This window comes from Amaranthus tricolor, chromosome 14, assembly GCF_026212465.1.
Source record: "Amaranthus tricolor cultivar Red isolate AtriRed21 chromosome 14, ASM2621246v1, whole genome shotgun sequence".
Lineage (NCBI taxonomy): Eukaryota > Viridiplantae > Streptophyta > Magnoliopsida > Caryophyllales > Amaranthaceae > Amaranthus > Amaranthus tricolor.
In genome coordinates this window covers 21646682-21718770 of record NC_080060.1, presented here as the reverse complement: position 1 = coordinate 21718770, position 72089 = coordinate 21646682, and the positions used below count along the sequence as shown (strand labels likewise).

The following is a 72089-nucleotide window of genomic DNA, read 5'->3' as shown; positions in this document are numbered from 1 at the left end:
TTATAATATAATCCCAATTCCTCAAAGGGAAAGACCTAAAAGCTATCAAAATCAAACTCCACGCTTATTGGAGTGCAAAAACATGGGATAAAGGAGAAGAATTGCTTCAAATACAAGCAAAAGATGAAGAATCATGCTTCTACAAGCAACAATCAACTCAAGAAAGGTAAAGGTAAGTCCTCACAAGATTCAAATTCTGAATTGTTAAATGCAACATACTGTAATGTAATGATATCGTGTAAGATTATTCTTTATGGTGGATTGATAGTGATGCATAGACACGTTGCAATAGAGGATATTGGTTCAAGACCTTCAAGGTAGGATATGGGGAGGTGTTGTACATGGGGAACAATTATAATAGCTATAGTTATATTATTGTAAAAAAAAAATAGTAATTCAACAACTAAAATGTAAAAGTTCAAAATTCCACATGTGTTTTTGTTTTTTTCAAAATCACACAAATGTTTTAGCCATTTTTTTCAATGTTGCAATTGTTTTCGCAAACGCGTTTGTGACCACTATTTTTTGATGTATGCCATGATATACATAAGACACAACAATCCAATGAAATTGGAAAGATCATACTAGCAACCTTGAATGGGAACAAGGGTGGTTGAGCATATGTGCAAGATGTCTAACCGCACAGCATAAGGCCATTAAATTTAGGAGCCTAAAATATTAGTTTACATTTGCTTTTGCTTTAATTTAACTACTTGTTTTAGACCTCAAAATTTCGAAAAAAATGTAAAACAAACATGGCCTTAAATTTTATAGTGTATTTTTGCTCCCTCCCTGAATATGAAGCTATAAGAGTAATAAGATGCCATTAAAGGAACCAATGATTTTTGTTAATCTTATAATGGATATTATCCATTTTAAAAAGGATATACAAATGCAAGTTAGATGACTAATGGAGAGGACAACTTTTCTAATAGTTATTAGGTATTTCTTATGAAAAGTTGGGCCACTTTTTGGTCATTTATGTGTATGTCTTTTGAAAACTCATGAGAGAGTGTCCAATTTGACAAGTAATATGATGCCACATCTCAGATTCAATGTGATAAACTCTTTCAACTGATGTTTGTAAGCAACAAAGTAGACCCAATAGTTGAGCCATGATGGCCAAGTCTTAAAGAGTATAAAAAGGTGCAAGATGTTAGTGTCTTATCATGGGGAGACAATGATTACGTACATGAGAACCGGCCTTTGTAAGTTTGAAGTATGGTCACTCCAAGAAAGTCGATCCAACATAATAGAATTCCGAAAAATTAATGAATGGATGCAGACTTGGGTCTACAAGAATCAAGAGAAAAATGCGTGTATGTATTTGAGCATGCTTCATCTACATAAGTTTAGATATATTCAACTTGATTCAATCCTATAGGACATCAACCAATATATTACATGGGATGTTGAAATACTAGTTCGATTCAATCCTCATTACATTGACATTGATGCGTGAATAGAAATATAGAGCAATGGATTAGAATTCCATAATCTTTCAAATAATGTGGTCATAGTAACAATGTTTAAGACATGAGTTCGACCTATTTGAAGTATTTCAGTAAACTTTGACGACACAGACTCAATTTGCAAAGTTGGACGTTGCCTTCTAAACTAGCGAGCCGTCGATATTGAGGCTGCTGAGTCATGGCTCATTACACTACTTGTGGATCTAGGTGTAAGAGAATGTGGTTCGAATAGTGGAACATAAGTGAGTCTTCTCCTTTAATCTTTTCATCCAAAGAATGTTTGGTTTATGTCAAGAGTGGTTCAAGTTGCACTCCTAAGTTCAATGCTTGCAATCCGAGCAATTTTATCAAAGAACTGCGGAAGCCTCTCTATGCGTGAGTTGTGTACATCACCAAAGATCGCTTTCAAGTACATTATCTCAACCGAAGAGCTCCAAGTGAAGTTAGTTACCGTATTAAGTTGTTGATTTGGTATATTCCATTGTAAGGTATGTGGACCAAAATAATTAAACCTAATTAATATTTACTACTACTTCCTAAAAATAATTCAAACTTCATAGTCAGAAACACATTCAACCTCACATGAAGCAAACAAACAGAACACATGATGTCCAAAAGCCAAGTGGAAACTAGAAAACTAGTTTAGTATGAGCGTGGTAAGGTGTTAAACAAAGTGTTGTGCAAAGAATTTAGAAAATTTTGAGGACAAAGAACGAATGACATGACAAAGAAACGGCAATATACATAATTGAAGACTCCTTCCCCCTTTTGACCAAACAACATTAGGTTGCCTCAATGCCATTAAAATGGAGCCATTGGAGATGGACATAGAATTTGGAACAAAGGAGACAAAAGCCTAGTAGTTGACTAAGCTTGGCAAACACATTTATTACATAACATAAAACTTCCAACCCATTGTGTATGTTTAGATCACTCACTGACTCAACTAGTGAGCAAAGTTGTTCTTAAATATGGATGGTGGAGAAGAGATCATTTAAGCCCATCTCATACCCTAAGTTGAAAGTTAAAAAAAAAAAAAAAAAAAAAAAAAAAAAAAAAAGCAACTGGAATTAAAAGAGAAAGCAGAAAACGGTAGAAAAAACAGATAAGGACAGACAGACAATAATAATGTAAAAAGAATAGAAAGAATAAAAGAGAGTAGATACAGATCGAAGACGGTTCTCAAGCTGCAATCTGTAAGATCGAATGCGGCGTTCTTCGTAACCAGAAAGGACTCTAACATAAAACATAGCTTTCTTCCCCAACTCTAACAGCCTCTTCATTTGTACTCCTCCTCCTCCTCCTCCTCCTCCTTCTTCTGTTAATTGGAGGGTAGAAACTTAGATTGATGGATTTTGGGATGTTTCTCTCTCAACTTGACTATGAAATTTCAATCTTCTTAATCCCTAATGACTAACCAAGAGTATTCTTCCTTTCCTCTTTAGATCACTCACAAATCACAATGGTGAAATTCTAAGTTGTGTGAAAAATTTTTGGGGCAAAAAGGTAGGTTAGTGATTAGAAAACATTACTATTGGCACCGGTGACAACGAGAATAAAAAATTAATGTATATTAGTTGAAAAGTCTTTTGGTAGTTATACTTGTCCAATTTCAATCATCTCATTTTTTTTTTATAAAATTCATTTCAATTCATATTATTGAGAGAGATGTATTAGGTGGTAATGAAAATTTGCAAACCAAATTTTTTGTGATCAAAAGTACCATTGATGAAATTTTACACTATAAATCATTCTCATTACCACCTTTTAGTACCATTAACCAAACGGCCCGTAGTAATACCTGTATGAGTACAAGTACAACAAAGGATTAGCAATTACTCTTATTTACTTTCTCTGTTCTGAAATACTCGTCATATAACGATTTTTGATACTATCCATTGTTCAAACTTATTTTATATATTACGGTTAATGCGTAAGTATAAATATAAACAAGTTGGATTTTATTTGAATCATATTTCGCATACATTCATAATATTATGTTTTTATAACTTTTAGATGTGTATAATACAATATATAAATGATCAAAATAACACATTGAATTGTGTAAAAAGTCAAATGTAGCAACTATCGTGGAACGGAGGAATTATGAATTACATTCTCAACGTTTGAGGTTTTTTTTTTCAAATTACAGCTTCCATAGTTACATGTTTTACACTGTTCAAATCATGTGGCTGGTTCCGTATAATTTGACTTGTTGAAGCCCCTTTTAATCTTTAACTTTCCTTCGTTCCTTTGACTTGACATGGTTAGGTTAACATTAAACCCCTTCCAACTACCTTCAAACAGTTAAGTTTTTGACACTTAAGTATAATTTTTTATTTGAATTATTTTGAGAAAATAATTTGTCTTTGAATTATTGGCAAGTTTTTTTTGAGAAAATAATTAAATTTATTGGTAAGTTTTTTGAGAAAATTATTAAATTTAGGAAAAATTACATTGAATAATACGATCTTTTCATGACTTTCCTACATAATTTCACCTATTGATTAACCATGAACAATCCAACCTTGGAGGGTATTTTTCTATAGTAAACCCGGTAACTTGATGGCTTTTTGAAAGTTGATAGGAGGTCGAATACTCTCTAGAGGGGGGTGAATAGAGAGTATGTCCTTTTAAAATTTTTGTCTGGAAGGTTAGCTCAAGAGCTTGAGTGACCTTTCAAAACTGTTTTCTGGAACAGTTTTAGGTCGATTAATAAAAGTATAACGTATGTGCGGAATTAAACTTAAACAATAACACACGATATTTTAAGGAGGTTTGATTCTTAACAACCTACTCCCCGGCTATAGGTTCACTTTTAACCCGTAGGATTCAACGCCTTTTATTAATAGACTTTAAGACAACCTAGAAGATCTTTCTATCTTCTCTCACCACATTCTTCCCCTTGAATAACGTCTTACAAGTCCTTTTAATAAAAGTACAAATCCCAATCTCACAATAGAGATTACAAGTTGAATACTTTAAAAAGTATTCTAAAGTTAGGCGTATTAATCTATGAAAATTCTAACTCTTTTTAACAGTTAATCCTATTACAAATTGTAAGAGCTAGATGAACTAAGAATTACAACTCTTTTGAACGTTTAGAGAATACTAGATCTTAAGTCAATAAGAGAGAAAATTGTAAGAAGAGGTGCAATCTTAATTCTTGAACGAAGCCTTGTATTTATATATGTCACGCCTCAACATATCCTTGTAGAGCAAGAAAGCTTCATCCGTCAATTTCGTTAATCTGGTCAATCTGTGCCAGTTTTCAAGATCTTGAACTTTAACTCAAACTGACGTTGCACTAACAGCTCATATAATTTTGTCATTGCGTGCTGTAATTTGTTATTATCAACAATTGTTGTATTGCCACGTTAGAACTCATACAAAATATTGAAAACTCAACATAATATAACGTGTAAAATTATATTCAAAATTAATTCCTATTTTTAGCATTAATTTAAATTGTCTTTTCCTATTTTTAGTGTCAATTTAAATCATCATCTTATTTATATGAAAGTCTTTAATTAGTATAGCTTAACAACTTATTTAGTTTCAAATATTCATATACAAACCGTGTAACCTCATTTAAATTACAAACAACTTATTTATTCAAAATTTAAACACAAACGTTTAAAATAAAACAACTATTTGAATATCTTGAACATACCTTTATTTAATTCAAATTCAAACTTAATTTCAATATATTTTGACCCATTAAAATATTTCAAAGATAATTTTAATATATTTTGACCTATTAAAATATTTTAAATGATAATGACAAAAATAACCTTATCTTAAAAATAATTATCTTAAAACCATCGAAACTTATTTCAAAACTTATAAATTCAACTTTAAGATAAACTTAAGCCATTAAAACATATTTCAAGCTTAGCCAGTTTATCAAATAATCTACCAACATTTTAAAATATTTCGAACTTAAAATAAATATAAATTATTCACTTTATATTTAATATGATAATGGACCGACTTAAACAACTAAATATAATTACTTAATTTATTTGTTTAATTAATATGTGTTTTTAATTATTATCAGTTAAGAGAATTGAGTCTTCACTTTCTATACCAAGTTTTATCTTTTAAAAAAAGGACATTAAAAAAATCTCAAAAAACTGTTATAAAAATGTTGAAAAAAAATTTTGATTTTTTAATTTATTCAAAATTTTTATTTAAATTTTTTAAATTTTTCTCTAATTTTACATTAATATTCAATTTGTTTTTTGATGAATTACCTAAATATAGCAGGTTATCGGGTTACCTAAGTTTACTCTAGGAAAATAGCCCCTAAAGTTGAGATTATTATGATTAATTAATAGGTGGGATTATTGTAGGAAAATCATGAAAAAGTTAAATTATTCTAGGTAATTTTTCCTTAAATTTATAAAACTAAAGCATAATTTTTATTTGAATTGGTGAATTACAGCCTTAATGTTTGAGGCTTTGAAGAATTACAATATTACTGCTTTTTTTTTTTTGTGTGTGTATTCAGCCTCTAAAGTTGCATTTTGTACAGTGTTAAAGCCAAGTGACCAGTTTCGTACAACTTAACCTTTTGAACCCCTTTTTACCTTTGACTTTCCTTCTTCCCTTTGAATTGATATTACATTGTCCAAACCAAAGCTATAATTAATTTCCCCTTATTTACCCCCTCTTGTTTAGTCACCATTAGCCTTCGAAAAATCAATTCATGATTTTGCTATTCGCCATTGCTGAGCATCAATAAAGGTAAGATTCTCCTTTTTTCATGTTTTAACAGTTAAATGTAGTTATTTCTTCTTCGATTCTTGTATAATTCTCGTCATTTAGGGTTTTTGGTTGGTAAATTTTGAATGTTGAATTTTCTGAAGTTTAATTCCTTCATTAAGATTGTTAGGATTTTCGTGATTTGCTTTTGGTTGTTGAATTTCGCACTTACAAATGACAATCTCAAATAATTCAGTAAATTAAGGGTTTTACATGGGGATTGATTTTTTAAAGAATGAAATTTACTTAGTTATATTAATGGGTCTGAAATTCCTATGTGCTATGGTATCTTAGAGATAGGTGTGACCCCAAGCATCAATATCAATGGGAAGTCGACCACTCTCTAAGAAGGCAAACCACATAGGTCCTCCAAATATACATGGACATACTTAGAAACTATTGGGACATCCTTCAGATCCTGCTTCTCCTCCTTATTCTCTCCCAAAACATACCACAGATACCGAAGCTCTTCCTGACAACTCTCATCAAAACTTTTACAAATTGAGAACAAACTCTGACTAGGTCTAAGCTTTGTACCCTTAAAAATTAACAATCCTCATTAGTCGACCTAAAACTTATCCTCCTCTTTCGACAATTGATCCCCGCACTGTATGCATTCAACCAATTCATACCCAATTTGACGTCAAATTCACCCAATTCAAACTCAACCATGTTCGCAAACAAAATCTTGGGAGAAATTTCAATAGGGCAAATTTTATAAAGTTTGTTACAAAAAAATTGCGAATCGTTAGAAATTCCAATTTTTAAATTTATTTTTTCAAAACTATAAAAGAAAATGGTTAGTTATTTTTTTTCTTTTAAGGGTTATTACATTTATAGTATCTAGCCTTTGACCTATAATTATAGACGGAGATTTCAGAGGAGTCATAGAAAATGCGTTTTACTAGTTTTCATAACCCTTTATCCTTTTACACTACTCAAGGTAATTTCGATGTCCATTTTACTCCAATCTGTTAATTAAAATAATTCATAATATATATTTTATATTTAACAATATAAAATTTGATTAAATTATTAGATAATATTGTTCTTTTGTTATACGATTTTTGAGGGTTTTCACCGTTTACTTGAAGAATTTTTTTTATTTGACTATGATTATTTTCGGTTGAGATTTAATATAATAATAACGTTTCCAGTATTATAAGTTGAACATAAATTGCATTGTTATAAAGTTTTCATAACAACTATTTATGGGTTGTTATAATATTGTCAATTATCTTTCAATTAAAATTTATGAGAAAAATGTAGCCCGTAAGAGTGTTGAACAGTGTGTCTTATTGAATTACTTTAGCTACCAGCAGGTCATATTAATTTATACTTATGTCATAATTTTTTCGTCTTCCTTTTATTTGTTGTGATCTAAGTAAAAGGGGTGTGCACAATAGGGACTTTTGTGATTTTTCTTTGTTATTAAGGTGACGACCTTTGTTGAAGTAGGCAGTTAACAGAGATTAGTCTTGGCCTACTAGCGTTCACAGTTCTCCTCTAAATTATTTTAGTCTTATTATTTTGACCAACAAATTTTTAAAAGATGATAAATTATTTTAGAATTATTATTGTGACCGATAAATTTTTTTTAAAGATGATCAAATTATTTCATTACATTTTGAATGGTTAGATCAATTTATATTAAAAATTATTTTACTATTATTATTTTAGGAAATGGAGTCGTATTACTCAGTTTTTACTAATTTTTGTGTACTTTATTCTCTTGTTTCTCCCATCCTATTTTGCAGGTTGTTCTAGGGGGGATCTTGAGTGAGGATGCTTAGAATAAACGCTTAGAATATTTTTAACTCTATAATACTTTTTTTGTGTCACTATTAAGAATTTTCAATTAAGTTTCAATTTGAATTTTTTTTCCTTCTATTTCAAGATGGATCAATTTAATTTGGTTATATTTTTTATCATCCTTAGTGGTTGTTAACACTCTCTTAGTTAAATCTTGTTTTAAATAAACAAAAATCATTAAGTTGTATGGATTTAATTTAGAGGGTGTTATAACAGGTCCTTAGAGTCAAGGTAGCCAACCTTGAATTTATTACCATTGTGTGTTTGGAAATAAACAAAGGTCTAAGTTTAGTAAAGGTGTTCACATCATAGATAAAGTGCTTAATTATATCCACTTAAACTGTTAGGGGCCATCTAAAGTTGAGGGTGTTGGAGGTTTCTTCTATTTTGTCACCTTCGTTGATGATAAGTCCCGATATACTTGGTTTATATTACATAAGTCAAAAGATGAGCCTTTAAGGCTTTTAGGAAATGGAGAGCTTTGGTAGAAAATTAACTAGGGAGAAAGATCAAGAAGCTACAAACAAACAGGGCTAAAGTTTTGCAAAGATAAGTTTAATGAGTCTTGTGCAAATGAGGGTATACGTTTACATCTTACAGTCAGGAAGACACCACATCAGAACAATTTTGTGGAATGAGTTAATTAGACACTACTAGTGAGAGTTTGATGCATGCTCTCTAATGTAGGGCTTGGAAGGAGAGTGAAGCTGTCATGATAGCTTGATATATTATCAATAGAGGTCCTCGTTGGAGAATTGACTTCAAAATTCCGTTTGAGATTCGGAGTGGAAAACTACAAAACTTTTCTAATATAAAGTTTATTTGTTGTTTGGTTTTCTAGCATGTAGTTGAGGGTAATCAGGATCCTATTAAGAAGGGGTGTTTAGTAGGGTACGACGATGGTGTGAAGGAAATTTAGAATTTCTTCTCCTTCAGAAGGTTGGGTTATTATTAGTCAGGATGTTACATTCCACGAAGGCACCATGTGTTCTTCAACAGTATGGAGAATTCAAATTTAGAGAAGGATGGGGAGAACTTACTACAAACTAATAGCGTTCTTGAGGTCCATCCGTCTATTATTGTTGATATGCACCAAGTGTAGTTTATTGATGATGATGCTGAAAATCTAGTGCCAACTACTCTTGAACCTGTTATTACTCCTACTACTTCAAACACTTGGGAGGATTTGGAACAATTAAATCAGGAGACATCTACTAAGTCTGACACCATTCTTGAGAAGCTTAAACGAGTTATTAAGAAGCCTGCTAGGTTGATCGAGGAGAAGGAATTAAGAAATTATTGTGTTGAAGAGTTAACATGTTATATAGTGAGTGTAGCTGATGAAGTGGAGTCATTTGAACCTATAACATATAAAGAAGCAATCAATTGTAGTGCTGCGCAATGGTTTTCTACGATGGGTGAAGAGATGTTACTATTTACAAGAACAGAGTGTGGGAACTCGTGAAGGTACCGGAAAAGAGGAAGGTGTTAGTGGATTTTTAAGAAAAAGGAAGGGCCATCGGAAACTGAAAAAGTTCGTTTTAAGGCAAGGATAGTTGCAAAAGGATTTAGTCAGGTAGAAGGGAGAACTTTTCTCCAGTGGTTCAACATAATTTTATACAAGTGTTGCTATCAGCTGTAGCACATTTTGCTCAAAGACTTGAGTAGCTCAACGTTAGGCAACTTTCCTTTATAGTGACTTGGAGGAGGAGATTCCTATGAAGCAATATGAGAGATTCAAGGTTCCGGGTAAGGAACATTACGCCTGCAAATTACTCTAGTCCTTGTATGGACTAAAACAATCCCCTTGATAGTGGTGCAAGAGGTTTTACTCTTTTATTGTTTTGCATGGGTTTGATATGAATTATGATTGTTGTATATACCTTAGTAATCTGGAAAATGGTTCCATGACTATTGTATGTTGATTTCATGTTAGTTGCCACAAAGAATAAAACAGATATTGAAGGACTAAAGGACATGCTCAGTCCTGAATTTGACAAAAAGGATTTGTGTGCAGCTCGGAAAATATTAGGTATAGAGATTTATCATGATTGGGCTAGAGGTAAGCTTTTCTTGACATAGATAAGTAACATCGAAAATATTTCGTCTCGCTTTAGGATGGAAAAATCTTAGCCAATAAGTACACCAACGATTGTGAGCTACAAACTTTCTATGTCTATATCACCTCAAAGTGAGGATGAGATTTCATATATTTCTAGGGTTCCCTATGTCAACGCTATTGGCTATTTGATGTATGCTATGGTGTGTACGAGATTGAATATTGATTGTTTGATGCATTATATGGCTCAACCTGGCAAGGAACACTAGCAAGTAGTGAGGATATTTCTCTACTTGAGAGGAATAATTGATATTGCGCTTTTGTATGGGCATGATAAGGAGTGCGTCATTAGCAGATATTCTGATTTAGATTCTGCAGCAATGAAGATATCAGGAGGTCTTGATACAAATATGGTATCAAAGACTGGGAACAGCACCAAGGGCCTGAAGGAACAAGACAGTGCTTTGGACTTTTCATCTACGCCAAATGCACATGGAACACAAGGGACCCCCATGGATACGCCTCAACAATCAGTTATGGGCCTAAAAACAACTAGCAAGGCCAAGGAAGCCAAGAACATCACAAGGAACAGCAACCAAGCCCCAACAGGACAGACAGACTACAAGAACAGAGCCACAGAGCTACCTAGCGAACAACTGACCTTGGTGAACCGCCTGAGTTCAGACCGGGATCACTTAGACCGGAAGGAGGGCTGGAATGGCATCTCTCTACATGGGCCAAGCCACCAAGGGCCAAGGGTCTTACTAATAGTGCACCAGGAAGACAGTAGAGCAAGCTAAAGGAAGCCTGGTCATCGATTTGTAAAAATCAGAAATTTGGCTAAGTGTTGAAGCCTTTCTGTTTGTTTCTGTTTGAGTCTTAGCCACGTGTATTTTGTTAGTTAATTGTAACGGCTAGTTTAGGATGCAAAGCCTATAAATACATGGGCTCTCTCTGTAATAAGACACGCTTGTACATTGATTTGAGTTTAATACACTTGAGGTATTATTTTCAGAAAAAGGATTTTTCTGAATTTTGAAGTTTGTTTACAAACTTCTTCAAGGGGTTGCGGAGCAGCCTTTTGGCCGGAGGGAAGTCTTATCACGGAGTGGTTTGAGTTCTCAAAGGCACCCAGCAATCAAGGTTTCATCATCCTTGCATTGTTTCTATCCTAGTTCGCCCATAGTTCACGTTTCACGGTGTTTGTTTCCCCCTCATCAGAAAAACAAGAAACTCTTTCTTGGTTGTTTGTGTGAGTCAGTGTGTGTGTTCATTGGATTTCTGAGTGTTTGAGTGTTCCTTTAATCAAGATAATTGTCTTATCTTCATCCTTGCACTACACCCAACAATTCCCACCCTTGAACACACATCAACTTGGTATCAGAGCCCAGCCACGAATTGGGCAAAGATAGCACATATTGAGTTTCTGAGGAAAGAGGTTTCATTATTTCTGGGCATTTCAAAGGCAGCAGCATTGGGCGATTTTGAGGCATCGTGGAATTTTTCAATCAATCATTGAATTCACGACATTCAGGGAGTGATCTTCCTATTTCATTTTCATTGTCATTCATTTGTTTTTCATTAATTCGTATTGTCATACACAGAACATTTAATAAATTTCTGAATTTGGGATTCTTGCATTTTCGATTTTCGCATACATTTCATAATCATCATTTTCGTGCATTGCTGGTTAAATTAGCTGTCTCTGGTCGAGTGGATATGACCATGGAGGAAAGATTTGGGATATTGGAAGAGAATATGAGATTCGTCATGCAAACCCTAAATCAATTAAGGATCGACAATCAACAGGACAGAACACCAAACCCTAATTTGCGACCCTACGAGGATAGAACGGTTAAGATTGATATTCCTGAATTCGATGGGCATTCCTATGACCCTGGGAAATATCTTGAATGGGAAGATCGAATGGACAATTACTTTGAATTCAAGAACACACCCCCAGACCAACAGTACAAACTAGCAAAGGTTAAGTTGATTAAATCGGCTGCCATATGGCTTGAGGGAGTGCAGAAACGTAGAGTCAGGGAAGAGAGGGGTAGGATTAACTCTTGGACCAAGCTCAAGAAACACATGAAAAGGAAATATGTCCCTACCTCATACAAACAACAGCAATACATCCAACTAAATGCCATGAAACAGGGAACAAAATCTATGGATGAGTATAGAAATGAGTGGGAAAGGTTGTATGTGCTTTGTGACCCCCATGAAATTGAAGAGATGAGAGTGGGAAGGTTCATAGCTGGGCTAAGGGAGGAAATCAAGGATAGGCTTATGACTACACCTGACCTCACAGTGCACATAGCCAGTTTGCAGGCTGTGGAGATTGAGAGACAAATCAATAGGGCAGCCCACTCCCAAATCAGAGGCACAAGGACCTACACCCCTAGGAATACGAGCACCATCCCTGCACCTAAGAGGGACACTTCCAGCAGTGGGATAAAGGTTAACACCACTAGAGGGGACCCCACTACCAACCCTAAGGATGTGGTCTGTTTCAAATGTAATGGGAGGGGCCATTACAAAAGAGACTGCCCTAATGCAAGAGCCTTCACCATGAGGGAATAGAACGAAATCAGACAGGACACAAGACCAAAGAAAATCTTAGTAGCCAAGAATGGGCAGGAAGAGGAGATGTACCCCCCAAATTTGAGTGATGATGATGGCACCTATATAAGGGATGATGAGGAAAACTTACAGAGGTTTGAGGGAGACACTGAAGAGGATGAAGATGAGGAGCTGGAGAGAGTGTTGCCTGAGGAGGAGCACCTGAGTCTGGTCATTAGAAGGAGCTTTCACACCACACCCTTAGCCAAGAGATCAGACCAGAGGGAAAATATATTCCAAACCAAGTGCAAAATACAGGGGAAAGTGTGTGATCTTATTATTGACAGTGGGAGTGAGTCCAACTGTGTGAGCAGGCAATTAGTGACCGAGCTGAATCTGGATACCAAGCCTCACCCTCACCCTTATAAGATGAAGTGGCTTGACAACAAAGCAAGTGGGTCAGTGAGCAAGCAGTGCTTAGTGAGCTTAACCTTAGGGACTTATGTTGATGAAGTGATGTGTGATGTCTTAGACATGGATGCTTGCCATTTATTGCTTGGGAGACCTTGGCAATATGACAAAAAGACTACCCACAATGGCTACACCAACACTTACACCCTCAAACATAATGGGAAAAAGAAGGAGTTGATTCCCCTGCCCCCACACAGGGCTGTTCCCCCTAAACCAGCTAAGGCACCTATACATCTGATAACTAGAAAGGAATGTGAGAAGGAGATTGAAAGCAGAGAGGAGCTATACCTGTTGATCATGAAAGAAATACAAAATCAGCCCTCTATACCCCCTGAACTACAGAGTCTGCTTAAGCAATTTGAGGATGTCTTCCCAAGTGACCTACCACCTGGTCTATCCCCTGTGAGAGGTATAGAGCACCAGATTGACCTAGTTCCAGGAGCTAGCCTACCTAACAAGCCTGCTTACAGGTCTAACCCTAAAGAAACTGAGGAGTTGCAAAGACAGGTTAATGAGCTAATGCAAAGAGGTTATGTTAGGGAAAGTCTAAACCCATGTGCTGTACCCACCTTGTTAGTGCCAAAGAAAGATGGTACATGGAGAATGTGCATTGACAGTCGTAGCATGAACAATATAACCATTAAGTATAGGTTTCCTATACCAAGGATTGATGACATTCTAGATGAGTTGGGAGGTTCAGAGTGGTTTAGCAAGATAGACCTAAGGAGTGGCTACCATCAGATACGAATGAAGCAGGGGGATGAATGGAAAACTGCATTCAAAACCAAGTATGGGCTTTATGAATGGCTTGTGATGCCCTTTGGCTTGACTGGAGCCCCTAGCACCTTCATGAGGCTGAGGAATGAGGTGCTTAGACCCTTCTTAGAAAAGTTCATAGTAGTCTATTTGGATGACATTCTTGTTTACAGTAGGGGAGTCACAGAACACATAGAACACCTCCACAAATTATTTGAAGTCTTGAGAAAACAGAGGCTTTATGCTAAGCTTGAGAAGTGTAGTTTCCTCCTACCTGAAGTGAGTTTCTTAGGGTACATTGTAGGGAAGGAGGGAGTGAGATTTGACCCTGCCAAGGTACAGGCTATACAGGAGTGGCCTACACCCACTACCTTGACACAAGTAAGATCTTTTCATGGCTTAGCCTCCTTCTACAGAAGGTTTATAAAGAATTTTAGCTCTGTTTTAGCACCTGTAACAGAGTGTACCAAACAGGGGAGGTTTGAATGGACTCCTGCTGCTCAGAGGGCCTTTGAAACCCTCAAAGAGATGATGTGCAAAGCCCCCATCCTGAAGCTGCCTGACTTTACCAAACCATTTGAGTTGGAGTGTGATGCCAGTGGGGTAGGGATTGGAGCTGTGCTTGTTCAAGAAGGGAGACCTATTGCTTTCTTTAGTGAAAAGTTAAACCACAGTAGGCTGAACTATTCCACTTATGATAAGGAGTTCTATGCAATTGTTAGGGCTTTTGAGCATTGGTCCCATTACTTGAGGATACAACCATTTGTCTTGCACACAGACCATGAATCTTTAAAGCATATCAATAGTCAACACAAACTGAACAGTAGGCATGCTAGATGGGTGGAGTTCATGCAGACATTTGATTTTTCAGCTAAGTATAAGGCAGGGAAAACCAACATTATAGCTGATGCCCTCAGTAGAAAGTATCAATTGCTTGGGATAGTAGGATCCAGAATATTAGGTTTTGAATTCATCAAGGATCACTACTCTGCTTGTTCTGACTTTTCTGAAATATATCAGCTATGCAAAGAGAAGCCTCAGGGCTTATTCAGTATTCACCAGGGTTTCCTTTTTAAAGGGAATAGGTTGTGTATACCCAAGCTTCCTCTAAGAACTATCTTGGTGAAGGAAGTACATGAGGGTAGCATTGCAGGCCATTTTGGAATCCAAAAAACATTGGACATGCTTGCTAAACATTTTTATTGGCCTAAGATGCTGGGCACAGTAGGCAAACATGTGCTAAGATGTGAAACTTGCCTTAAGGCTAAGGTAACTTTCCACAAAGGGGAGTATATGCCCTTGCCCATTGCACAAAGACCCTGGGAACACCTCAGTATGGATTTTGTGATGGCTCTTCCTAAAACTAAAAGAGGAAAGGATGCTATCTTGATGGTTGTTGACAGATTTTCTAAGATGTCTCATTTTATTGCATGCACTAAGATAGATGATGCACAACATATTGCAAAATTGTTCTTTGCTGAAATTTTGAGATTGCATGGCATACCCAAAACTATTGTTTCAGATAGAGACAGTAAGTTCCTAAGCCATTTTTGGAGGAGTTTGTGGAAGATGTTGGGCACTAAACTATTGTTTAGCACCGCTTACCACCCACAAACGGATGGCCAAACAGAAGTCACTAATAGGACTCTAGGTACTCTGCTCAGAATTTTGGTAAAGGACAACATTAGAGAATGGGACTTAAAGCTTTGTCATGCTGAATTTGCATATAACAGAGCACCCAGTCATGCTACCAAATTCTCACCATTTGAATGTGTTTATGGCATCAACCCTTTACTTCCTGTATCTCTCATTAATTTACCTATGTGTGACAGCAAAGGAATAGGAGCTGAGGAGATGATCAAGCAAATGGAAGCAGTCCACAAGCAAGTGCATGATAACCTGGAAAGCACAAGTGCAAAGTACAAAAAGAAAGCAGACAAGCACATGAGAATCAAACAAGCCATCAAAGAAGGAGATCTTATATGGGTGTACCTGAGGAAAGAAAGATTCCCCCAGCTCAGGAGGAACAAATTGATGCCCAGAGCCATAGGCCCCTATCCAGTAAAGAAGAAGTATGGGGAGAATGCATTTGAAGTTCAGATCCCAGCAGAGTACAATATCTCCCACACATTCAACATCGGAGACTTGACTCTACATGAACCTGCACAAGAATTGAGGACAATTCTCTCCCAAGAGGGAGGAGTTGATACAAATATGGTATCAAAGACTGGGAACAGCACCAAGGGCCTGAAGGAACAAGACAGTGCTTTGGACTTTTCATCTACGCCAAATGCACATGGAACACAAGGGACCCCCATGGATACGCCTCAACAATCAGTTATGGGCCTAAAAACAACTAGCAAGGCCAAGGAAGCCAAGAACATCACAAGGAACAGCAACCAAGCCCCAACAGGACAGACAGACTACAAGAACAGAGCCACAGAGCTACCTAGCGAACAACTGACCTTGGTGAACCGCCTGAGTTCAGACCGGGATCACTTAGACCGGAAGGAGGGCTGGAATGGAATCTCTCTACATGGGCCAAGCCACCAAGGGCCAAGGGTCTTACTAATAGTGCACCAGGAAGACAGTAGAGCAAGCTAAAGGAAGCCTGGTCATCGATTTGTAAAAATCAGAAATTTGGCTAAGTGTTGAAGCCTTTCTGTTTGTTTCTGTTTGAGTCTTAGCCACGTGTATTTTGTTAGTTAATTGTAACGGCTAGTTTAGGATGCAAAGCCTATAAATACATGGGCTCTCTCTGTAATAAGACACGCTTGTAAATTGATTTGAGTTTAATACACTTGAGGTATTATTTTCAGAAAAAGGATTTTTCTGAATTTTGAAGTTTGTTTACAAACTTCTTCAAGGGGTTGCGGAGCAGCCTTTTGGCCGGAGGGAAGTCTTATCACGGAGTGGTTTGAGTTCTCAAAGGCACCCAGCAATCAAGGTTTCATCATCCTTGCATTGTTTCTATCCTAGTTCGCCCATAGTTCACGTTTCACGGTGTTTGTTTCCCCCTCATCAGAAAAACAAGAAACTCTTTCTTGGTTGTTTGTGTGAGTCAGTGTGCGTGTTCATTGGATTTCTGAGTGTTTGAGTGTTCGCTTAATCAAGATAATTGTCTTATCTTCATCCTTGCACTACACCCAACAATTCCCACCCTTGAACACGCATCAGGTCTGTAGCTGGTTATGTGTTTACCTTGGGTGGTTTTTTGGTGAGTTGGAAGTAGACGTTAAATTCTTCAGTGGCTTTGTCTACACCTAAAGTGGGAAGCTACAAATGGAATATAATCTAAAGATTAAGAGATGAAAGCCACCAATCAACTCAACAAAGAAACATTGCTAAAAGTCTTTCGAAGTCTCAAAAAAAATCTACATCTAGAATTACTCTCAAGCTCTACATTCAAGTTAACTTTCTTAGGTTGTCTTGTAATTTTATAAGAGTAATTTCTTTTGTTCATAAGTTGTAATATTCGATTGTTTGTAAGAAAGAAAAGTGAAAGAGAAATTTCTTTAGTTCACTAGGATTAGAGTTTCTTTTTTTTTTGAAAGAAGGATTAGAGTTTCTAGTTTGGTAGCATTGTGGCTACAAGGATTTATTAGAAGATAAGTGTGACCTTATTCTAAAGCTTGTATCTAGAAATTTAAGAGGAAAGCGAATAAAGAGTATTTTTCAAAATCCTAAGAGCTAGGAAAAGCTCAAAGGTAGAAATTAGGTCCTTTAAAGGACTGAACACTTTACATCTTTGAATTCTTTATTTTCGCACGTTTACATTCTATTTTTATCTTCTCAAAAAAAAAAAAAAAAAAAAAAAAATAAATATGGGTATATGTATGGTTGGCCGGCCATGGGAGGAATTTTGGAAGATTGTAACTTCCATTTTGGGCTAATGAATGATTAAGGCAATAATTATCAATAAAATCTCATAAATTCCTTAATTTATTCTTTCCTTATTCTTTTTCCTTAATCCTTTTTCCTTACTCCTTTTCATTTTCAAACTCAATTGCAAGTAAGAAAAATACTCTCAAAATCCCTCACATTCTCACGCCTAAGCCTTCTTGATTCATCAATTTGGTTCTTAAAATTTTGGTGTTGTTCTTGAGCAATTGTAAGTAATTCTTAACCTAGTTTTATTTTTAAGTTTTAATTTAAATTTCCATGATGTTTATGTGTGTTATTTTATAGTTTGTGAGTTGTTCATGATTTAAAATTTCATGTGTGGAAGTATGATGTTTTTCCATTTAAATTAATGTATGGTTTTAGGGTTTTAGTTATGATTACATGTGTATGAAGAATTGTTTGATGAATGATTGAAAAAATATATATATATATATATGTATATACATAAAAAAAAATGGTTGCTCATATAAAAAAAATATATGTGGTGATGGAAATTTATTTTTATTTTTTATTGATAAATAGTGGAGATTAATAATGTTGGTGGAGAAATATACATGTATATGTGTGGTGTGTTTGTGTGTGTAAATTGGTGTAAAAAGAATTATTTTTGAAAAAAAATATAAATAAATAATTAAAATTTATTTTTGGATGTGATCATGAAAATTATGTAAATTTTATTGTTTAGATTTATTAGGGAATAAAGCATTGAAAATTTATATTTTGTGATAAAAAAATGAAATCCCGTAGGTTTTGAAAATAGTGGAAAAATTGTGTTTTTGGAGCATTTTTGGCTTTGAAATTAAGTTAAAAATATTTATACTATGTTATAAATAATGAAAATTGGTAACTGGGGGTTTTGACGCCTTCCGGACGCAACGGTGAAGTCGGATTTTCAGTTTGACAGTCTTAAGATGAGTTTCTGGACAGATTGTATAAGCTGTCCAGTTTTGTGTTTATACCATGTTGTAGTATGTGATGGATGTTCATGTTGTGTGTAGCATTCTAGGTATGGATGTGATTGTATATGCGTGTTATGTGTGATTTGAGGAAAATGTGTATGTGTGCTTATTTCCCGAATACGATTGAACCTTGTAGGAAGTCGATTCGTGACCGGGAATTGATTGAGACGTTTGCGAGTTGGTTATTTTGCTTAAGGTATGTACACGCAGCGTGGTTTGCATTAGTCCGATGTATCATATAATAATGGTATACAAAAGTGAAGCATGGATATATAGTACGGATAATGTTATCTTTCGAATCAATAATTTTTATACATTGTTTTGATAAGCAGAGATAGTATGACCTCACTAACTTTAAAGTGGACGTAGTATGACGTCAATTGGTGGAAAAGAATTACTCGCGGTATATGAGGGCATTATGAGCCACCGCGGGGGGTATGCATACTTAACTATAGACACCGAAGTAAGGCGAGTGTCTATGGTAGAGGCTTGCTTAGGGGTTAGCTCCCCCTAATGTATTGTCTCACTTATGGAGTTTGGAGTGTACCGGCAGTATGGCTGGATAGTACCGGCAGTATGGCTGGATAGTACAACAGTATGGCTGACTAACTTTTACATAAAACAAATATTCTTAATAAAGCAAGATCAAGCGTACGGTTCTGTGATTTGTTAACTAATTAATTAAACTTTCTCTTATGTTATTAATTATTGATATGCGACGGTCGCTGACGTGTACTTTTGGTCTTAACGACCCTGCGATGATGTTGTTTCCTATCCGGACAATGACTAGCAGTAAGTTAAGTTGCAGATCTGGGGAGTGAGCTTTGACCTTGAAGAAATAAATTACTAGAATATAGAAGTTTGATAAGAAATTCTAGTTGAGTTTGCAGAACATTTTGTTTTATGAGGCGATTATCGTTCTCAAGTTGTAATAAGTAGATTTAACTTTTCGTTCTTTCTGCTGCTAAGAATTTTATCGTTACCTAGTAGTTCATAATAACGCTAATAGAACTCGATCCGCACGTTTTCCTTAACTTCAAAACCGTTTTTAAACTGTTTCTAACATTTCGGTTTGACTCGGATTTTAGTTGTCTCGTTTTTAAAAGATCATTTTCCTCTTTTCAAACGACCCGAGTTATTCCGAGATGTTACAACTGGTATCAGAGCGGGAGTTTTATTTAGTGTTATTTATCTATATCGATAAACTAACGTTAAAAAAAAAAAAAAAAATTTAACGAGAGTAAAAAGGGGTAGACATTAAGGGGATATGATGGGTTGTGCTTGGTGTCTTTAACTATGATGTCATGGATAACTTTGATGTGTGCATGATAGGATTTCTGTGTTTATATCTCTGATGCTCTGAATTATCTATCTTTGTCTTATCTCAGAAATTAATTGTCTTGTTTTCTTTCTTTGTGAGTCAGGAAGTTCGTTTATTATTATTTTCTCTCATGGATAAAGGAAAAAGACCGGCCGATGAGGGAATTAATACCCGAGAGGAACCCTGGAGAGCTTTAGTTAATGCCCCAGCTTGGGCAGAAATAGAGGCTCTAGGAATTTGGGATAGAAAAGAGGGAGAAAGTGATTTAGATTACACCCGACGAATGAAAATGATCTTCAAAAAGTCCAAACAGGTGTATGAAAGAATAATGGAAGAGGAAACGAATACATTGATGGGGATGATTGACGAGTTTCACCTAGAGCTTGACAGGAGGTTAGGAGCAGCGCAAACTGAGGGTCGGGACGGAGTTGACGTTCCAGAGTCTAGTGGGGCAAGGAGAGATAATATTGAGGAGGATGTTCCCGTACTAGACCCAAATTCAGTGCCATTTATAATTTTCGATGAGTTGGATTTCGAGAGGGATCCAGAAAAGGATCCAGAAGAGGACCCGGAGGAGGAGGACCCCGATGAGGACCCAGAAGAGGAGTTTGAGGAGGATTTCGAAGAAAATTCTGATGAGGAGCAGGGAGAATTCATGGAGGAGGATCCTTTAGGAGTGGTAGAAGATCCTGATGAGGGGGAACTAGCTTATAGAGATGGAATGATGAGTGATGATGATAGTGGGCATATTATTTTAGGGGGTTGGCCGGTGAGACGAGAGGATCTTATGAGCGAGGAAGAGAGTGAAATCATGATGTGGGAAGAGGAACCACCCGAACCGATATTTGTAGAGCTTTCTGATTCTGAAGAGCGACTTTCTATGAGTGATTCCTCATCTGTGGGAACCCCTTCTGATTCCGATAGCGCGTCTAGCGATGACTCTGATGATGCCGATTTTGACCCTGATCAATACATGGAGGATCGGGACCGCATGGATGCGTCACCTTTATTTGCCTGATTGATTTTACTTTATTGATTTTGCATGTGATTGAGCTCGTATGTCTAGTTCCTTATTAGAATAAATTGCGAATAATTTTGTTGATTGGATGATTTGGTTGTTTATCTCGGACTTTTGTAGTTTTGAACAATGACTATGTGGGAATTTATACCCAAGTATTCTTTCTAGATTGGAAGTATATGGTTTATTTGTTTTGAATTTGAATTTTGTTTTTCTTTTATTTAATTATATAAACATTTGAAAGTAGAATCGATTCAGTGTTGTATTTATGGAAAAAAAAAAAATAATAATAATAATAAATCCGATTATAGACTTATTGTTCAACCTTTTTACCTTTGGGGCTACTACCTTGTATATTTTAGAGCAATAACAGAATGAGTTCTTTTAAACCTCAAACGCTATAGAAATGTATTTACACACCTTGTTTAAACCTAATGCAGTATACCTGCCATCATGCCACCCTTTTTGAAAAGGTCCGTGCCAAGAGGAAACTCTGATCGCGTGCTTCGAAACCTAGTCAAGGCCCTAGCTGGCGCAAGGAATCCGAGACCGAAATCCTTGGAGGAAAAGGCTTCGTCAATTAGTAAGAGAATAGCCCAAAGTAAACCCTCGACTTATAGTGGGAAAGGGGAACCTTCTGTGTTGGAAACCTGGCTAAGAGAATTCAACAAGCTTTTTAGCGTGGTGAGATGTCCTGCTGAGCTCATGGTTGATCAAGCCGCGTTTTTCCTAGTGGAAGACGCTGACTATTGGTGGACACATAGTAAGATGAGGTTGACTTCAGAAAACGACGGTGACTTAAGCTGGGAAGGATTTAAGGGGGCGTTAAGGGACCAATTCTATCCGCCTCATGTTAGGAAGGACAAATCAAATGAGTTTGCTAGGTTCGAAATGGGAAACCTAACGGTAGATGAATATTATCAGAAATTTATGGAATACTTGAAGTTTTGCCCTGACGATGTCCCAACTGAGGGAAAGAAAATACAGCGTTTTGAGTTAGGTCTATCGTATGAGATCCAAAAACACATTGAGACCGATAGATATGATACGTTAGACCAGCTATATAAGAGAGCTGCGCAGATTGGGAACGTTATCAGGAAGGAAAAAGAGAAGTTGGGCCATAGCGGAGAAAAGAGAAAAGAACCCGTGTTTTATAATGATACGAATGCGAGTAATCAAGTCCAAAATCAATTTAAGAAGCACAAACCGTTTGGGGGCTTTCAGGAGAAAGGTTTCCATTCTGGTCAAAACAGCAAGAATGGGGGAAGTTCGAGACTAGAGGCTAGAATGCAGAAGCCTTTGTATGATCGTAATGGGAAAGAGAGGATCTTCAACTGTAGGAGATGCCAAAAGAACCACCCAGGAAGGGACTGCCGGGGTGCGTTAGTGGACTGTTCTTACTGTGGTAAGCCGGGCCATAGATTGTACGAGTGTTATACTCGCATAGGACAACAAGAGTTGCAAGGGGGAAATCATAGAGGTTTCCAACAACAAAGAATCGCTAACGGACGGGGTAGTAATGATGCTGGTAGGGGGAATCACAATGGTGGAAGTTTTGGCCGAAACTTGGGAGGTGCCTCAAACCCAAGGTTTTCGGGGAATAACTCCGGTCTTCAGCAACGACCGGGAAATGCTAGAAACGAGAATTTCTTTTCAAGCCAACGTGGGAATCAAGGAGGTGTTACTACTTCTACCCAGAACGACGGCAGGCTTTCAGCAGTTAACTCGAGGAAGGCAGCGCAGGCGACGGATGTGGTCATAGGTACGTTCTGTATTAATGAAAAATCCGTTAAAGTACTGTTTGATTCTGGTGCATCATGCTCGTTTGTTTCAAAGTCTAGAGTTAAGGACTTAGAATTGGAAAACCCCGAGGGAACATCTTTTTCAGTCTCTACTCCTTCCGGGGAGATATTTCATTGTAATACGTTGTTCCGTGAAGTGCCGGTTAAGATAGGGAAAGTGAAATTTCCAAGTAATTTATTTTCTCTAGAAATGGATGATTTAAATGTAATACTTGGGATGGATTGGCTAAGTAGATACAAAGCGATAATAGATTGTGAAGAACAGTCAGTGACCTTAAGTGGACCTAGGGTGGAGAAGGTTAAGTATAGGAGTCTTCCTAAGGGACCAAGGATAAAGATCGTATCATCATTAAAGGTCAAGAAGTTAATCAAGCAAGGGCAACCGTGGTTTCTGTGTAGTATAAGTAAAGTAGGGGAGCGAGAGTTGCAACTTGAGAACATTCCAGTGGTCTGTGATTTTAGAGATGTTTTTCCAGAAGAACTTCCTGGTATGCCACCAAGAAGGGACGTGGACTTCTCGATTGATTTAATCCCTGGGACAGGGCCAATTTCAAAAGCTCCTTACCGAATGGCCCCAAAGGAGATGGAAGAATTGAAGGTCCAATTGGAAGAGTTGCTAGAGAAGGGTTATATAAGACCTAGTGTGTCGCCTTGGGGAGCCCTAGTGTTGTTTGTAAGGAAAAAGGACGGAACGATGCGTCTCTGTATTGATTACAGAGAACTTAATGAGGTCACTGTTAAGAATAAGTACCCGTTACCACGGATCGATGATCTTTTTGATCAGTTGCAAGGGGCAGGAGTCTTTTCCAAGATTGATCTACGGTCAGGGTACCATTAGTTGCGTATCAAGGAGGAGGATATTAGTAAATCAGCTTTTAGAACCAGATACGGACACTTTGAATTTACAGTGATGCCTTTTGGGTTGACCAATGCACCCGCAGCATTTATGGGGTTGATGAATCGGGTCTTTAACGCGCACCTCGATAAGTGTGTGGTGGTGTTCATTGATGATATTTTGGTATATTCCAAGAGTCAAGAAGAACATCGAGAGCATTTAAGGATGGTCTTGCAGGTTCTACGGGAGAATCAGTTGTATGCTAAGTTTTCGAAGTGTGAATTTTGGTTAGAACAAGTGGCTTTTCTGGGTCATATTGTTTCTAAGGAAGGAATTTCCGTTGATCCAGCAAAAGTAGCAGCTGTTCGGGATTGGTCTACACCTCGAAATGTTACGGATATCCGGAGTTTCTTGGGATTAGCAGGATACTATCGTCGTTTTGTCAAGGACTTTTCTCGCATCGCTCGTCCACTAACAGCCTTGATGAAGAAGGAAAAGAAGTTCGAATGGACTGAGGATTGCGAGAAAGCATTTCAGTTATTAAAGGAGAGGTTAACTACAGCCCCTGTGTTGACCTTACCTGACCCATCTTTGGAATACTCCGTCTACAGTGACGCTTCCAAACATGGATTAGGTTGTGTTTTAATGCAAGAGAGAAAGGTGGTGGCATATGCTTCACGTCAACTAAGGACTCATGAGGTGAATTATCCAACACATGACTTGGAGTTAGCGGCTGTGGTTTTTGCATTGAAAATCTGGCGACATTATCTTTATGGTGTCAAATGCAAGGTCTTTACGGATCATAAAAGCTTGCAATTTTTATTCACTCAACCCGAGTTGAATTTGCGCCAACGACGTTGGTTAGAACTTATCAGTGATTATGATTTGGAGATTTCCTATCACGAAGGCCGTGCGAATGTAGTCGCCGATGCTTTGAGTAGGAAATCGAGGCATTCAGTCTCAGCGTTAATAACCTCTGAGGAGTTGCGTAAGGAATTTGGGAATATGAACTTGGAGATAATCCAAGAAGGGGAATTGGAAGCCAAGTTGAGTGCCTTGTCTATTCAACCTACCTTTTTCGAAGAGATTATGGCTAAGCAACTGGAAGACCCAAAGTTCATTAAACTTCGGGAGCAGATCAGTGAAGGGAAAGCTGAAGGTTTTACAATTCATGAGGACGGTAGTCTTCGTTTTAAAGGACGATGGTGTGTGCCGGATGGGTGTGACTCCTTGAAGGAAAAATTGTTGAACGAAGCTCATTATTCTAGATACTCAGTTCATCCTGGTGGGGATAAGATGTATCAGGATTAAAATGCATGTTTTGGTGGTCTGGTATGAAAAAGAATATTGCTGAATTTGTTTCCAAGTGTTTAACGTGTCAAAAGGTTAAGAGTGAACATCGAAGACCAGCTGGGTTACTGCAACCCCTAGAAGTCCCGGTCTGGAAATGGGATGACATATCTATGGATTTCGTGTTAGGGTTGCCACGAACTAAGACTGGTAATGATACTCTTTGGGTTATCGTGGATAGGCTTACTAAGTCTGCAAGGTTTATTCCGATGAACTGTAAGTGGGATATGGAACAACTTGCTCGTGCCTATATAAGATACGTTGTTCGATATCACGGGATACCTCGTACTATTGTCTCTGATCGTGATACTCGATACTTGTCACATTTTTGGAAGTCATTACAACAGGCTTTGGGAACCACTCTTCTTCATAGCACGTCTTTTCACCCTATGACGGATGGTCAGACTGAACGTGTCAATCAGATACTAGAAGATATGTTGAGAGCAATAGCCATGGAATGGCAAGGTTCATGGGATGAACATTTGGATTTAGTAGAATTCTCTTATAATAACAGTTATCAGGCAACGATTCAAATGGCTCCGTTTGAAGCACTGTATGGTCGTAAGTGCCGTAGTCCTGTATGTTGGGATGATTTTACTGAAACCGTCACCTTAGGACCTGATATGCTTGTGCAAATGACAGAGAAAGTAAAGTTGATCCGCGATAAAATGAAGGCAGCCCAGGATAGACAAAAATCTTACGCCGATCTCCGACGTCGGCCTGATAAGTACGAAGTGGGCGACAAAGTTCTACTCCGTGTGTCTCCGATGAGAGGTGTGGTTCGTTTTGGTGCTCGCGGGAAGTTGAGCCCGCGTTTCATTGGCCCCTATGATATTGTGGAGCGGATTGGGAAGTTAGCTTACCGGTTAGCGTTACCTAATGCGTTGGGTAAGGTTCATGACGTTTTTCATATCTCCCAGTTAAAACGTTATGTTGCGGCGTCTTCGCATGTCTTAGACCCGGAACCGTTAGAACTTGATGAAAGCCTCACCTATGAAGAGCAACCTGTCCAGATTTTAGATAGGAAGGTTCGCAGTACTCGGCGAAAGGATGTTGCAATGGTTAAGGTTTTATGGTCCAATCATCGGTCACAAGAGGCAACTTGGGAAACAGAAGCGTCAATGCGAGAGAAGTATCCGCATCTTTTTCCTCAGGTTAGTAAGTTACGGGGACGTAACTTTTTAAGGGGGTAGGAAGCGGTAGGATTTTGCGCGCTTTGAGTTATTTTGATCTATTTCTTTTGTTGTGTGCTTGTTTTATCGTTTTTTTTTTTTTTTTTTTTTTTTTTTATTTTTTTATCTGTGGTTGTGTGTGTTTTGTGTTTGATGGGTGCGTGTTTAGTGTTTGTACGTTGAGGTTTTGGGGTCAAAACCTTTTTAAGGGGGGTAGTCTGTAACACCCCGATATTTTCCCGATATATTAAATGATTTGCTAGTAATATTATCATTTTTATTATTATTTTTTTTTAAAAAAAAAATATATTTCTTTTATTATTTATTTTGCTAGTAGGTTAAATCATGAGACTTTAACTTTTAAGGCAAATAAAATCATTTTAAGTCCAAATCTTTTCCTAATCTATCTTTAATTTCAAAAAAAAAAAATAAAAATAAAAAATAAATATGGGTATATGTATGGTTGGCCGGCCATGGGAGGAATTTTGGAAGATTGTAACTTCCATTTTGGGCTAATGAATGATTAAGGCAATAATTATCAATAAAATCTCATAAATTCCTTAATTTATTCTTTCCTTATTCTTTTTCCTTAATCCTTTTTCCTTACTCCTTTTCATTTTCAAACTCAATTGCAAGTAAGAAAAATACTCTCAAAATCCCTCACATTCTCACGCCTAAGCCTTCTTGATTCATCAATTTGGTTCTTAAAATTTTGGTGTTGTTCTTGAGCAATTGTAAGTAATTCTTAACCTAGTTTTATTTTTAAGTTTTAATTTAAATTTCCATGATGTTTATGTGTGTTATTTTATAGTTTGTGAGTTGTTCATGATTTAAAATTTCATGTGTGGAAGTATGATGTTTTTCCATTTAAATTAATGTATGGTTTTAGGGTTTTAGTTATGATTACATGTGTATGAAGAATTGTTTGATGAATGATTGAAAAAATATATATATATATGTATATACATAAAAAAAAATGGTTGCTCATATAAAAAAAATATATGTGGTGATGGAAATTTATTTTTATTTTTTATTGATAAATAGTGGAGATTAATAATGTTGGTGGAGAAATATACATGTATATGTGTGGTGTGTTTGTGTGTGTAAATTGGTGTAAAAAGAATTATTTTTGAGAAAAAATATAAATAAATAATTAAAATTTATTTTTGGATGTGATCATGAAAATTATGTAAATTTTATTGTTTAGATTTATTAGGGAATAAAGCATTGAAAATTTATATTTTGTGATAAAAAAATGAAATCCCGTAGGTTTTGAAAATAGTGGAAAAATTGTGTTTTTGGAGCATTTTTGGCTTTGAAATTAAGTTAAAAATATTTATACTATGTTATAAATAATGAAAATTGGTAACTGGGGGTTTTGACGCCTTCCGGACGCAACGGTGAAGTCGGATTTTCAGTTTGACAGTCTTAAGATGAGTTTCTGGACAGATTGTATAAGCTGTCCAGTTTTGTGTTTATACCATGTTGTAGTATGTGATGGATGTTCATGTTGTGTGTAGCATTCTAGGTATGGATGTGATTGTATATGCGTGCTATGTGTGATTTGAGGAAAATGTGTATGTGTGCTTATTTCCCGAATACGATTGAACCTTGTAGGAAGTCGATTCGTGACCGGGAATTGATTGAGACGTTTGCGAGTTGGTTATTTTGCTTAAGGTATGTACACGCAGCGTGGTTTGCATTAGTCCGATGTATCATATAATAATGGTATACAAAAGTGAAGCATGGATATATAGTACGGATAATGTTATCTTTCGAATCAATAATTTTTATACATTGTTTTGATAAGCAGAGGTAGTATGACCTCACTAACTTTAAAGTGGACGTAGTATGACGTCAATTGGTGGAAAAGAATTACTCGCGGTATATGAGGGCATTATGAGCCACCGCGGGGGGTATGCATACTTAACTATAGACACCGAAGTAAGGCGAGTGTCTATGGTAGAGGCTTGCTTAGGGGTTAGCTCCCCCTAATGTATTGTCTCACTTATGGAGTTTGGAGTGTACCGGCAGTATGGCTGGATAGTACCGGCAGTATGGCTGGATAGTACAGCAGTATGGCTGACTAACTTTTACATGAAACAAATATTCTTAATAAAGCAAGATCAAGCGTACGGTTCTGTGATTTGTTAACTAATTAATTAAACTTTCTCTTATGTTATTAATTATTGATATGCGACGGTCGCTGACGTGTACTTTTGGTCTTAACGACCCTGCGATGATGTTGTTTCCTATCCGGACAATGACTAGCAGTAAGTTAAGTTGCAGGTCTGGGGAGTGAGCTTTGACCTTGAAGAAATAAATTACTAGAATATAGAAGTTTGATAAGAAATTCTAGTTGAGTTTGCAGAACATTTTGTTTTATGAGGCGATTATCGTTCGCAAGTTGTAATAAGTAGATTTAACTTTTCGTTCTTTCCGCTGCTAAGAATTTTATCGTTACCTAGTAGTTCATAATAACGCTAATAGAACTCGATCCGCACGTTTTCCTTAACTTCAAAACCGTTTTTAAACTGTTTCTAACATTTCGGTTTGACTCGGATTTTAGTTGTCTCGTTTTTAAAAGATCATTTTCCTCTTTTCAAACGACCCGAGTTATTCCGAGATGTTACACAACGCTAAAACCAACCATACACCCATGGCTACAAATGTTAGATTAGATGAAGACCTAAAAGGAACTAACGTAGATCAAACAATGTATCGAGGCATGATAGGTTCCTTACTATATCTAACTGCTAGTAGACCTGATATTGCTTTTAGTGTTGGTTTATGTGCTAGATTTCAGTCCAACCCCAAAGAATCACATCTCACAGCAGTAAAACGGATTTTAAGATATTTGAAGGGAACAGACGACTTGTCCCTATTTTATCCTAAAAGTGATGTTTATGATTTAAAAGGCTTTAGTGATGCAGATTATGCAGGTGATCTAGTCAATAGAAAAAGCACGTCAGGTATGGTACAATTTTTTGGCTCATGTTTAGTTTCATGGAGCTCTAAGAAACAAAACACGGTTGCATTATCCACAGCCGAAGCTGAATACGTAGCAGCAGCAGCTTGCTGTTCCCAAATGCTTTGGATAAAACAACAACTAAGAGATTTTGGTATTAAAGTTGAATGTATTCCTATTTATTGTGATAATACCAGTGCCATATGTATATCTAAAGATCCAGTGCATCATTCATGAGCTAAACATATACATATTAGACATCATTTTCTTAAGGATAACGTAGAATATAAAAATATTGTATTAAAGCATGTCAACACTAATGAACAAGTTGCAGATATTCTGACCAAACCACTTCCAAGAGAACAATATGATAAGATGAGATTGGAACTTGGTATGATCAAGCTCCACTAAAGTTGGTTGCATAAAATTCCCAATGAAGCATCATGAAAAAAAGAGGGTCAGGAATCAACCTCAATATTTTGATTGAAAATCAATTATTGCATGGATCAGGTAAACACGTAATAAAGTTTGTACTATGAATATTCTCTTGTTTGCATGTTGTTATTTTGATAGACCAAAGCAATATGTTCGTTATTTTCTTTATAATATTTTATAATATCATAATTCATTTTTTTAATTACTTTATTTTAATTTCGTATTTTATTTTGATATCATAAATTATATTATCATATTGTTTGAAAAATGTTTAGCCATTTTAAACTTAAATAAATAAAAATTTTAAGGGGAAACGGTTTAATCCAAAATTCAATTCCAAATCCACTCAATCCTTCCATATAAAAAGCCATGATGAATGGCATTGATGAGATGGGACGTGAGGTAACCGTCAGCCATCTTTAAAAAGGCCCTAACACATTAAATCACTCAAACTATCTTCATCCCTTTTCAAAACTGTCTTAAGAAACCGTCCTTCTTCTTCTCTCAACCTTTCAAAATTCAAACATAAAAACACCAAAATCAAGCAAGAAAACTTCTAAATCAGGAAAGAAAGCCTCTACATCCCACCAAAACATCCAGCCAAAACCCTTAAAAATTGTTCATCCACCCCCATTACTGAACGCTGCACCATCACCATCCCAAGAAACTACTGAAAATGTTGGAACAAAACGAAAAATATTCTCACCAAAAAGTGAATCATCCTCCAAAGCGGTCAAGCGTTTGAAGTAAGTTGATCCTAACAGTGCTGAAGAGATTGCAAAGGAAATGTCTGTCGGATTTGGGGTAGATAAGTACTGGTATGACTCTACACACTTTCCTCAACTTCATACTATTTTAAAATTTCAAGAATGGGAGGTTTTGATGACTGACTTTAGTTGTAATCCCATTTTTCCAAACATTATGCGAGAGTTTATTTTAAACTTCTCCAATAACGGTGGAATGTGTTCTAGTATGGTTAGGAACATACAATTAGAGTTTAATAGCGCATTGTTGGGGGAATTGTTCAATGTTCCAAATGTTGGGTTTGATACATATTGTGTTGGTGCAAAGATAGTTTTTTCAGGAATAAATGAAAAAACGATTTTTAAGTTTTTAGGGGTTGCACAAAAGAAGGGTAAAATCAGTCACAATGTCTTGTCTCCAATGCATAAATTACTTTACAATGTTGCACGAAGATTCATTTTGCCCCGAAACTCCAAGAGGAGTGAAGTGAGTCTACGTGATGCAACCTTGATTTATTGCATGGATAATCAAATAAAAATAAATTTTCCATCTTTGATGATATCACATTTATCTGACTGCATTGAGAAAAAGAATGTTGTTGGCTATGGGGGGCTGTTAACATGGATTTTTCACAAGTTTGGGTACCATTGGATGGGCTGGAGTTCCCAATGGGTCCCAATATGAAAATTGGTGCACGATGTCTAAAAAATTTGCATCTCAAATTAAATGATGAAGGGGTGTTAATAAATGAATCAGAAGAAATAATTGATGTAGGTTTTGATGAGGAGGAAATGGATAAAGAAGAAGGAGAAATTGAAAAAGAAGTAAAAATAAAGAAGGAAAAAGGAGAAGAAAGAGAAAAAGAAGAAAATATAGAAAAAGAAAATGAAGATGAAAAAGAAAATGAAAAAGAAAAGAAAGAGGAAATAGAGGAGGAAGAACAAGGGCCTGTTCCCACTGAAGAAGGGGAAGAAGGGGAACAGGAACAGGGGGCAAGAAAAGAGGGGGAACAAGGAGAGGAAGAAGCTTTAGGAGAAGAAGTGCCTCATGATCTCTGTCATGATTCCAGTGATGAAGAGGTTGTGATTGCATTAAGGAGGAAGGGTAAAGCTATTCAAAGGAAGAGTAGGAGGCTTGCTTCAAAACGAAAGGCTGCAATGGTTGATGATATCACTGAAACCATTCCTGAGCCTACTTCAAATGAACATCTCTCTCCCAAGCCAACCACTCCACCAACAAATCACTCTCCATCACCACCTCCATCACCTACTCACTTTACACCACCACCATTTCCATCATCTCCTGGTATTGGTTGTGCTGATCCTATCTCTACAGCTTCCTCACATTCTGTTCTCTCCAAGCTCATTGACCTACAGTCTCAATTCAGTGCTTTTCAAGATGAAGTTCGTGTCTTACTCGCTTCAATTGTTGATCAACTTACCATGATGGAGAATCGTCTTGGTGCAAAGTTGGATACAGTAGAAGTGCAGACCGAATATGTGGATGAAGAAGAGACTGCCCCTTGAACCCTCTCCCTATATTTTTTTTAAGATTTGAATGGCTGTTGCATTTCACAAACAATTTCACTTTTTACTTTGTACCATCTGGGGTACATTGTTGTTGTTACGTTGAACATTTGCTACTTTTCTTTACTTTTATTAATGGTCTGTGACAACTAATTATATGTAGGTTTGGTTATTGTTCATGGCACTTACTTTTATTATTGTTTCTTGCTTTCATCACTGACAATTCTATATGTTTTGTGCTGAGGATTGGTATTCCTTATCTTATTTTTGATTGATGACAAAAGGGGGAAGAGAATGCACAAACTTAAGAGGAGCTGAGTGAATTGACAGTTACATATCTCAATTGATTCATATTGATTCAATGGAAGATAATGTGTTTTGTGCTAATTATCATGCTGCTAATTATGTTTATGCTAAATTTATCAATTGTGTTGTTTTTAACATTACGGTTATTTTGGTTAATTGTTTGTTTTTGGTTAGTTGTTTGTTTTGGTTTAACTGTTTTAAAGTTGTTTCTCTTGAAAATACTTAATACTTTTTGTTAGTCTATTTTATATTAGTTTATTTTAGTTTAATTATTTTTGAAATTTTTAAAACATATTTGATATTATGTTTTATAGAGTAAGTTGGTTTATGATATGCTTGGTAAATATATTTACTAAGTTAAGAAGAGTTGTTTTAATCTCTAACATGCTCTTCAACATTTGCTTTACTCTAGTATACTTAAGTTTGTTTATAAAGTTTGTCATCATCAAAAAGGGGGAATTTGTTGGCCTCTTAGGTTTTGATGATGACTTCACTTTTAAATAAACAAACATATTTTAGAGATTGTTTTGTAGGTAAAAATCCGATTGTGTTAATCGTTGATGAAGCCTATGACTTTGTTCGTGGAAGTTGTACATGTCTCAAATATCCAAGAAGTTGGACAATTGCTTTAGAAGTCAGTTTACTGTTCCTAGAGTTAAAGTCCTGACGAAAGTTGTAGATGGAGACAGTGCGCTGTTCCCCACGATACAGGTCTGGAGAAGACATTGACTGGAAGTTACGAAAATTACGTTTTCTGTTTTTAGTTAATGTAAAAGGTTAAAAGTTTAATTAGTTGCTTAATTATTTAATAAATTGATTGGCAAAACTATTTTTAGGCTATCTAAAAATAGCCTAAGACTTTTTCATTTTAAGATTAAGATCTCCTATTTTTTAGGATCTTGTTCTTTTTAACTCCTATGCTATTTTTAGCTTAAGGAAACTGATTTTATCTTTGAGCAAATGACAGCCGGTTATTTATTCTTTTGGCAATTCCACTATCCTTGTTTTGAGAACGTGGATGATAGTGGGAGGTGTGCCAGAGGTAACTGCTGTCTGTTCCCACTATAAATAGGAGGAACTTTGCTCAAACCGATATCTATCTAAGAGTGTCCATAAGGTGAGATCAAAATAAGAAAAATATTTTGTTCATGAATTTGCCAATTAATTCATTATATTTTTCTTGAGCAACTACTTAATTTTAATCTTCTTAAGAATTGGCCTTGTAAGGGTAATTGAGTGTTTTTATTGTAATTAGACTTAAGGGAAGTCTAAGGGAATAGAGAAGCGTGAGAAGAGAAAGAGAAGGAGAAAAGAAGAGAAGAGAATTAGGCCTAGAGTAGAGAAGCTTCAAGTGAAGCATATTTGTTTTATGTAATTGTAATTGATTGCCTAAAACATAGTGAGAATTTTTGAAATCCCGGGGGGTTGTGGTTTTCCTTCTTATTAGGCCAAGAAGGTTTCCACGTAAAATCTTTGTCTCCTTTTTATCTTTTGCTTTTTACGTTTAAGTTTTATTTTGTTTGTTAAAATTCCGCAAATTACAAGAAAAATTAACTAAAGTTAGATACACAACAATTCACCCCCCTCTTGTTGCATTCGACCATCTTCGTGTATTTCAACATTATTGATTTTTCTTTCCACCACTCTAAAATACTATAGCTACCTTGGTCGATTTCAAAGTGATGTTTAAGATAACTATCTAATTCTAAATATGCAGTGGAGGGTGAAGAAGAAGATGATCCTACAAAACTATCATCTTGGCTCATTATATTAGCTATTACGGAATTATAATAAGAGGGACGTACCGAGACGCTAACACGCCTAAACGTATCGCGTTTTGGGTTATATACACTAGCATAATAATCATAGAGTTCTGCTAAAAGTTTTTTACAAGTTCCTACATAATTGTGTACATCACTAGGCGGGCGATCTAATGATTGGTAGTAAAATCCAATTACTTTGGTAAGGACTTCTGTTTTAAAACATGGGTCTAAAATGGTTGCAATTCCATAAATATAAGGAAAATCGGTAAAATATGCCTTCCACTTATCCATCATATCTGCAAGAATCGGCTTTAAATATGGGTTAGTATCATCATGCGTATGTTTAAGAAGATGATAAAAAATAGTAATACACTCACTTATTACTAAGTGGACGTTTGGTTCATAAACATATGAAAAAATCTTAGTTGCGTGGTCATACGCTTCTAATATTTTATGTACACCTATAGCTAGTTCCCATGTGCCATCACTTATATAGCTATTCTTACACTCACTATAAAGTTGTGTTATAACTGGACGATAAGCAATCGATTTTCTTAATAAATCGTTGGTTGAGCCCCAACGTGTAGGAGTATCTAATGACCAATACACTTTTTTTAGTTGATATTGGTCACATATTTGCTTATATCGTCTCTTTATCTGTCCTATTCTAAGCCACTTCACTATGTCTCTAATTGGATCTAATAAATCGCTTAATTGTTTTATACCTGCTTGGCACGATAAGTTTACTATATGAGCACAACAACGTATGTGTAATAAGCTACCCCCAAGGATAAAATTAAAAGCAGGTTCGTTATACAAAAGTTCCATACATTTAATGTTAGCGGTTGCATTATCGGTAGAACAACAAAATATCTTATCTAATAAGTTCCATTCTCTACATATCTCTACTAATCTATATTTTATGTTTTCACCCGTATGTCTTTCTAGCATTGCCTCAAGAGCAATTATTCTTTTTTGAATTATCCAGTTTTGATCTATCCAATGTGCTGTTACACACATATAAGATTCTAAATGTGGGGGAGCAGACCAAATATCAGTTGTTATGCTAACCCTACCATTAAAAGATTTAAACATTTCTACTAATTCATAGCGCATTGTTTCATATAATTTAATTGTGCGTCGTTTAAGAGTGCTCCTAGGGATTGCTCTATATTGTGGTTGCAAAGTTTTTCTAGTGTAACGCTCGTATGCCCTACTTTCACCATGGTTAAATGGAAATTCATCACAAATTACATACTTAAAAAATTCATCAATCATATCATTACGATTATATTTAAAAGGCATACCTGTGCTGGAAATGTCCCACTATGGGCTTTCACTTGTGGTCCCGCTGCCGCTTGCTGCATGAGTTTCTTTTGTGATTCCATGCTTCTTTGTCAAATGTTTGTTAAAAGATCCCGTACCACCACCTAACACGTATTCACAAAACACAATAAATAACTTTTTATAAAATATGAATATATAATGTATGTATAAAAAACTTAAAAAGTATTTACCTCTGGCGAAATTGTATGAAACTAAGGGCTTTACTCCTTGACTTTCACAAATTTGACAAGTGCATAAGAAAACATCTGGATTGTCGGTTGGTTCTTTTGTAAAATACGACCACACATGTGAAACAGCTCTACCACTAGGAGGCGACATTGCCGGAAAAGGTTGTCTTACTGTTTCATCTTCATCTAAATTTAAATATAAAGACATACTCAAATACCACTATATATAAATAAATAATAATTTAAAATTTAATCAATTTGAAGAATAAAATTATAAAACTAACCGATAGTTTGGAAATTGACTCGTTTACCACGAGCTTGTCTTTGTTGTTGTTGTTGTAGTTGTTCTTCATGTGATCTTGTTGATGACTGTCGAGATGTATGTATCCTAGTAGGGGTCGTTGGTTCCACTTATTGTTCTTCTTCTTCATCAATTTGTATTTCTCTTTCCACTTCTTCTGCATAATTGTGTAATTCTGGGTCGTACCCTTCTGGATAATTTGGTTCATAATTATAATTACTAATCGAAGGTGTTGTAGATACCGACGGAGTTGAAGTGACCTTTCTTTTGGAGCTAGAACCTCCCAATGATTTTGCCACTTTAGTAACTTTTTAGAGGCTTTTTTCAAAAAAGAAGACATGATTGATAATATTGAAATAATAATAGAATTAAGAAATAAATAAATAATTAATAGACTAATTATGTAATTAACTAAATTAAAAAATAATTAAAAGACTAATTATGTAATTAAGAGAATAATTGCGTAATTAAGTAATTAAGTAGAGAGAGTAGAAAAAGAGATGAGTTGTGAATGAAAATGATTGAAAGTGATTGGTATTTATAGAAAATTCCCCAACGGCTATAAACGGCAAGTTCCAACGGCTAGTTTCACGGTTCCGGTTCCATGGAACCGCTGCGCCGGTTCACCCGGACCGGTTCCGGTTCCGGTTCCATGGAACCGTTGGGCCGGTTCACCCGGACCGGTCCCGGTTCCGGTTCCATGGAACCGTTGGGCCGGTTCACCCGGACCGGTCCCGGTTCCGGTTCCATGGAACCGTTGGGCCGGTTCACCCGGACCGGTTCCGGTTCCAACCCGCGGTTCTTAGGTCCGGTTCATGCGGTTTTTATCCGGCGATTTCACGATTCCGGCAACTTTTTTTTCGGCGGTTTCACGATTCCGCGGTTCGGGCCGGTTCGGAACCTGTCGCGAACCGTTTCGGTTCCGGTTCCGATTCCAAGCGGTTCGGGACCGGTTCGGTTCCGGGTGACCCGCTCCGTGGCCATCCCTAAATACAACAAAGAGGTTAATTGTAACCTAAACATCTAGGTTTTTTCTTTCTTCATTTCATTTTTTAGTTTTCTTAGCCCAAGTTTATGTTAAAGACAAATTTAACCTTGTTTTTATTTGAAATTTCCGTTCAAAATTGAAGTTTTTGTTCATTTCATTTTCATTATTTGTTAAGTTTGATTTTTATTTATTGGTCATTAATTCTTTTTTTATTTTACATGAATTGATTTGTTATTCATATAGGGTAAATTTTAATAATTTTTTATTGATTCCATGTCTAGTTAGTAGTTTCATTATCTAGGGTAGCGGAATTGATCCCAATGAAATATAGATTGATGTTATTTCTATAATTAAATTTATACTCGATTGAATCTTAGGTAAAAAACTACATTAACCTAATCAATGATATAATTGTATGAGATAAGAAGTTATTTCGTCTTAAGATTAAATTTAGGTTAAATTCTTATGAATTTAATCAATAAGAAGACTATATGAGAATTAAATTAATTAGATCTTAATCTAGCAGTCAGTTTTTAATAGCCTTTAGTTAATTCTTTCTGAAATATTCATTTTTGGTACGTATCCATTTGATCATATAATAAAGTAAACTAATAAAAACTTGCTCGTGTATAACTCCACATACACTGTTCGCTTTGAATAAAAATAAATATGACATCAATTATACTACAGAAAACCATGAAATAATAATGACTAGTAAATTGGAGTTGGAGGAATTATATGAATGAAAATGGTAATTAGAGCATAGCTAATTGTTGTATGTTGATAGGATATGCAAATGACTTGGACTTGGAGTAGTAGGCCTTCTTAGCAAGTATGATGTTAGCCACCTCAGTTGGGTGAAATGCATCCCAAAATAAATACTTGTTGCGGTTCTCACAAGGTGTCTGTAAAGGAAGACATGTAATTTGGCCATTGTTCTTTCCTACCCCACAACATCCTGTCTCAACTTCTTCAAGCCCTGCATTGATACGGAAAATCATAAATGTTAAACCTTAAAATCTCGGAATTGATCATTGGAATGAATTACTTAATAAAATAGTAAAAAACAAAAAACATACCGTAGGATCGTCTGTTAGTGTATAAGTCTTTGCTTCCTCGATAGGTGTCTAAGTATACAAACTTAGCTCCGGGTAATTGAGCATTGTTAAAATTATCAACTAATTGACGTAGGCCAGAATTAAAGAGATTAATGATATTGTTCTTGTTATCATTACAACGACTAAGTGATGTACCATTGTACCTAGCAAGCTCGTAGGGTATGCAACCAATTTGACCAATCCCGGTTACAATCACCTTTCTCACTCCAAGTCGATACAAATCCGTGAGTTGACGTGAGTAATCTTGTATAAGAGAATTAGCATACGCAGCCGGAGTAAATTGGGTAGAAGTGGAGTAGTAGTCGGTCATAAAATAATTGTTAAGGTAGTCGTTGCTTCCCAATCCAGCATAGATTATGCACTTGCTTAGATAAGTATTTAAGGCATTTGCATCTCCTCTCATATATCTCCTCATTTGTCTCACAATCCTCCCAAAGTTGTTTACTTGCTGATTCATTGGAATGTGAGCCCCTAAATTGTTGCCAGTTTCGTCTCTAATACCGGCAGCACCCGAAGCAAAATTAAGTCCCTTCATCATGGATCTACCCCTTGCCCCTGAATACGGTGGAATCAGGTCTGAAAATCCTACTAGTTGAGCTGCAAAATGAATAAATTAAATACAAAATGGATATATCAAATAGTGAATAAATGGAGATGGTGAATAAAGTTAGGAGTTAATACCTAAGACATCAACCACAGTGAGACCGTTGGAGAAACGGCCAGTGGGACCTTGAGGGAAATCAATGCCATAAGGTGCGTAATTGGCTCGAGCCAAAGTGAGAATATCGTTGTTGTTACCATTATCTACCAATGAATCTCCAAAAATGAAGAAACATGGTACTTGCACTTTTGTTGGCTCTGTTGTCGTCGTGTTATTACAAGCACCACAAACATTCATGTAGCCCAACAATGCACATATTATTATTATTATTATTATACAAACCTTCATAGTTTGAATACTCCTAACTCCTAACTCCTTAACTCCTAATTCCTAACTCCATACAAGTGATTATAATTATTATTTATAGACAAGAACCCAATTTAATAACTAAATAAATGTATTGGATTATGTTTGAAATTTGCAGCGGTGAGGTGAGCTGAATGGTCATCCCGTGAACTTCCATGCCTCACGCCATGCTCCAGTTGTCTACGCTACTTCCATCGGTGCTCATATTCAATTGCTTTTGTTAAACTATTTGCCCATACTTTTATTTACAACTCTCAATTTTAATGAAAAAGTTTTATTTTTAAAATGTAAACCCAGACTCGTACATACTATAAATTCTAAGCTAAAACAAGTTTCTCAAAAATAATGTAAAATAAAGTACAAACAAGCGATCTCATGACAAATCATCTATCTGAGAGATAAGTCTCATATGCGACGCGGTCCGTTTGATTAAACAAACTAATTGATATGCTCAACTTTCAAATTAACAATATGAAAGGAATGATGCTCAAGTTTCAAACTAACTTGAAACTTCATTAAATTGCATGCTCTCAATTATTTTTCTCTCCAATCAACCCTAATTTTACAATAAATCACACAAAAGCTCATAAAAAATCACATAAAACTAATCAAATGTTCTATAAATATGGAAAGATTGATGCTAGAATTTGTGATGATGGAAAAAAAATATTCTATAAAATTTTACGTTATTTTTAAACAATTAATGATTGATTTTGATTTTGAACATTGGTGATACTAATTTTGTAAAATAATATAATGAAAATTATATGGTTATAAAACACCTATTTTTCGACGTAAAACACCTTGTTCTTTTAGAGATTGAATGCATGATATGCAAATCTCACAAGAGCGTCCTTGATAAGATGCATTTATACATAAGTTGTGTATTTATATCTCTGTGCAAACACATTAATAAAGTAAGTAAAGACACACTTTCTATTTAGCTTGATTCTTGGGTTTTGTTAAAAAGAAGTTTTCATATTGATTTTTGGGGGAATTTTTTAAAACAATAAAATAATGATTTATAGAGATATAAAGTCAATGAAAAATTTAGGGAAAAATAGAAAAAATGATCACTAGCTACTAGTGATGGCCACCCGAACCGAACCGGTCCCGAACCGCTTGAAACCGTCCCGGAACCGGAACTGTTCGCGACATGTTCCGAACCGCGGAACCGTGAAACCGCCGGAAAAAAAGTTGTCGGAACTGTGAAACCGCCGGAAAAAAACTGCTTGAACCGGACCTAAGAACCGCGGGTCGGAACCGGAACCGGTCCGGGTGAACCGGACCACAGGTTCCATGGAACCGGAACTGGAACCGGAACCGGAACCGGTTCGGGTGAACCGGACCACAGGTTCCGTGGAACCGGAATTGAAACCGGAACCGGAACCGGTCCGGGTGAACCGGCCCACAGGTTCTTTGGAACCGTTCGAAAAAGATTCGTTAACTAGCCGTTGTGATTTTTACTATAAATATATATCACTTTCAATCATTTTCATTTACAACTTATCTCTTCTCCTACTCTCACTACTTACGCTATTTACTTAATTACGCAATTATTCTCTTAATTACATAATTAGTCTTTTAATTATTTCTTAATTTAGTTAATTACATAATTAGTCTATTAATTATTTATTTATTTCTTAATTCTATTATTATTTCAATATTATCATGTCTTCTTTTTTGAAAAAAGCCTCTAAAAAGTTACTAAAGTGGCAAAATCATTGGGAGGTTCTAGCTCCAAAAGAAAGGCCACTTCAACTTCGTCGATATCAACAACACCTTCCATTAGTAATTATAATTATGAACCAAATTATCTAGAAGAGTACGACCAAGAATTACACGATTATGCAGAAGAAGTGGAAAGAGAAATACAAATTGATGAAGAAGAAGAACAAGAAGAGCATAGTTCCTCTCAGTGTAAGGCCATTATACACTTGGCATTGGGATTCCTAGATACTCATTCGGTACATTACTGACTTGAGCGTTGGAGTTAGTCCCCAGAGCATAGTTACATGGAACATGGAACGTAGCCACGTTCCGTGATCTGGGAATGTTCATCCTCAATCACCACAAAACGCGATCCAAATCGCTCAAGGTGACGTCCCAGCACAGAATACCTTTTTAAATGCTATTTCGGCCTTCCTTTACTAATTAAAGAAAAAAAGGAGTAAAAATGAGATGAAACCTAGAAAACTAAAAAAAATCCACTTAAAAACAATCAGCAAAAAATCATTTTGATTTAATTATGTTTTCTAATATATTTTTTGTACGTAATGTATTTCGTACTCAATCGTTCCTAAGTCAATCTAAGTTGCGTTTCTTGAACCTGTTCCCGTTCCTAGTTCCAAACCGAATGTCGTTCCAGGTAACAATATCCCGGAGTCAAACTCTAAGCCTCTAAGACATGCTAGTTTTGCAGACTTGGTGATTGGATTTGGCCTTACTACAAGAAGAACTAGGTAGCATAGTTAAACTTCTCTCCAGCAAACATTCACTAAACACCCTCATAAACCCCTGTAATCTAATTGCAATAACCTAAACAATTGTGTGACATATAACATAGAAAAATGACAAACGAACTCCATTATGTACACATAAAAATGACCTGTTTTATACTAATATTCAGAATTCGCCCCTAAATTGATCAAACATATTATAAAATTGTATCTCTACAATCAATCAATATATAGTTGAGGTGATGATTTTGTACTGTAACTTAAATTGTAACTTTGGAATTCGAATGGTCCTAAAGTGCAAGTTATGTCCACCCAGCAATATTAGAGACATCAGATGATTATGGTCTCTGATGATTCACTTGGTACGACCATTACATCATTGTCCACATTAGGTTTCGACCCTTCATTTTCCCTGTTAAGCTTTGAACAAAGAAAGAAGAATGCTGCTGTGTATACTGAAATGTGCCATATACTGCAAACCCAATGCAAAAAAACCATTATTTATAGCAGAACAAATTCTGGTTTTGTTGGAAAATGGTGAAACAAAAGTGTGAATACCTGTGACAAATCCAGTAATTTTCATTGTTTTCTAATTTCCAGCTTGTTGCTGCCAAGGCTAATGCAACAAAAGCCGCTACCAAAAATCCCCATCCAAAACGTCTGCATATGTTCTTCATATTCTTAAGAACAGAGGAAGTCATAATTTTGGGTCTATACAAACAATTTTGATCAGTTCACAATGCTTGAAAAGAGAAGAAATATCATTTATATCGATGTATATTGTTATTGGCATTTGAGGATGTCTTGAATAAGAAATGTATGTAACCTTTGAATAAGATTTGAGGATGCCTTGCACATTGTAGAAATTTGTAGTAGCCATGGCACGAGAAGACACGCAATTCCTAAAACTAATACAAACACAATGTTTGTTGAACTGAAAACAATTGAAAATTGAGTTTGAGTGAATGGGTACAGACAGGGTAGCTTATAAAAATGATACAATGTGTGAATGTTGAAACTTGCCTGGTAGTATCCCTAATTGCCATGAATGCTGTGAGAATCCATACAACGGAAAGAATGGCTCGTTTTATTGCTTCGCTTATTGAAGTCATGTATAAGAAGATGCTTATGATTGCCACAAAAGAAAGCCAAAAATCCATGAACTGAAAAAATAAACCAAAATTCTTGGACTTTATAACTATTAAGCTAAATCTTATGGATAACCAAAAAATAAATCAAAAAAATAATCTATCATGAGACTTTATATACGTAATTAAGGTTGTCGTTGAGTTAGTTGCTTGGCATAATAAGAATCATAAGAAATTGGCGCGACGTACCTGTAATATTCTATATTGGATAACACAGACCAACTGTGCATCACAAGCACGATATATAGCACTCGCGACTCCACTCGACAGAAAGATTACCAATTCAGTGTAAGACTGTATTCAAGTAGAATCAAAGTGAACATACGTAGGCGTAGCTAGTGATCTATCAATAAATGCCTTAAAGGTGAAAAATTTTGAGGCCTTACTTTCTTAAATAAGGCACATACTGCAGGAAGTATAGCAGCTGCATTTGATCCAACTAGAAAAACTATCTCAAGCTTCTGTTCTGCATTAAAAACCATAATGAAAACCAAGCTCAGTTAACAGAAGGAAGTGACACTATATGTCTATGCAAAGCATTACAAACTAATGATTTGGGTATGATTTTTATGCTGCAATCAAATCCACCATGGAAAATATCACATTCACAGTAGCTGAAACACCAATAAACGTAAACATGAAATGGAAGATGAGTATAGCTATTAAAATGAAATCCAAGATAATATATATGCATATTGCACAAAAACATGAAGTTAACCTGCAAGATGTCTGTGCATTGGCAGCAATACTACATTTCCCATAACCGGAACAATTGTTAGGACAAGCCGCAAGAGAAATGGAAAGGTTGGTCTCAGACTCTAAACGAGTCATTAAATTGCGTTTCCTTAACCCAAAACTCCATTTCCCTTGTTGTGCATAAACTATATCAAATTTTAAACTTTGATTGCTTGATGCATACAACTTGAACAAGGACAGCCCATCATCACTATTATTTATTTGATTTACATAGTAGTAATCATACATTTCATGAGATGCTAAGCCACCAAATCTAGCATATACTTCATATTCTATGCTTGTGTTCAACTCCATCTCGATTCTGATATTTTTGGTAGAAACATTTGCTGGAAGTTCCATAACAAAGTAACCAATCCATGGATTGTCTATGTTTTCTCCTTGGAATATTTTGGTCAGAGGAAAATTAGATAAATAATTAGTTCCATCCACATGATATATAGAGCTTTCTTGATGACCAATCCCCTGTCAAAGATCACAAGCATTAGTAAATATACTTAAAGACATTTCATTAAGCTAATTAAGGTCAATCTAATTAAAGCTGATACATATCATCAGATTTCGACCATGTGAACCAAAAGCTTAAGCTCATAGTTAAAGTCTCAAAATATGTTATATACTGTAATAGAGACTTGATTTATCTTTTATCCATGTAAGGTCATGCTTGTATTGGAGAAAATATTAAAGAGGAAATAAAAGCGAAACTAATAAATCAACACGATTAGAGAATAAAATATAGAGAATATAATTGTTGCCAAGTGTAAGAGCTGGTTTTAAGGTGATCGAGAAGGACAAAGAGAGGAATTGACTTTCATAGTATGACTTTTACTTCTCTTAAATATTACCCTTGTACGAGCATGTCCTACAAGTTAATCCAAAGAGTTGATGTCAAGAATACAACTCAACCAAAAGCCTAAGTTGATAGAAGGAAATGATGAGACTCATGATAATTTAAACAGTCCATCAGTTAAAACTAACCTTAATAAGTTTCCATTTCAAGACATAGCAAAGTTGCTTTAGTTGTGTCATGTGATTGGATGTTGTGGTAGTAGTATTCATAACAGGCACAATGTAGAAGTACCAAACACCTATTTTGGGCAACTGAATTGTGAGTTGATTTCTGGTCAAGTCAATAGTGTAATCAAACAATGTATTTGTAGGAATGGCACCATTTCGAGCATAAACAATCAAAGATAATAAACCATCTTTAGTGTTATTGATGCTAATTTTCTGAACAAAGAGTATCAATGTTGCCGCCATGTTTTCTACATTCAGAAAACACCAACTTTGGACTCATGTCTGGTAAATGACAAGCATCAATGCTGTAATCACAAAATTGTTGTTTAAGTGGATAACATTGAAGTCTCTGAAGCTTCTTGTCACAGAATTCTCCCCAGAAGTTTGTCTCATTACAAGCTTCCACCGATGCAAAGGCACTGAATGTGTAAGATTTACCTTTGTTCATCTGATCATGATGACTTATTTATCATAACCACATAATGAAACTAAATAGATTGTGTGATCAAAATTGTAACTCGTATACAAACCATTTTAGTTTGAGTTCGAACAGCTCCAATTCCATTGAAAATGCCAATGAAAAGAACATCATCTGTAATCTGCCCATTTAAGAACAAAGGTAAATATTGATTAAAGTTTGTAAACTTTTAGCTTACGAGGTGTCAAGAGACCTGCTCAACCCAACGATTGATTAAAGTTTCATGATATGTTATCAACTATATACTCTAATACCCCTCCTCACACAAAAACCCATGGGCGAAAAAGTGTAGATACAACACATACTCTCCTTATGTCTGAAGCTAAATATTCCACTTGTAAAAGGGGTGGATGAGATCGGAAATTATGACCTTTTGTCACATTGGCTTTTGTACCGTGTCAAGGTACTAACTCAACTAAAAGCCAAATAGTGGAAGCTCGTGGATATGCTATATACTCTAACGTAAGATTTAATATTACAGCTTCTAAGTTGTAATGGATACCTGTTCATTTGTAAGTGTAAATGTGATTTTTCCTTGAATAGCATAACAGTGATTCTCTATAGCTAGTGTTGGTAGATCATAGACATTGTATAGCACTGCATGTTCAAAACACAACTGTCATGTCTAAAACCACATCCATATCTGGACACGAAAGATGAGTTAAATGTACCTAAATTTTGAAGAGTAGTCTTAGAGAAATCAGGAAGCGGGAAACCTCCATGTCGAAAGCACATTGTGGGAAGCTGAAAGGCATTACTCTGAGCTAGGCATGGCCACGGTCCGGGTTGGTCCGGTTCCGTTCCGGTTCCATCCGGTTCCGGTTCCACCCGGTTCCGGTTCCATTTGGAACCTGTCGCGAACGGTTCCGGTTCCGGTTCCGGTTCCGGGCGGTTCCAAACGGTTCCTTAGCGGTTCATGAGGCGGTTCCGGCGGTTCCAACTCACGGGACGGGCGGGTCGGACCATCGGTTCCATTTTAATTTTTTCTTTAAATTTTTGTATAATAAAAAAATACTATAATATCGCGGACGTACCTTTGATGATTACTTGATTATTAGCGAAATTCATTGCATGTCAAGTTGTCATCGTTATTGAAATATTTACTAAAATGAATGGAAAAAAATTAATTAATAAGAAACGAATCAATGATAATGTCGATAAAGATGATTAATAAAAAAAGAGGGAGAAAATGGACTTGAACCTAGTACCCAAATGAATACTAAGCTGCCTACGTATCCCGAAGGAATCAAAGCCCACGTAGTTCTTTGTCATACCTTTTATTTATAGTTGTTGAGTGTTGATTCATCGTTGTCGCTTGTCGGATTGATCCTATTCGTCTTCGTCATCATCATGTGGTTGATATTGATTAGATGCTTCCGCTGACTCTCCTCCTGACGATGATGAAGTTGTATCCATCATCATCCATGGATCATCATCGTCGTCTTGATCATCATCGTTCCTTAGTCCTTGTGTTCGTATCTCCGCTTGGTCCCAATCTTTCTTGCAAACACATATTTGAATACTATGTGGAGCAAGACGAGATCGCTTTTCATCCAGAACTCTTCTACCTGCACTAAAAGCAGACTCCGACGCAATAGTGGACGCGGGAATTGCAAGGATATCCTTTGCAATTCTCGATAAAATGGGAAATTTAAAAGATTTTTCTTTCCACCACTCCAAAATATTATAGACACTTGGGTCTATTTCAAAGTGGTGTTTTAGATAACTATCTAGTTCTAAAAATGTGGTCGAGGAAGAAGAAGATCCTACAAAACTATCATCTTGCGTCATTATGTTAGCAATTACTGAATTATAGAAAGAGGGACGAGCCGAAACGCTAGCACGCCTAGACATATCGCGTTTCGGGTTATATACACTAGCGTAAAATTCATACAGTTCAGCTAAATATTTTTTACATGTTCCGACATAATAAGCTACATCGGAAGACGGGCGATCTAACGCTTGATAATAAAATCCTATTACTTTGGTTAGGACCTCGGTTTTAAAACGTGGGTCCAAAATGGTTGCGATTCCATAAATGTAAGGAAAATCGGTAAAATATGATTTCCATTTTTCCATCATTTCAGCAAGAATCGGCCTTAATTGTGGGTTAGTATCTTCTTGTCTATGTTTAAGCAGGTGATAAAAAATAGTAATACATTCACTTATTACTAAGTGAACGTTCGGTTCATAAACATAAGAAAAAATCTTAGTCGCGTGGTCATACGCTTCTAATATGTTATGTACACCTATTGCTAATTCCCAAGTTTCATCAGCTATGAAACTATCTGTACACTCACTATATAGTTGTGTTATTACTGGGCGATAAGCAATCGCCTTTCTTAATAAATCGTTCGTTGACCCCCAACGTGTAGGAGTATCTAATGACCAATACACTTTTTTAAGTTGGTATTGGTCACATAATTGTTTATATCTTCTTTTAATCTTTCCGATCCTAAGCCATTTTACTATATCCCTAATTGGTTCTAATAATTCACTTAATTGTTTTATACCTACTTGACAAGATAAGTTAACTATGTGCGCACAACAACGTATGTGTAATAAGCTACCCCCAAGGATTAAACTAAAGGCGGGTTCGTTAAATAAAAGTTCTATACATTTTATGTTTGCGGTTGCATTATCTGTTGAACAACAAAATATTTTATCTAATAAGTTCCATTCCCTACATATCTCTATTAATCTATATTTTATGTTTTCGCCGGTGTGTCTTTCTGGCATAGTCTCAAAAGCAATTATTCTTTTTTGAATAATCCAATTTCGATCTATCCAGTGTGCTGTTACACACATATAAGATTCTAAATGTGGGGGAGCAGACCATATGTCAGTTGTTATGCTAACCCTACCATTAAACGATTTAAACATTTCAACTAGGCCATAGCGCATTGATTCGTATAATTTAATTGTTCGTCTTTTAAGAGTGTTCCTAGGGATTGCTCTAAATTGTGGTTGCAATTGTTGTCTAGTGAGACGCTCATATGCCCTACTTTCACCGTGGTTAAAAGGCAATTCATCGCAAATTACATACCTAGAAAATTCATCAATCATGTCATTACGATTATATCTAAAAGGCATACCTGTGTTGGGAATGTCCCATTGTGTCTGTCGGCTTCCACTTGTGGTCCCGCTGCCGCTTGATGCATGAGTTTCTTTTGTGATTCCATGCTTCTTTGCCAAATGTTTGTTAAAAGATCCCGTTCCACCACCTAACACGTATTCACAAAACACAATAAATAAATGTTTATAAAATATGAATATATAATGTATGAATGTATTATGTATGTATAAAAAACTTAAAAAGTATTTACCTCTGGCGAAATTGTATGAAACTAAGGGCTTTACTCCTTGACTTTCACAAATTTGACAAGTGCATAGGAACATATCTGGATTCTCGGTTGGTTCTTTTGTGAAATACGACCACACATGTGAAACAGCTCTACCACTAGAAGGTGGCATTGCCGGAAAAGGTTGTCTTATTGGTTCATCTTCATCTAAATAAATAATTTAAAATTATAAAACTATAATTAAATAAATAAATAATTTAAAGTTTAATTAATTTGAAGAATAAAATTATAAAACTAACCGATAGTTTGGAAATTGACTCGTTTACCACGAGCTTGTCTTTGTTGTTGTTGTTCTCCTTGTTCTTCATCTGATCTTGTTGATGACTGTCGAGATATATGTACCCCAATTGGGGTCGTTGGTTCTTCTTCTTGTTCTTCTTCTTCTTCAATTTGTATATCTTTTTCCACTTCTTCTGCATATTGATGTAACTCCGGGTCGTACCCTTCCGGATAATTAGGTTCATAATTATAATTACTAATGGAGGGTGTTGTTGATACCGACGGAGTAGAAGTGGCCTTTCTTTTGGAGGAACTGGAACCTCCTAATGATTTTGCCACTTTAGTAACTTTTTTTGTGGCTCTTTTCAAAAATGAAGACATGATTGATAGTATAGAAGTAAAAATAGAAATATAGAATTAAGAAATAAATAAATGATTAATTATGTAACTAACTAAATTAAGAAATAATTAGAAGACTAATTATGTAATTAAGAGAATAATTGCGTAATTAAAGAATTAAGTAGAGAGTGTAGGAGAAGAGATGAGTTGTGAATGAAAATGATTGAAAGTGATGAGTATTTATAGGATGGATTCCAACGGCTCTCTAACGGCTCTCTAACGGCTAGTTTGGCTCAACGGTTCCATGGAACCGGTGGGCCGGTTCAACCGGACCGGTCCCGGTTCCGGTTCCGGTTCCGGTTCCATGGAACCGTTGAGCCGGTTCAACCGGACCGGTCCCGGTTCCGGTTCCAGAACCGGTTCCATGGAACCGTTGGACCGGTTCTCCCGGACCGGTTCCGGTTCCAACCCGCGGGTTTTTTGGCCCGGTTCACGACGGTTTTTTCCGGCGGTTTCACGGTTCCGGCGACTTTTTTCCGGCGGTTTCACGGTTTCGCGGTTCGGGGCGGTTCGGAACCTGTCGCAAACGGTTCCGGTTCCGGTTCCGGTTCCAAGCGGTTCGGGACCGGTTCGGTTCCGGGTAACCCGCCCCGTGGCCATGCCTACTCTGAGCTATGACTTTTGAGTCCTGCCAAATCAAAATAAAAGCTTAAGATTCAATTACATTTTTGAAAAAAGATACATGAATGAATGAATGAATGAAGTAGGCAAGCTTCCAACTTTTATATCCGTGTCCAAGCCAATGCTTAAGGAAGAGAACCAAGGTGGCAGCTCAACTATCAAAATAGAATAAATTAAAATTGTCTACCATTATCCTAATAATATAATTAGGATTATTCAAGATTAATCGAAATATAAGACTTGATAAAAACAATGTTCAAGTTTGAGGGCTTTTAAAATTTTAGTCATGAATTTTTTTACAAGTTATATTATAACTCAAAAAGCATAAGCCTTATTATAGACAAGCTGCCAGATTTCGATGGCTAATGGCTTTCATCCAAGATGATCTGTTAGACTTAAGAATTTTACTTTGACAAACATAATGACCTTTGAGTTTGAAAAAAAATTTCAAATCACTAATTTATTTTAAATATAACTTTTGATTAAACATGAATAATCCCAACTATAAGGGGTGCTTGCTAAGAATGCATCAAGTAACACTTTACCTATGTATGCAACAAGTCATTTTGCATTAAAAAAAAAAAAGTAAATACAAAATTAAATTATAAAAAAAATTAAAATTTTGAAAAAAAAAAAAAAGATACCAAGTAAGTTTATTCTCCGATTTTAACTTTAGATTTTTGTTTTTATTTTTTTTTTTTTAAAATTAACCTGCAAAAATCGATTACCATTTGGGCAACAATGTTTTTGGGTAAGTGACCCTAAAATTGGAATTATTTATGATTAATTAAAAGTTGAAATTATAGTAGAAAATCAATAAAAGATTGGATTATTCTAAGTAATTTTTCCTCTTTATTTTAGTATAAAAATTATTTTAAAATTTTAAAATTTAAATTTTATATTGGTTTATGTAAAAAAAACCGCTAATTATTTTTCCAATAAAAAATTTCACGGACATTTACGGCCCCTTTGATAGATAGTAATAAACGGTGGTAATGGAAATGAAAAAAAAACTAGTGTAATATTAGTTGAAAAATCTCTTGGCTACCTTTATGGCCATACTTGTCTGATTTCAATCATCTCATTTTCTTCATAAAATTTATTCTAATGTATTAGCATTGGGAGAGGTGGTAATGGAAATGAAAAAAAAACTAGTGTAATATTAGTTGAAAAATCTCTTGGCTACCTTTATGGCCATACTTGTCTGATTCAATCATCTCATTTTCTTCATAAAATTCATTCTAATGTATTATCATTGGGAGAGGTGGTATTAGATGGTAATGGAAATTTGTAAACAAAAAAACTTTTTTGTGATCAAAGATTCATTACCATGGGAATGATATGAAACTTTTGATAAAATTTTACACTATAAATCATTTCCATTACCACCATTTAGTACTACTAAGCAAACGGACAGTTAGCATTTAATTGATTGAAGTGGACATCATGAAAAATTACCTATTTAATATTTAATATCAATCAAGACAACTCTTGATAAATTACCTTCCAATTATTTATAGATAATATTACATGTAATCTTCATTATTAGTGACTCTTTTATTCTATGTAATATTATAAATATGAATATTTCTTAAATAGTATGTTGCGATCAATAACAATCATTATATACAATTCTCTAAAGTCTCTTAAAACTCTACAATATTCATTGGAAGGAAGGGATAATATTTGAATGTAAGGAGGGGATTTGGCCTCTGGAGGTGCTGAAATAATCATGATGATCAATTGCTAATTTTTCATTTGAAATAAAATAATTTTCGATGTCTGAATAACACATCAAGAATGGTCATGAGCTTATAAATTAAAAGTTGGTGTTGTATGGATCAATTAGAGCATATTAAAATAGTACAACCTTAAACTTAAGAAATGCGAGTTAGGGAGTGTGGTTAAATAATAGTATCTATCTATCTTAATGTTAAAGAATTCTAATACAAAAACACTATTTGGACATGGCATTTTTAGAGCAAAAAAAAAGTAGAAATTAATTACTACATAGCATATTGACCAAAAATGTAATTTATTACTATATAATTGATTACTACATGATTACCATACTATATAAGATGCAAATATTACATAATTGATTACTTTCATGAATTAGAATATTTAGAATATGGCAATTTTAATCAAATGAGATAGTGATTTTAATATCATATGAAAAGTAAATATTTTAAAACCATAGATAAAATATTACTGTTATATCCCTATCATATATGGTGTTATAGTAATAGAATATGGTATATTGACCGAAAATGTGATAATACGGGTAATAAATATCACTATTATATTCCTATCATATATGATGTTATAATAATAGAATACGGCACATTTACCAAAAATTTAATACGGGTAATAAATATCACTATTAAAGTAATCTTTTATAAGCACTATTATATAATTGCATACCTTTTTAGTTGTAATATTCACGCGTTTAAAATATTAGATCCATAGCGTCCAAACTCCAAACATAACAAGGGCTTAACGGATATTACTTCTAATGCCGGGACTTGAAAATTAAAAAGTAATGATTAGAGGTGTTCATTCGGTTGATCGGGTCGGTTTCGGACGGGTGTTAATCGGTTCGGTTGCATTTCGGATCGGTTATTTTTCGGCTGTGTGTTACAACGGGCCACACTCGGGTCGAGTCGGTTAGTCACGGTTCGGTTAGATATCGGTTATTCAAGCTATCGGGTTAGCATCAGTTCGGTGTCGGTTGAAGTTCGTGTCGAGTGTCAATCGGTCTCGGGTTGTCATCGATTACTAATTGGTTCGGTTTTTTCGGGTACAGATCGGGTTCGAGCTTTATTTTTCGAGTAGTTATCGGTTACGGATAACTATTGATCGGGTCAATATCGAAATAAGTTAATAGTCCGGTTTTTAATTGATGTATGCTCATTTACTTACAAAAAATAATTACCGATTGTTTTATCAGATATAGCAGATAGGGGTGTCAAACAGGTCGGATTGGGTCATTTTCAGGTTCGGATCATATATAAATGGGTCAACCTTAATGCAGCGAGCACACGGTATTCTTTAGTAAAAGGCGAAAGAATAGTTCGCTATGTGCTCACTGCGTGGCTGCGTAAGTTGGTATGAGATCTGTGGAAGTGATTTAAAAGATTTTTCTTTTATTAGTATCTTTCATAGCCGATGTGGGACAACTTCCTTTGTTATTGAAAGTCATCTTCAGCTGACAAATCCCTTAGCCGATGTGGGACAACTTCCTTTCTTATTGAAAATCATCTTCAGCTGACAAATCCCTCAATACATGGTAATTGGTATTATCTTTGTTTTTATGAAGTATTTGGCAACATATATATATATATATATATATATATATATATATATATATATATATATATATATATATATATATATATATATATATATATATATATATATATATATATATATATATATATATATATATATATATATATATATATATATATATATACATATATATATATATATATATACATATATATATATATATATATACATATATATATATATATATATATATACATATATATATATATATACATATATATATATATATATATATATATATATATATAGGGCCGCGTTCAGGTGCAAACCACGGGTATATGCGAACCGTGAGAACCAAAAAATGTGTTATCTTTTTACAGAAAAGGTGTTACTTTTGCACAAAAACTGTGTTACTTTTGTTTTTAAAAAAATCTGGTACTTTTTACCAAACAAGTATAACTGTCAGGAAAAAAAAATATAAATGCAAAGTAACACGTTTTTCTGGAAAAGTAACACCTTTTTATATTAAAAGTAACATCTTTTTATGGTTCTCACGGTTCTCATATAAGGATGGTTTTCATTTGAACTTCTCCCTTTATTTATATATATATATATATATATATATATATATATATATATATATATATATATATATATATATATATATATATATATATATATATATATATATATATATATATATATATATATTCTGTATGCAATCTCTTCTGTATAGAACATTAGAACTTGTGTTCTTCCTTTTTCCGTATTATTAGAAAACTGAAATTGGACTTAATTTGCTAAAATTAGGTGAAAAAATTTGATTCGGATTTATAACAGTTCGATTTACAATCGGTTCGGGTTTGTAACAGTTCGGGTTAAAAACAGTTCGATCTTAATCGGTTTTAGTTAGGTTACATTCAGTTACGTGCATAATTCGGGTCGGATTTGACTCGGGTCGATCACTGTTCATTTCGGGTAACATCGGTTAAGGTTTATATGTCGGTTATAAAATTCGGTTGCAGTTCGAGTTCGATTTTGCCCTTTTCGGTTATCAAACGATTTGAGTGAAGTATCGGTTCGGGTAATTGCGGTTCGGTAAACCTAAAAAACTTACATTTTTCGGGTCGGATAATTTTCGATTCCGGGTCGAATTTTCGGGTCGGGTTTGTTTTGAACAGCTCTAGTAATGATTCATGTATAAAAATCAAATGAACATGATCAAGATTCAATTTCTATGCACATCATATTAAAGGACGAGAAGGTACTTCCAATTTTTTTTATAAAATCTCGTTATAAATTAATATATATGTCACCCAACTTTCATTTTATGTATTGCAGTTTGACAAATATACAAGGCACCATTTCGAAATTTATATTCAAATATCATACAAGTAAAGTAAAGTGAACTTTTGAAACAAATAATCGAAAAAATAAAAAATTTACAAAAATAAACTAAGAATCAAAAATATTCTAAATATAAGCGTGGAAATCCTAAACCTTAGGTTTGGAGCTGTTCGCAGTTACTAACTGCGAACAACTATTTTGACCAGTTTGACATGTTCGTAATTAGTAACTGCGAACAGCTAGCTGCACAAATACGCAGGTCAAACTGGTCAAAACAATTGTTCGCAATTAGTAACTGCGAACAGCTCCAAACTTAAAGTTTAGGATTTTCACGCTTATATTTGGAATATGTTTGATTCTTAATTTATTTCTGTAATTTTTTTTATTTTTTCGGTTACTTGTTTCAAAAATTCAAGTAAAATAAGGTTGTATCTATTACCTTACACGCTTTGAAGTAATAGAAAATTTACAAGACTACAAACCACACACAAAATATTTTGTATTATATTGTCACAAAATATTTTATATTATATTGTCATTTAGTAATTTATATTAGTATATGAACTTTTAAAAGAAATAATGTTCATTATTATCTATTTATCAATGTATAAGACAAATCAAACAAACTATCACTTGATTAAATTTTTCTTTTACATTCAGATAAAAAGTTGTAACATAAGATTAATTGATTAATGATGGCTACTACTAAAAGTTGTAGTCATTTTAAAAAGAAAGTATATCACAAGAATGCTTCTATACCTGAAACTAAAACAGTCAATATTTAAAACGAGAATTTCAGACTTCACAAAAGTATGATTGCAAAAGACTAATACTTCTACATCTCAAACATAAACTCCATAGTTGGGGCAGATGATATAAGAAATTAATTCTTGGAACATTTATATTACAACCTTTAATAAAATCAATGAAAATGACATAAGAATAAATTCGACTTGCATAACCCAAAAAACAGCCGGAAACTATATGAACTAATTAGAAACCAGCAGTAACACAACAAAATAAGGGGAAAAAAAGATAAACCCTCGAAAACCTGGCAAGAGTGCTTACAAGTATACAGATATTCAACGGGGATAACCAAGATGAAAATGGTTTCAATTCTGAAGAAAATGCTCGAGTGCTTCAAAGAAGAGAGGTGCCATTTCGGGGCTTGGTGTCTTGATTGCACATTTGACACCAGGAATTCCAACCGCTGCGGTCAATTCAATCAAAAATGGAATTCCTTTAGGAATCTTAGCTGAGAGATACAACACCTCCTGGTTTGCGTTTTTCCTCTTTGCTATAAAAAACATGTTTGAGGCTGCTAATTTGTCGAGAGTTGATTCTACGCTGTGTATTACAAGGCCAGGGAATTCTCTCAAAACCTCATTTGAATCAGGAAGAGATTTCCATGTCTGTTAAATATAAATTGTTAGCAGATTCAAGTCAAAAGATTTAAAGCAGTTAAAACTCCAGGCAAAACTTCAATGAGATTTAATTAAAATGAAATTAAAAAGGTTTTACTGAAAGAAAACAAGAATCAAATTTCAAATAAGTACCTCCAAAAAGGTTGCACGTTCCATTCTCCCGTCTTCAGTGAACAGCACATGCAATGAAATTTTATCATTGAAATACCACACTGGTTGCTGGTTATTTTTCAATGCCACTTGAAGAAGAGTGTTTGGAGCACCGGGAGCTACATTTTGAAATAGAACCATTGGAAGAAGAGTCCTTGCTGATGCCCCCGGTTGCAAAGGTGGAACCTGGGAAACACATATCAGCGTTTTGAAAAAATATAAGATATAACGATAAATGTTCTCCATGAAAGACTTTCCAACTAGCAACATACCTGCAAAGGACCAGCAGCAGCAAGGCCAAAAGTGTTTTTATTGAACTGGATCATAAATCCATCAAGAACTGATTGTGTATTATTCTCAAACAGCATACTGTAGAACATTAGTCCCTCTCTACGTGTAAGTTCTGCACTGATTTGTAAACCTTGACCTTTCGCTGCAGGTAACAAAACTGGCAAAGTAGGGCTGCACAGGAAAAAAGTGAAATAAGAATATCATCTTGTAAGTCACAGTTCAAAAAATCAGGTCAAAAGCAGATCCAGACATCTAGAGTCATTAACATATTTTATATGAGGTTGGTGCTTCAATATATGCAATTTCAAAGCAAGAAAATGTGAAATTTTGGACAATTCAATGTGTTAGTAAAACGTCCTGAACAGTATATATAGAAATTGACATCAAGATGAGTGAGTTTTCAAGTCTAACGTATGACTGGTCTCACTCACCCAGCTGGTGCAGGCTGGTCAACTGGAACAAGAGAATTCGAATTGTCCAGGCCTATTAGATCACCAAGTAAATCAGGAACAGGTGCTGGAGCGGCCACAGGCTGCCTTGGTGCTGAACTTGGTGAAGGTGATGCAGCACCCTCAACAGGATGTGCAGGTGATTCAGCATGTCCTATTTCACTTTCCTCAGTGTAATCATCTTCCTCAGCTCTCTGGGATACTGTTTTGAGACGAGTTACAAATGATTCTGGTGGCTTGTGATAAACAGATGATAGAGTTGCAATATTTGCAAGTAGTTCATCAAGAAGAGAAGAATCAAGCTGGTTTGAATCATCAGTGATCACAGGCTTTTCTGCTAACACGACATCTTTAGCAGCCTGCAACAAGGCAATATCTCTGTGTAAGTGTAAATTTCCAATGAATAGTCTCCAAGTCACCAAGTCAGAAAGCATTCAGAGTTAAAAAAATGACAACATGGCAAGTTCACCCCAGCTTATATTAAGTTCTACTCAGCTCAGTTTTTTCCCAACATTTTTTCATATTTTTACTACGAAAAAAGTTCACGAATAAATTGCGGAAAACCGGCACTTGTCCCATATTAAAAAATCCATATTCCTTCTTTAAAAGTCTCCAGACACAACTATGAATTTTGTAAATAAAAATGAAACTAATCAAATAAGATGTCATTTGCAGCCAGTTTCTCTTAAACATAAGTCAATTGTGAAAGTGTAGCCAAAGTAATTAACTTTAACCTTCAAAAGACCTTTTGTATGACTTAATTGAGGGAGCAGCATTTTTACATACTGCATGCATTGGTAGCAACCTACTCCAGAAATTGTTTTTAGGAACTCAATAAGCAACATATTAGATGAGGATTCTATGAGACAAAAAGATCTTGCTTTCAGCTAGAGCATTGAATCAATTAACACCACGATCTCTTTGGTAACTGAGAAAATAATTTCTAAGCATTTTGCAACAAACATACTTCAAAGTAACTTTCTCGTACTAACCTCAGGATCTGTTGAAAGAAGACGCCAATAAATGTAAGCACGGTCACGCAAATCAGGATTGTCAGTCTCAACGGTGGCATTGTTCAAAACAGCCTGCAAATACAAAAGCATCCAGGGAATACTAGCATCAGAAATGATCACAACAAAATGGACAATATGTTCTGCTTTCAGCTCATATTTTCAGTTATGCTAATGTACAAACAATTCTCTTATCTTAGACTAGCAATTTTCATCATACAAATTTTACAATTTGAGCATAGATACTTACGTTACATAAAGTCGGGTACTTGTAAGTTACAACAGACTTGGGTACTTATCCAAGTGTTGGATACAACTATTTTGAGAAAGATTTTATTGATTTTGGTTCACCACGTAGTTTTAAGAGTCGTGCCGATGTTGGAGTACGAGACGCTCCAATACAAGCACTTGAAGCATGTCAAAAAGTTCAAGTAACATAGATGACTATGGTACACAGGTATGCAAAGAACTAGATTTAAAAAATTCTTGATGCTTATAGGTCCGTATTAAAACCAGATACTCTTGTAGGATGAAATTATGCATGAAAGCCCTATGCCCTTAAACATTTTCAGAACTTTTTGGACAAATTTATCTCTCATTCCCCTTAATCACTATTTATCCAGTACACAACCATGGTGCAAAACAAGGCCACATTATATGTATTTGCTGAGTCATAAAGGTTTCTAAATCTACTAAACCAATACTACTCTCATCTTAAATGTGTAAAAAACATGTTATATGCCAGTGCATAGGATATTTATTCTTTCGGTCAATTACAATTACAATTTGATCGCCACGCTCTTAAACATCACCTTATAATACACCAATGAAATGTTTGAGAACTCCCAAATCACTTAAAAGTTGAGATTTGATCCAAATGGCACTTGGGGAATTTCCAATATTTATAATTATTAACCTAATTCTATCTCCCAATTACAAAGGTGGAAGAGCTACAATTTGGAAATCCTCTGTATAAACTAATTGCTTCCAAATTCCAAAACTCATAACATCCTAGAAATCTTCGGCTTTATTCTCGAGTCTCCGCTCAGCTATGGATCCCCATTGTATCTCTCAACTACATTGCTATGTGTTATCTAATGTTTCAAAAAATTCTTCCTCTATATCTTAAGTAGTTCCTTATATGCTTCCCGATTAGACTATCTCATTCATTCATTTGAGATCTAAAGTTGAGCACCACTAAGATTAGTCTCATTGTCGAAACTATTACAAAAAAGATGATAACGAGCCTTTAGAGCAGAATTAGGACGGATGCTTAAAGTTTTGATTCTAATTTGGTTCTTAATGGAGAAATCTACAGAAACATTAGACGAAAAACTATTCTTCACTCAAAAATGAAGATCTAAAAACAAAGGAATAACATCTTTTATGATTTAAACAAAATCTGAAGTAACAAAAAGAGCTTCAAAAACAAGGGACTTCAACCAAAAGTTTCAATATTACTCAATGTTTTGGGTCAATATATCAGGGATTCTTATTTTAGGATTTGCAAACCAAAATTGGGTGATGCAGTAGCAGTCTAAATGTAGGAAGATCGAGAAGAGTAATTGAACTAACTTTCTTTTTTTTTCTTCAATTTTGCTACTGAAGGCTTATGATAATTGCCTAGTTCTTGTAGTTTCTCCCCATACCACTTTCAAATATTATTTTACATGCTCACAAATTCAATAAGTAGAATTCCACTTATTTCCCAAACAGTAATCTATATTTGAAATTCCAGAAGGAGTTCATAATTTGGCCAAACAATAGATTTGAAATCACTATGTAGCACTTGAGATTCCAATTATCTAAAATAAATTTTAAGTTTCCAAACACAACCTAAACTAAATGTATTATTTCGCCAATTGCTTGGTAAAAGTCAATCAATTTGTTAATGGAAACCTCTTGGATAACACAGAGAAAGGCCGAGTGTGTTCAATCCCCAAAATAGTTAAAAAAAAAATACCTGAATCATTTGCTGTGGTCCTTCTGTAGGCTTTTTTAGAAAAAGCTTAACAGTGGCTGTAAGCAATTGCAACTGGACTTGAGGAGGCTCTTCAGGGAAACTTTCTAAGAAACTCTCCAACAACTCATCTGCATTGTCAATTCTTTCTGCATATTCACCAATGATCCAGATCATCGAAGCCTGTAAAATATATATAGACAAATAAATAAGCCTCAATCAGATGCCCAATTTAAACCATCTTCACTGTCCATTGTCAAAAATCAATACCTTGGCCTCTGGTTCATCTAGAGTGTCTAAGCTCTCACAGAGGGTCGCAATGATGGACTCATAGCTGGAATAACCATGGGAAACTATAAGAAAAAAAATGAAGCAAACCATATGACTGCACAAGACTCAAAGTTCTTTAACTCACGTATTAGGGTATCTTCTAAATATATCCTTAATGACTATAATTGCCTCCTGGACAACATAATTTACTTTGATCTTGATCAACTCCAGCAAGACACTGATGCATCGTTCAGCAGCTCTCTCCAACTTGATGGCACAGCGGCCAATTGCACGCACAGCCTTCCTAACAAAATCCACATCTACTTCTGTGGCATATTCTTTGAACTCCAGTAAAACCTGGAATCATGTTCATTAAGTCAAGATTAATGTTCATAGAATATCGTATAATTATATAGCAGCAGATAGTAATTTAATCACCTGATCAATATTCCTGTCTGAAGCAAGCTTGATCATGATTTCTAACTTCTCCATCTTGACATATATAGGGTCGTTGTACTTGCAGAAAAACACCTGGAACAAAAAAGTGCAAGATAAGCAGATGATCATAATTCATAAACTGCTATGTGTAACTAATGTACATCAGCTCTTGGGCATCCCTATATCAAGAACCAAACCGAAGAGCCAAACACCCAACCCTAATGTAAAATATCGTTGTAAATATTTTTGAGGTTTTTGTAATCAAAATATAGGCCATGACAACCGAAAAACTAGGACTGTCAAACAGATGAGGTCAGGTCAAGTTCGTGTTCGGCTCATATAGTTAGAAAGTCCTTGACCCAAACCTAACCCCTTTAGTCAATTGGGTCGAAAATCACAACCACATTAGGTCAACCTGATGTCGATCCACATAACATGTTGAGAGGTTTTTGTTTCCATTTTAAGGTATTTAACATTGACTACATTTTATTCTTTAGGCCTTAATTTTAAACCATTAGTTTATGAGTTGTTTATTTTGTATTTACTATGGAAAACAGGATAATATTAAATAAATTAAGTTCGGGTTATATACAAGTTTCTTGCAGGTTCAAAATTTTGACCTTAACTTAACACATTTAATAAACAAATCAGGTCGCGTCCACCCTTTAATTAGTTGGGTCAAAAATCTCAACTCAAACCCACTTATTTCATGTTGGGTTAGCAGGTCGGTTAAGGCAGCCCTACGAAAAAACATCCACAAAAGTGAATTTACGACCATTAATGAAACTGCAACTATATGGTTTAAATAAAATTAGATATTCAATTAAATTTTTACGAAACTACAGTTGTATGGAGTGCAAATTACAAGACATAGAGTGAATGAGAGGTGGGTATAAGGTAATTCTATTCATGATGAGTATACCTAGTTAGCCATAGTGGGTGGAGATGAGTTAATGCATATACTGACTGATGGACAGAGAAGAGTATAAAATTTTACTCATCATAGATGGTGGGTACGAAAATTTTAGGTTGGCATGTGTAATGAAAGAGGGCATACCAACCCCTTTTCCTAGTTGAAGATGTAATGAAAGAGGGCATACCAAAAAAAAAAATAAATAAATAAATAAAAATCATTTTGCCATCCCTACTCTCCCCGTACCCAATTTTCCTAGTTGAAGATATAATCTAGGGCTTCCCTCTAAAGCATGAGAAGTCTCACTATTAGACAACTACCTCAGTAATTAAAGAATTTGATTGGCAGTGATTTTGTAGTAGTATATTTCTACAGAAAAGGAAAGCTAAAACTTAAATATGCGGGCTATTGGCCTTACAAACTTTGATACCTTGATTTCATGGGCTAGAATAGTTGGCCTCTTCTGCACAATCAAGTTGATATTCCTTAGAGCAACATACTGTATCTCAGGTTCTGCAGAAAGAAGCGTTACCAGAGGTGGAGCCATCTTTTTACAAAGATTTCGAACTATATCGGTGCTAGTGATGTGTTCCATCTGCTGAAGAATCATCTGCATGAATCCACAAGAAAGGTTATGATTACACCAAATTATCTAACAATGGCCGTCATTGAGCTACCATAAAAGAAAAACAAAATCACCTTCACAGCTGAAAGCACAACAGCACAATTTGCATGTTGAAGCCGTGGAGTGACTCTCTCTACAATGTTCTCCCCCTCTCGAGCATCAGCTGCTTTATATCTTGACAGGGCATCCAATATAAAAACTTGACCCCACCTGAAAATCAGTGAAGATTAATGAACAAACAATACATTAGATTTAGAATTGGGAATAGACAAGGTACTAAAAGGCAAAAGATCCATTATTTCAGACTTCACAGTTTAAGTGACCCTTATATAGAGATCCAAGAAGAAATAAGTCAAAAACACTGGTTGATTTAAAAATGATCACTAGAGAAAATATTGCAGTTTTGCAGAATACAATCTACATACGAAAACAACAAAGGTAAGAGATCAAAACTTACTCTGTGCATTCATTGAGGGCCGTAAGGAGTTTTCCAAGTGTAGCACTTGTGATTTCAAAGATGGGTTTAGTGCTATTCTCCTGAATCTCAGCCAAAGCAGCCACAGCATTTGCTACTACCATTGGATTATTGTCAGATATCAAGTCTTTCAGTGAATCCAGAAATCCCCTATCTTCAACTAGTTCAGCATTAATATCATAGAGCTTAGCCACGCATATAGCAGCTGTCTTGCGAACATATGGATCATCATCCTAATAAGAAGCAAAATGAACAAAAAAAAAACATTACTCAAAGATAAATCCAGTCTGCCAATGAGCTTTTTAAAGATTTAAATATTGAAGAGGTCAACCTTGAGGCACCTCTGAAGGGGATCACACAAATACTCAGTAATCTTGTCTACACGAATACAACCCATTGTTCTCACTGCCAAAGCTCGAATTAAAGGATTTGGGTCTTGTGAATCCTGCATAAGAATAAACAGGAACATTCCACTTTTAGCTGAAGATAAAAATATTTATAAAACACAGCATCACAAGGAAAAACAAACACATGTCAAAACTTTGAAATAAAAATTCTTTATGACAAAAGCTTAACATAGGTCCTCAAGGAGAGGGGGTTGAAAAATGGAAACAAAATGCAGCTACCCCAAGATGTGATTCTGGACGAACAAATGCATGGATACCGATATGAAGTCACCACCTTCCAATCACAACCTTAATACAAATTTGCTTGATCTGAAAACACCAACAACCAACAAGCGAAAATCTTCTGCACAGACTAACTACTTCCCCCATCATCCATCAGAAATCAATTTAATCATAATAGTTCAAGCTTGAAATAGTAACAAAAAAGAGCTTCGGTTCAATCATGTTGAGACAAGTTTTAAACTAGTCTCAAAGACGAGGAATTACATATGATGGGAGTCACAACATACAAAGTGGATAGACTTTTCATATTGAATTCAGTGCTTCAAATTCTTATAGTAAGTATTAAGTTTTTAGTTTCAATTTTTCTAGTGCTAAGAATAATTGTGAAATGATACTAGTGGGGACATGTTCCACAATAATTTAGTTAATTGTTCATTAAGTTAGTTCACTCAATGTTTAGTGGCTTGGCAATAGAATCATGGGAGTGACATTTTGACCACTAACGGGTGTATTCCTTAGTTTTAGGAGTATTTACTTGTAAGCATATTATATATAGGCTGCTGTGACGTTTGTTTTAATGGATCAATGCAAGCTTAGTTTCCTTCGTTTCAATATTTTACTCTTTGTATGCAAATAACACCAATATTTCAGACGAGATATAAGCAAAGCTCAAGATATTGCTAATTCAAGATACATAGACCATCTTCTTTAAAAGAATCAAATACTTACAAATACCTTTTATGTCTAAATTCTTCATAGCACACCTATTACTCATAAATTAAATACTCTAAGCTTTACAAGCATTCTTCTGTTGACTACCACATAACAATCGATTTTTAAATCATCAAGTGACAATTTGAGATAGGCTCAGCCAAAAGCATAATGATGATTTCATAAACCAATAACAGATAATGAACCCATACAAAAAGCACAGAATGGATCAAGGATACAGTGGAGAACTGTCAGCTTACCTTAACAAATGTGTTGACTGCGAGGATTGCCAAGTCTGGCTGGCTTTTAGCATAGTTGATAAGGTACAAGTATACTAGCTTCTTCAACTCCAAATTTTCTGTTTGCATGCAGTTCACAACATCAGTGAACAATGATGAGACATCCTTACCAACTGTCATTGCAGCAATAACCTTTTTCACAGCATCTTTTCTCTTATCCTAAAACAAGAAAACATCAAGTAATTCAGAAAGCAGATACTACTCTCAGAGAAGGCCACAAAGGGAGAAGGCCAGCCAGAAAATATAATGGAATTTTCACAATATTTGTGAGCTAAATAGAAGATATAGCTCAAATGAATGAAAATACTGGAGCACTGGACTCCTAAACTTTCAGTAAATGAGCTCTATAACAGCTGATACCAAAAATTCTGTAGTTGAATCATAGTGCAAAAACGCGGTCGCGGTCGAAACACGGTCGCGATCGCGAGAACAGAACAAATGCAGTTATCACGGAACGGATCGCAATATTATGATATTTTTGGAATACAATTTTCATATATCAAATAAAAGAATTTAGAATTAAAAATATACTTTACATTAACACCTTAATATTTTCATAATTACATTAAAACATTACAATGTTAGGAGTACTAGTAAAGTATTGTACTTCTTAAACTATAAAGTAAAATATCATATTCCCATCGACCAATCCCACTTATATACTATTTAACTAATAAAAATCCTACAATTTCAAATCCTACATTTTAGGCTTGTACTATATTCCATAACTACTTGTACTAGAATAATTGCAAATCTGTACCCCCAAATCCCCAATATCTGTTTGCTTTTAGCCTTTTACCCCCGTATATTACTATTTAATTAATTAATTAAAAATATATAATTATTGTACTCTTCCTTCCACCTTAGTCATTATCCATTATCCTTCGTTATTCCAGATCAAGCCAGAGCATCAACATCACTTCTTCTCCTTGATCCGTCCTTCTAAGTTCTAAATAAATGTTTCACTCATAGTTACATGGAACGTAGCCACATTCTGCGATCCGGGAACGTTCGTTCCTAATCACCACGAAACGCGACCCAAATCGCTCAATGTGACGTCCCGGTTTAGAAGACCTTTTTTAAATGGTATTTTGGCCTTCGTTTACCAATTAAAGGAAAAAGAAAGGAGAAAATGAAACCTAGAAATCTAAAAAAATTCCACTTGAAAGTAATTTCTTAAAGCAATTTAATCATTTTAGTTTATTTTTGTTTTCAAATATATTTTTTATACATAATGTATCTCGTACCCAATCGTTCCCGAGTCAATCTAGGTTGCATTCCGTGTTCACATTCCCGTTCATCGTTCTAAACCAAATGTCGTACAAGATAACAATGGTTTCACTTCTTCGTCCTCCGTCCTTCATCCTTTGTCCTTTCAGAACATCAACCGAAAATGTTGCCTACAATTCTTCTCGTTGTTCGTCCTAACCATTGTCTTCGATTTTAAGAACTAGCGTATAATCTCGGTGGTTCGGTGGCTTGTAATGGTTGATGCGTCCGATTTCCGTACTAGCACGCCGGTTTTTGAAGCTCCGTTCCAAAACGCGAGAAATCAAAACGGTAAATATAAAAACTGTTACAATACGACCGTCCTGAGATGACTCGGCCGCATTTCGATTTCTTGAGTTGAGTAATAGAAAATCTATTCAAAAAGACTTCTACATATCATTAAACTCTAGTCTTCTTTATTTTGAACAATAGTGACATTCTAGTTTAGAAAGCTTACAACAAAACTATTACTATGTCATGCTAGCATTTCTCTAGGTATTTTTGGACAACTTAAACTATAAGAACAAAAGAAAGAGGGGGGGTTTACAAATGAAGTTTACTGGATGAGGATGACTATGTGTGAGGACGCACAAACATATATGAAGCATACCAATTTTACGGCAACAGAAGATGAGTCAATATTAAATCAGGATACAAGGAGCATTAAATATTTCTAGGTAGTGGATAACATTTAATTGCTTCAAATAATAAGAGCATTAAAAAAGCTTGCAGTAGCCTAGAGAAACTTTGGTAGCAATCCAAAACTTGTTTCTCTAGGTACTTTTAGATATATTAAACCATAAGAAGAAAAGAAAGGGAGGATTCAAAGATGAAGTTTATTGGATGAGGATGACTGTGTGAGGACACACAGACATATATGAGGCATACCCTTAGGAATAAGATGAAGCAGCCCTGCACTTTCTAACACTTCTCTATATAATGTGTCAAATACCAATTTTCAGGCAACAGAAGATGTGTCAGATTAAATCAGCATACAAGGAGCACTAGCTAGCGGATAACATGTAATTTGTTTCAAATAATAAGAGCATTAAAAAAACTTGCAGTAGCCTAGAGAAACATTGGTAGCAATCATTCCCCAATTTTGCATCTTCAAAAACTCATCAGAATTGAAACTTCTATTACTCAACTTTATATGTAACCAACAGCTAGGGCCTCTATACTCATCAAGCAATGAATTCAACATTGATAATAAACCTTAGACAAGAAAAATCAAAATTACAAATTTCCAGGAAATGATAGCAATGAATTCATTGTATTCTGTAGCAAATCTCTTGATTCATCAAGGCAATCTGTGTCAACAAATTTTGCAAAAAGCATTATCTTGATTTCAATTGCATGAAATGAAAACACTAGTACAATGTACGTAACTCATCCAGCTTGTTTCATTACAATCAGATACCACCAGATTTTTAAAGTAAATAGAGGGATGTAAATTCATACAGTAAAATTGAAGTTTCAATCACATTGTCAATGATCTAACTAACAGCTAACCCTAAGTTTGATCCGTGTAATGACAGATATAATTTCATCAAAAATAGACGAATTTCAATAATCACACAAATATAAAGACAGATCAGCATACATTTCCACCGATTTGAGAACAAAAAATGTAAAATCAAAAGAAAACAGCGTCAAAAGTAATTAATGTTTAACAAACGACAGATAAAAAGATAACCTTGTACTGAGAATTGAGCTCTTCTTTGAGTTCAGGGATTTCACCCTTCTTCGTAGTGGAGAAATACTTGGAATCATGACCACTCATATTTCTCTCTTTCAACTCTCGAGTTTTTTTGGTGTGATTTGAAAATGGCGTCGATGGAAGAACGAGAATTATGGATGCACAAGATTTGTCAGAAGACTACAAGAAATACTTGCAAAGTTGCAATACCGAACTAGACATGCCCACCCCCGGTTCGATTGTCAAAGCGTGCCAATTTACTTGAACCGGATTTTGAAACATTAAATTTTTTTTTTGAAAAAATTGTTCAGAATAATTCAACCTAAAGATTGATAGAAGAAGGGGTGAATAGGGAATATGTCCGTCTAAAAATTTTTCTTGAAGGTAAGCTCAAGAGCTTGAGAGATCTTTCAAAACAGTTTTCTGGAACTGTTTTAGGTCGAATGATAGAGCTAACAAATATGTGCACAAATAAAATTAAACAAGAACAAGAGATTTTGTTAACGAGATTCAACTATTAATAGTCTACTCCACGCCTACAGGTTCTCTTCCAACCCGTAGGATTCAACGCCTTTTGTCAATCAACTTTAAGACAACTTATAAAATCTCTCTAACTTCTCTCACCACGTTCTTCCCCTTCAAAAACGTCTTATAAATTCCCTTAGTAAGAGTACAAATCCCAATCTCACAACAGAAAAAAAAATTGCATACTTTAAAAAGTATTCTAACCTTCAGCGTAATTATAATCAAAAGTTCTAACTATTTTTAACTCTAAAACTTATTACAAATGAAAGAGTTAGATCAACTAAAATTTTTTACAACACTTTATGAATACTAAAATTTTTATACATTGTTTTGATAAGCAGAGGTAGTATGACCTCACTAACCTTAAAGTGGACGTAGTATGACGTCAATTGGTGGAAATGAATTACTCGCGGTATATGGGGGCATTATGAGCCACCGCGGGGGTATGCATACTTAACCATAGGCACCGAAGTAAGGCGAGTGTCTATGGTAGAGACTTGCTTAGGGGTTAGCTCCCCCTAATGTATTGTCTCACTTATGGAGATTGGAGTGTACCGGCAGTATGGCTGGATAGTACAGCAGTATGGCTGACTAACCTTTATATGAAAATAATTATTCTTTATTAGCATGATCGAAGCGTACTTTTCTGCGAATTGACAGCTATTGAATTAAGTCTTTCTCTTGTTGTAATTAATTATTTGTTATGCGACGTTAGCTGACGTGTACTTTTGGTCTTAACGACCCTGCGATGATGTTGTTTCCTATCTGGGCAATGACTAGCAATAAGTTAAGTTGCAGGTCTGGGGAGTGAGGATTGTCCCTTGGAGAAATAAACCGTTAGGATACAGAAGTCTTGATAAGAACTTCTAATAAAGTTTAAAGAATATTTGGTTTTATGAGGCGATTTTGTTCTCAAGTTGTAATAAGTTGATTTAATTTTTCGTTCTTATCCGCTGCTAAGAATTTCTTATATCTAGTAGTTCATAATAACACTAATAAAACTCGATCCGCAAGCTTCCCTTAATTTCAAATCCGTTTTTAACTGCCTTCTAACATCCTGGTTTGACTCGGACGATATACACTTGTTTTTAAAAGGTCATCTTCTCTTTTCGTACGATCCGAGTTATTCCGAGATGTTACAATTGGTATCAGAGCGGGAGTTTTATTTAGTGTTATTTATCTAAATTGATAGACTAACGCAAAAAAAAAAAAAATGATGACGAGAGTAAAGGGGTAGATATTAAGGGGATATGATGTGTTTTACTTGGTGTCTTTAAGCATGATGTTATGGATAATTTTGTTGTGTGCTTGTTAGATATTTTGTTGATGAATTATGATATTATTTGAGCTTGGAAATTGATTGTTCCTTTGCTCTTTCTTTCATTCGTGAGTCATGGATTACGAGCATTTTTTTTTATCTGTCATGGATAAAGGAAAAAGACTTGCTGAAGGGAAAAGTAGTACCCTAGAAGAACCATGGAGAGCCTTAGTAAATGTACCGGTCTGGGCAGAGATAGAAACATTAAAAATTTGGGACAAGAAAGAAGGAGAGAGTGAGCTAGATTATAAGCGCAGGATGGAGATGATCTATAAAAAGTCTCAACAAGTTTATGAGGGAATAATAGCTGAGGGAATTGCTGAGTTGATTGAGAGAATTGCTCAATTGGAGCGAGAGTTTGATAGATGGGATAGAGGAATGGATGTTGTAGACAATGAGAGATGTAAGAATGCTGAGACTAGTGGGGAAAGAGCTGAGATTGTTGAGGAGGATGTTCCAATGGTCGACCCTACCCTAACTCAGTTCTGCAGATAGATTTTGATAAGGAGGATCCTGAGGAGGATCTAGGAGAAGATCCCGAGGAAGTCCCCGAAGAAGGTCTGGAGGAAAATACTTGGGGAAATTTCGAGGAGGAGGCTGAAGAGTTTTATGAGGATAGTGCGGAAGGGGGATATAATGCTTATATGGAAGTAGAAGCAGCTGATAGGGAAGATAATATGAGCGAGAGTGATAGTGATATTACAATGTGGGAAGAAATATTACCCGAACCAGAAATTGTTGAGCTTTTAGATTCTGAGGAACAACTAGATATGAGTGACTCCCTACCCATAGAGACACCCATTGATTCTGATAGCACATCCAATGACGACTCCGGGGATGCTGATTTTGACCCTGACTTATATGAGGAAGATCGGGACCGTATGGATGTATCGCCTTTTACTATATGATCTTGCTTTTATTGTAGTATTTATGCTTATGATTTTATATGACTATTTTCACGCTAATAATGATGTATGGATATTCTGTCGAGAAGTTTCTTCTGTTTTGTTTTGACAATATGATTACGAAGAACGGTGATTATTTGGGATTTTGTACCCAAGTATTTTGGAATTTAATAATATGTTATGGCAGAGTATGCGGGTTGAATTATAATATCATCTTAATTTTCTGTTTAATTATTTATAACCTCTTCTCATTAGCTAAATTTGTGAAGTTTGATATATTATGATATTGAAATTTTGTGAATATTGAGCATTAGTATAATTAATTAAAATATTTTTTTTATTTGGCGGAAGCTTAGGAGCCGATTAACAGGCTCAACTTTTTAATTCTACCAACTATTAGGATAGACTTCCTTATCTCTAAGAAGTTATATTAGCCTAAGTTTTGTTTAATCTCGATGATGGAAATAGAATATTTATATATATACCTTGTTTATTAAAATGCCGTATACCTTCCATCATGCTTCCATTCTTGAGAAAGAACGGAAATAGAGGTCACTCTGACCTTGTACTTCGGAACCTAGTGAAAGCCCTAGTTGGTACAAGAAACCCCAGACAAAAATCCTTGGAAGAGAGGGCTTCATCGATTAGTAAGAGAATAGCCCAGAGTAAGCCCTTTACTTATGATGGGAAAGGACAACCTTCTGCGCTGGAAAACTGGCTTCGAGAGTTTGACAAACTCTTTAGTGTAGTTCGATGTCCCGCGGAATTTATGGTCGACCAGGCTGCATTTTATCTGGTCGAAGATGATGACTACCGGTGGACACATAGTAAGGCGAGGCTGATAAAGGAGAATGATGGTGAATTAAGCTGGGAACGTTTTAAGGGAGCGTTAAGGATCAATTCTACCCCCCTCACGTGAGGACAGATAAGTCAAACGAGTTTTCTAGGTTTGAAATGGGGAATTTAACAGTGCATGCGTATTATCAGAAATTTACGGAATTTCTAAAGTTTTGCCCTGAGGACGTCCCGACTGAAACAAAGAAAATGCAACGCTTCGAATTGGGTTTATCGTACGAGATTCAAAAACACATTGAGATCGATAGGTACGATACTTAAGACCAGTTATATAAGAGGGCAGTCCAGATAGGAAATGTTATTAGGAAGGAGCAGGAGAAGTTGGCCCATAGTGGGGACAAAAGGAGGGAACCTATGTTCTAGAATGCAGAGAGCAGGAGTAATCATGCACAAAACCACTTTAAGAAACACAAAACCTATGGGGTTATCAAGAAAAAGTGTACTAGCCAGGACAGTCAAGTAAAGGTGGGAGATGTTCGATATCTGCGGCCAGGGTACAGAAACCACTTAATGACCGCAATGGAAAGGAAAGAATTTATAACTGTAAGAGATGCCAGAAAAATCATCCAGGGAGAGATTGTCGGGGAGCATTAGTGGACTGTTCATACTGTGGTAAATCGTGTCATAAAATGTATGAGTGTTATGCTCGATTGGGACAACAAGAACCTCAAGGGGGGAATCACAAAGGTATTCCACAACAACGCTTCGGTAATGGTCGGAGTGGCAATGACACGGGAAATGGAAATCAAAACGGTGTTTGTTTTGGTAGAAACCCTGGGGGTGTCTCAAACCTTAGGTTTTAAAGAAATCATTTCGGAATTCAGCAACCTCAAGGGAATGCTAGGAATGAGAACCTTCCTGGACAAGAGGTAGTCAAGAAGGCGCACCCCAGTCTTTCAAAATAATGGCAGACTATCAGCAGTTAACGCTAGGGAAGCAACACAAGTGTCCGATGTGGTCACAGGTACTTTTTGCATCAATTCAAAGTCTGATAAAGTTCTTTTTGATTCTGGTGCATCATACTCGTTTATTTCTAAGTCTAGAATTAAACACTTAGGATTGGAAAATCCCGAGAAAACATCTTTCTCAGTCGCTATTCCTTCCGGAGAGACCTTTCATTGTAGTATATTATTTCGTGGGGTGTCGGTCAATATAGGAAAGACAAAATCTCGAGTGATTTGTTTCTTTGGAAATGGAAGGTCTAGATGTAATCCTTGGGATGGATTGGTTGGGTAGATATAAGGCATTAATATATTGTGAGGGGCAATCTGTAACACTAAGCGGACCCCGAGGAGAGAAAGTTAAATATAGAAAGCTTCCCAAGGACCCAAGGTAAAAATAATATCGTCATTGAAGGTCAAGAAGTTAATCAAGCAAGGGCAACCGTGGTTTCTGTGTAGTATAAGTAAGGTGAAGGAGCGGGAGGTGTGACTTGAGAACATTCCGGTGGTCTGTGATTTTAAGGATGTTTTTCCAGAAGAACTTCCTGGTATGCCGCCAAGAAGGGACGTGGACTTGTCGATTGACTTAATCCCTGGGACAGGGCCAATTTCGAAAGCTCTTTACCGAATGGCCCAAACGGAGATGGAAGAATTGAAAGTCCAATTGGAGGAGTTGTTGGAGAAGGGTTATATAAGACCCAGTGTGTCGCCCTAAGGAGCCCCGGTGTTGTTTGTAAGGAAAAAGGACGGAACGATGCGTCTCTGCATTGATTACAGAGAACTTAATAAGGTCACTGTTAAGAATAAGTACCCATTACCACGGATCGATGATCTTTTTGATCAGTTACAAGGAGCAGGAGTCTTTTCCAAGATTGATCTGCGGTCAGGGTATCATCAGTTACGTATTAAGGAGGAGGATATTAGTAAATCAGCTTTTAGAACCAGAT

General features: G+C 35.5%; 4 protein-coding genes and 1 pseudogene across 4 annotated transcripts in view; all 5 read right to left on the bottom strand.

Moving 5' to 3' along the window:
* The window catches only part of LOC130799152 (uncharacterized), a 5600-nt gene extending 2596 nt beyond the window's left edge, over window positions 1-3004 (bottom strand). The window contains exon 1 of the mRNA XM_057662240.1: window positions 2639-3004. Coding sequence (XP_057518223.1) covers window positions 2639-2755 — 117 coding nt within the window. The 5' untranslated portion in view covers window positions 2756-3004. The remainder of the gene's footprint in view (window positions 1-2638) is intronic.
* Window positions 3005-37361: 34357 nt separating this feature from the next.
* Window positions 37362-38925, bottom strand: LOC130799151 (GDSL esterase/lipase At1g33811). The gene is made up of 3 exons (XM_057662239.1): window positions 38607-38925; window positions 37887-38522; window positions 37362-37786 (listed from the first exon to the last, which is right to left on the bottom strand). The coding sequence occupies exons 1-3, from the start codon at window positions 38872-38874 to the stop codon at window positions 37563-37565; spliced, it is 1128 nt and encodes a 375-aa protein (XP_057518222.1). The 5' UTR covers window positions 38875-38925; the 3' UTR covers window positions 37362-37562.
* A 4070-nt stretch (window positions 38926-42995) lies between these two features.
* Window positions 42996-45482, bottom strand: LOC130799423 (uncharacterized). Its single transcript, XM_057662517.1, has 7 exons — window positions 45419-45482; window positions 45250-45344; window positions 44800-44868; window positions 44535-44717; window positions 44231-44482; window positions 43218-43717; window positions 42996-43113 (listed from the first exon to the last, which is right to left on the bottom strand). The coding sequence occupies exons 1-7, from the start codon at window positions 45480-45482 to the stop codon at window positions 42996-42998; spliced, it is 1281 nt and encodes a 426-aa protein (XP_057518500.1).
* Window positions 45483-52337: 6855 nt separating this feature from the next.
* Window positions 52338-52446, bottom strand: LOC130800558 (U5 spliceosomal RNA; annotated as a pseudogene).
* Window positions 52447-54826: 2380 nt separating this feature from the next.
* Window positions 54827-66822, bottom strand: LOC130799149 (beta-adaptin-like protein C). The gene is made up of 15 exons (XM_057662238.1): window positions 66596-66822; window positions 63592-63789; window positions 62323-62436; window positions 61974-62224; window positions 61591-61726; window positions 61322-61501; window positions 59979-60071; window positions 59686-59897; window positions 59541-59604; window positions 59274-59453; window positions 57293-57385; window positions 56283-56659; window positions 55833-56022; window positions 55543-55746; window positions 54827-55398 (listed from the first exon to the last, which is right to left on the bottom strand). Exons 1-15 carry the CDS (start codon window positions 66680-66682, stop codon window positions 55099-55101), a joined length of 2679 nt encoding a protein of 892 aa, XP_057518221.1. The 5' UTR covers window positions 66683-66822; the 3' UTR covers window positions 54827-55098.
* Between the last annotated feature and the right edge of the window lie 5267 nt (window positions 66823-72089).

Coding starts and splice junctions, on each gene's coding strand:
- LOC130799151 (XM_057662239.1), bottom strand. CDS start 38,874: ATGAAGGTTTGTATAATAATAATAATAATAATATGTGCATTGTTGGGC. Junction 38,523..38,606: donor CACTGTGGTTGATGTCTTAG/GTATTAACTCCT, acceptor TTCATTTTGCAG/CTCAACTAGTAGGATTTTCA. Junction 37,787..37,886: donor CACTAACAGACGATCCTACG/GTATGTTTTTTG, acceptor GTATCAATGCAG/GGCTTGAAGAAGTTGAGACA.
- LOC130799423 (XM_057662517.1), bottom strand. CDS start 45,482: ATGTGCTTTCGACATGGAGGTTTCCCGCTTCCTGATTTCTCTAAGACT. Junction 45,345..45,418: donor GACTACTCTTCAAAATTTAG/GTACATTTAACT, acceptor TTGAACATGCAG/TGCTATACAATGTCTATGAT. Junction 44,718..44,799: donor TTCGAACTCAAACTAAAATG/GTTTGTATACGA, acceptor CATCATGATCAG/ATGAACAAAGGTAAATCTTA.
- LOC130799149 (XM_057662238.1), bottom strand. CDS start 66,682: ATGAGTGGTCATGATTCCAAGTATTTCTCCACTACGAAGAAGGGTGAA. Junction 60,072..61,321: donor TTCTAGCCCATGAAATCAAG/GTATCAAAGTTT, acceptor TTTTTGTTCCAG/GTGTTTTTCTGCAAGTACAA. Junction 59,454..59,540: donor TAGATGAACCAGAGGCCAAG/GTATTGATTTTT, acceptor TATATTTTACAG/GCTTCGATGATCTGGATCAT.